Below are 72,089 nucleotides of genomic sequence, written 5' to 3'. Positions count from 1 at the left end.
TTCCAGATGAGATAGTGATGGTTCTCCATAGTCACTGCCACCTAGCTATTAGAGCTTCGTGATGAACTATAACATATCAGGGATAGACATGATGATCCTTGAGCAACTCGCGATGTTTGACACCGCGAAAGTAGAAATCAAGAAGGAGCATCAATTGTTGATGGTTAGTAAAACCACTAGTTTCTAGAAGGGCAAGGGCAAAAGGGATACTTCATGAAACAGCAAATCATTCGCTGCTCTAGTGAAGAATCCCAAGGTTGAACCCAAACCCGAGACTAAGTGCTTCTGTAATGAGGGGAACGGTCACTGAAGCAGAACTACCCTAGATACTTGGTAGATGAGAAGGCAGGCAAGGTCGACAGAAGTATATTGGATATACATTATATGAATGTGTACTTTACTAGTACTCCTAGCAGCACCAGGGTATTAGATACCGGTTTGGTTGCTAAGTGTTAGTAACTCGAAATAAAAGCTGCGGAATAAACTGAGACTAGCTAAAGGTGAGATGACGATATGTGTTGGAAGTGTTTCCAAGGTTGATGTGATCAAGCATCGCATGCTCCCTCTACCATCGAGATTGGTGTTAAACCTAAATAATTGTTATTTGGTGTTTGCGTTGAGCATAAACATGATTGGATTATGTTTATCGCAATACGGTTATTCATTTAAGGAGAATAATGGTTACTCTGTTCATTTGAATAATACCTTCAATGGTCTTGCACCTAAAATGAATCTCGATCGCAGTGATACACATGTTCATGCCAAAAGATATAAAATAGTAATGATAGTACCACATACTTGTGGCACTGCCATTTGAGTCATATTGGTATAGAACACATGAAGAAGCTCCATGTAGATGGATCTTTGGACTCACTCGTTTTTGAAAAGATTGAGACATGCGAACCATGTCTATTGGTATATATGCATGAAGAAACTCCATGCAGATGGATCATTTTTACTCACTTGATTTTGAATCACTTGAGACATGCAAATCATACCACATGGGCAAGATGACTGAAAGGCCTCGTTTTCAGTAAGATGGAACAAGAGAGCAACTTGTTGGAAGTAATACATTTGATGTGTGCAGTCCAATGAGTGCTGAGGCATGTAGTGGATATCGATATGTTCTTACTTCACAAATGATTTGAGTAGATGCTGAGAATATTTACTTGATGAAACATGTCACGACCGGTTTTTCAATAATATAATTATTGAGAGACCAATCCCTTTTACGGACCAGTAAGGAAGAATTCCTTCTCACTGGTAGACAATATCATGGTCACAGAAGAAAAATACCACGAGTACTAAATATAATACAAAGTTGAGCGGAAACTGCCCAACAATTTATTACATGCACGCCGATAAAACAAGACGGCGGATAGGGTGGCATAACTACTAACTCACGGTAATAACGGTGGTGGAAAATATCACCGCGAAGCGAGTGATATGACTCCTGAAGACTACAGCTCTTCGAGCGTCGGAGAGAGGCCCGAGGAGACTTATAACGGGTGGCGGAAGCGTATATAATACAAGTGACCAATATCCGAGATCGCGCAGGACTGACTGGGACTCCTCTAGGCGTCGGACGCGCTATCAAACTCTTCATCCAAGAGATCGCCTTCGTCAACATCTGGCCAAATCAACAAGCCAGGTGAGTACTATGAAAGTACTCGCAAGACAGTTCGGACATAAGATATAAAAAATGTAAACATGAAGCATATGAACAAGTTAACCAGTGCGTTCAGACATAGAGATAATAAATACTGGGTGCCAAGCGAGGGTCTGAATGACTCCTCGAGCGGAAACTGCAGAATAGTAGTACTGGTGCCAAACGAGTGTCTGAATGACTCCTCGAGAGGAAACTGCAAGAATAGTAATACTGGTGCCAAACGAGTGTCTGAATGACTCCTCGAGAGGAAACTGCAAGAATAGTAATACTGGTGCCAAACGAGTGTTTGAATGACCCCTCGAGAGGAAACTGCAAGAATAATAATGCCGCAGTCGGGCGTCAGGGTGACACCACATAAAGGGCTTATAACAGAAAATAAAGGCAGTGCATGCCACAGTCGGACGTCTGAGCGACATCACATAAAGGGCTTATATTTAAAGTAAGGAAACAAAAACACGCCACAGTCGGACGTCTGCGCGACGTCGCATAAAGGGCTTATATTGTAGCTCAATAAATCAGTAGCTCGAGATTATAAATCATTACAAGTACGAGACAAATATGAGATTAGTCCATCCACAGTAATAAAAATTTAAACTGAGTTTACCACTTGAGTTTGTTCACCGGGGACAAGTTTTCCACGCGGATAGATATGGGTATACTAATTTCACTACGTGATCATGGATACGATGACTTGGAAGAATTTGACTCTGCAGAGTTTGTACTTAACCACAGCCAACGGATTTCAGTAGTCATGGGGACTAGTTCCGTTTACGGTGTTTTGGAAGAAACACGTCTAACCAGTACACACCCATTCAACATTCCGAAGCCAGGGATCACCCTCGGCAACGTTCAAGAAAAACCTTGAGACGGGGAGGCTACAACCTCGCGTAGCATGGGATCAAATTTCTATACGCGCGCTCTAAGGGGGTGCCCCCCCTCTCGGTCCCAACCGGAAACACCCATGCCCCCTGACCGGATGACTGACTTTAATCCTGGGCCAAGGTACCATCATCCCGGCCCCTCTGTTTGGTGTGTACACGGAAAGAGGTTACCAACTTACTAAACCGCATCCTGGCAAATGAAACATGTGGCAGCACGGAAGGGGAAAGAACGATAACGTGACTCTGTCCACGTTAACGTCGGAAGTTGTCGGATGACGCAAGGCTGGTATGCTACAACAGTACCACCTTGCTGCCCTTCATGTCACCACATGATTAGGCCATCTCTCATCAGAGATCATCGCAACTTTGGAACATGCGGGTAGTTGCCTTACAAGCAATGAGGTATTCACCGATACTCATATGCCACGCACAAACTTTCACGCAAACATGCAAAACACCTGTCATATCAAAGGTCCAAACATGCTTGCCTGGTTTGGAGAAGTCGGAGTCTAGCTCGGCGAAGTTCGTGGCTCCGTCACCTCTTCCGGAACCTACGGCAATACGAAAACGGGTACTAACGTGAAAACCAACGCGTGCACAGAAACTTCTCCAAAAAAAATTCCAAATAAATCCCATAAAAAACTAGACAAAATTTTAAGAAGGTCAGAAAAAGAATCACTCAAAAATTCCTTTTTATTAAAAAGTTATAAAGGTTTCTGTCCAGGGACCCATCTGTAATGAAATAGAAAAGTTCCAGGGTTTAAACTGAGAAACCAGAAAACGCTTCGGAAAGAAATGCGCTAGCTAAAGAGGGAAAGCGCATTTTGCCCGAAGGCGCCAACAGAAAACGGTTCGAGAGGGAATAGAACAGAGGCTGACATGCGGGGTCCACATGTCAGGTTTGAAAAGCTCGCCGGCGCCCGAAGACTGCGGTGGACGCCGGCGTCGAACCACGGCGAGTCAGGAGGATCGGAGGGTACCAAGAGCTTCAGCGTGTTCTTCCACGTCGGTGGGTGGTGGACTCGACCGTCGGAGAGCACCACGTCGACGGCGACACTTTCTCCGACGGACGGCGGCTCGGGTGGTGGTGGAGAACTCCGGTGGAGGGTTGCAAACTTCAAATTGAAGCGCGGGTCAGAAGGAGGGATGCATAGTGAAGCTACTAGCAAGGGATGGGAGGCAGAGGCGCACGCACGGGAGCGAATCGAGCTGGATCCCGTGGCGGGTCGCGGCGGCCGGAGTCGAGGAAGGAGACCTCCTCGGGGCTCTTCCAGTGGCTAGGCGTGCTCTAGGTGGAGTGCAGGGATGGTGTGGGTTCGAGTTGAAGCTCGGGGCCTCTATTTATAGGCGGATCGATGGGGTGGCCGTGAACGGAGAATCTCCGATGAGCGATTACGGCGATGCAGTGGATTGGCGGGAGGTTGGAGTGGCCAGGCAGCATCAGTGGAGGTTACTGGTGTCGTTCCCCCGCTAATCTCGGCTGGTCTTGGCGTAACGGCGCCAGTCCACGGTGGGGTGGCCGCACGGGCACGTCGGCGGCAGAGAGCGCGCTCCGCACCCTGCGGTTCACGACGAGAGTGGCAGCGCGTTCAGGGGAGTGGAAGGCCACGCGGCGCGCTCCTGTGGCTTGGGCGGCGTTGGGTGGCGCCGTCGGCGCTGCGCCTCTCTCTGGCGGCCGCAAAGCCGCCGCTGGCGTCGGTCACGGGGCGGCGCACCTTCTGCTGCTCGTCGCCGACGTCCGCAAGGTGCCAGGCGTTCGTGCGGAGCAGGAACAAGGAGGAGGGGATGAGGAGCAAGGCGCCAACGCTGCACTGTCAAGATCGACAACATGTTCTGAAGAAAACGACAGTAGGGCACTGAACTGAATTTCTGAATCTCTGAACTTGACATTGACATAGCACTGCAGGTGTTCGACAGAATGATTTGGCAATGAGAAATTTTTTTCTGGAGCTGGTGCTTGGTGAGGTGACCACTCAATGCACCCAGAGGCTGCCTGATTTTACTTGGAATTTTTGGAAAAGGATTTGAATGAATTTCACCAAATTTGACAAATCTAGTCCAAACTTGCAGCAAGTGTAGTTTGAAAATTTTGAACTGAAGGCCAGTGGATCTTCATGGATCTTGGTTGAGGGTTCAAAGGACTAGAAAGGGAAAAAGGTTTGGGGGCAAAAATCAAAACAAAAAGTGGAGTTCCTTTGTAAATCACCAATGGCTAGAATAGAAGACAGAAATTTGTTTGATAAGATTTAAATGGAAGATAATCATTTGGAGAGGTACAACTTGCTGGATTTGATGCAAAACATGATCCAAAGATGAGGGAAGGTTTAGGAGAGTGGATTTTCACTAAGGCCATGGCAAGAGAAAAAAATTTGAAAGTGGCAAAGGATTATTCCAAAAGCCATAGTGCATTTTCAAAAAGATTTTCAAAAGTCATTTTCCTCAAGTGAAAAGTATTTTGTTTTGAGTCCAAAGTAAAAGCAAGAACCTCCAAGACCAAAAGAAATTCTTGGGTGAATCCAAATAAAACTCTTGTCATGAGAAAAAAATATTTGAAAGGGAGAGTTCTTTTGAAGAAAAATTTAAATCACCTCCTTCAAGTCAAATAAAATCTTTTGAAAAATCCAAATAAAAATTTGGGTGTCACAACACCTACCCCCTTAGGAAAAATCTCGTCCTCGAGATTTCTGCTGATCCTCAAATAGATATGGATATTCTGTCCGAAGGAAGTCTTCCCTTTCCCATGTAGCTTCATCCTCAGTGTGGTTGCTCCACTGAACTCTGAAAAACTTTGTCGTTTTCTGACAGGTCCTCCGTTCAGACTCTTCTAAAATCTTTACTGGCCTCTCTCTGTAGGTGAGGTCTGGTTGCACATCAATGTTTTCATGGGGTACCTGCTTCTCCGGGTTACTCACACATTTTCTCAACTGTGAGACGTGGAATACGTCATGGACGTCTGATAGCTCCTTGGGTAGGTCTAGTTGGTAGGCTACCGTGCCTCTTCGTGCCTTTACATAAAATGGTCCAATAAATCTTGGGGCTAGCTTCCCCTTAATTTTGAACCGTTGTAGACCCCTCATAGGAGATACTCGGAGGTATACGGAATCACCGGGTTCAAAGCTGACCTCACGATGTTTCTGATCATAGTAGCTCTTTTGTCGGCTCTGCGCTGTCTTCAGTCTGTCCCTGATCTGCTTAACTTTCTCCTCGGCCTCTTTAAGCATGTCTGGGCCGAAGATACGGCTGTCAACTGTTTCCGACCAATTCAGTGGGGTACGACACCTCCGTCCGTACAATGCTTCAAAGGGTGCCATTTGCAAGCTGGCTTGGTAACTGTTGTTGTAGGAAAATTCGGCATACGGCAAACTTTCTTCCCAACTGGATCCATAGGTGAGCACACAGGCTCTCAGCATATCCTCTAGGATTTGGTTTACACGTTCTGTTTGTCCATCGGTCTGAGGGTGGTACGCTGTACTGAAAGCTAGTTGCGTGCCCAGAGCTTGTTGTAGGTGATCCCAAAATTTGGAGACAAATTGTGTGCCTCGATCGGATATTATAGTCTTTGGGACTCCATGCAAACAAACTATACGGGAGAGATAAAGTTTGGCCAACCTTTGTGTGGAGTAGGTAGTCTTCACGGGAATGAAATGAGCAACCTTGGTTAGTCGGTCTGTGATGACCCATATGGCGTCATTTCCACGTTGTGATCGCGGTAATCCGACAATGAAATCCATTCCTATTTCATCCCATTTCCACTCCGGTATCCTGTTTGGCTGGAGTAGCCCTGCTGGCTTTTGATGCTCGGCCTTGATGCGTTGACATGAATCGCAACAAGCAATGAATGTGGCTATATCTCTTTTCATACCGTGCCACCAAAATCTTTCCTGAATGTCCTTGTACATTTTGGTTCCTCCAGGATGGATCGAGTATGGAGCGGTGTGGCTTTCGGTCAAGATTTGTTGCTTGAGTTCCTCAATGTTAGGTACGCAAAGTCTGTCTCCGTACCATAAGGTTCCTTCACTATCTGTGATGAACTCTGAAGCCTTACCAAGGTTCATTTTCTTCTTTATACCCTCGATGCTGGGATGCCCCTGTTGAGCCTTCTTAATTTGTTCCACCAGGGTGGGTTGTATCTCCAGATTTGATACGGTGCCTTCAGAGACTAACATCATGTTGAGCCTAGCGAACTCTTGCTGAAACTCAGGCCTCAAGTTTTGCGGACCGTCATTGTCCGGGCTGGGGTTTCGACTAAGGGCATCGGCCACTATGTTTGCTTTCCCTGGATGGTAGTGAATACCGACATCATAGTCCTTGACCAGTTCCAACCAGCGTCGTTGGCGTAAATTTAGCTCTGGCTGTGTGAAAATATATTTGAGGCTCTTATGGTCCGTGTATATTTCACAGCGATTCCCCAACAGAAAGTGCCTCCACTCCTTGAGTGCATGAATGACTGCTGCTAGTTCCAGGTCATGTGTTGGGTAATTTTCCTCATGTTTTCGCAGCTGCCTGGAGGCATACGCGACAACTTTGCCATCCTGCATTAGCACACACCCGAGACCTTTTCGGGACGCGTCACAATATACTTCAAAACTCTTGTGTATGTCTGGCACAGTTAAGACCGGTGCGGTTGTCAGCTTCTTCTTGAGTTCTTGGAAGCTTTTCTCGCATGCTTCCGTCCATGCAAATTTCTTGTCTTTCTTGAGCAACTGTGTTATGGGCTTTGCCACAGTGGAGAATCCTTCAATAAATCTTCTGTAATATCCGGCCATTCCTAGGAAACTCCGCACATCTGTAACATTGGCGGGCGGCTTCCAGTCAAGTATGGCTTTGACTTTTTCTGGGTCTACGGCCACGCCTTCTTGGCTCAATATATGGCCCAAGAAACCAACTTGTCTTAACCAAAATTCGCACTTGCTAAATTTTGCGTACAACTGATGTTTCCTCAATTCTCCCAAAACAATTCGGAGATGTTCAGCATGCTCTTCTGGTGTCCTTGAGTATACCAGAATATCGTCGATGAACACCACAACAAACTTGTCCATGAATTTCATGAACACCTTGTTCATGAGGTGGACGAAATATGCGGGGGCGTTTGTTAGACCAAAAGGCATCACTGTGAACTCATATAATCCGTATCTGGAAGTGAATGCTGTCTTGGGGATATCTTCTGTCCGTACCTTCAATTGGTGATATCCCGATCTCAAATCAATCTTTGAGAATACCTTGGCTTGTGCGAGCTGGTCAAACAAATCATTTATCCGCGGCATCGGATATTTGTTTTTGATGGTGACCATATTGAGGGCTTGATAGTCTATACACAGTCTCAGTGTCCCATCCTTTTTCTTGGCGAACAACACTGGCGATCCCCAAGGTGAGGAGCTGGCTCGAATAAATCCTTTGTCCAACAATTCCTTTATCTGCTTCTTCAACTCCACCAATTCTGAGGGTGCCATTCTATAAGGCTTCTTATAGATGGGAGTGGTGCCAGGTGCTAGTTCAATGCTGAACTCTATCTCTCGGTCTGGTGGCATGCCTGGCAGTTCTTCAGGGAACACATCAGGAAACTCGCATACCACTGGAACTTTCCTCAGTTCCGAAATGTCCATTTTGTTCAGTTTTGGTTGCTGTGACCGTGGTCTTTCTTGAGCTGTAACCTTTATTGTCTTGCCATGATGGTGGGTGAGAATCACGGTCCGATTGAAACAGTCAATGAATCCTCTGTTGGTGGTCAACCAGTCCATCCCTAAAATGACATCCAGTCCTTTACTCTCCAACACGATGGGATTTGCTGGGAATTGTAGTCCTTCGAACTCAGTGACCACTCCTTGGCAGTAACCCTGAGCGATTTGCTCATTTCCAGGGGACTTGATGATCATAGATTTTTCCAAGGGGAGTATCGGAAAACCATGTTGTAAAACAAAACTCTTCGAAACGAACGAATGGGAAGCTCCAAAATCAAACAAAACCGTGGCAGGTACTGTGTTGACAGGGAACGTACCGAGCACGATGTCTGGGGCATTCTGCGCTGCTTCCCTGGTCACATGGTTCAGGTGACCCTTCCTGTGGTTGTTGTTGGGATTAAAATTGTTGCGCTTGGGGGCTGGATTGTTTCCACCATTGTTTGGTTTGGGGGCCGCGTTCCTCGGCTTTGGGCATTGTTTTGCATAGTGCCCTTCTTGACCACAAGCATAGCAGGTGACCCCTGGACGGTACGTGTACTCCTTGTCTCTGGCATGAAACTGTCCGACGGGCCTTGGAGCAGTAGTCGTGGATCTCCTTGCGTCTGTTCGTGGAACCTCAGTCTTGCTTCGGTTGTTGCGAGCAAGAGTCGTCTTGTCCCTCTTTCGCTTACGGATATCTTCCAGACTACGGCGCTCATTTTCCAAGGTAATGGCCTTGTCCACCAGAGTTTTAAAGTCCGGAAAGGTGTGTACAATCAGTTGGCATCTTAGTGCTGGTGCCAGGCCGTCCAGGAATTTTTCCATCTTTTTGTTTTCTGTCATGTGCTCGTCGTAGGCATAACGAGACAGCTGGGTAAACTGACCATTGTATTCCGTGACTGACATGCCTCTCTGCTTCAGGTCATCAAACTCTCTCTTCTTGATTTTTATGATACTCCTGGGGATGTGCGCCCCACGGAAGCCTTCCTTGAACTCTTCCCAGGTGATGTTGTGTTCACTGGGATGCATGTGTAGGAAGTTTTCCCACCATGCTGCAGCTGCTCCAGTAAGGTAGTGTGGTGCATAAAGCACCTTCTCATGATCTGAGCACTGAGCAATAATCAGTTTCCTTTCAATGTCACGAAGCCAATCATCGGCTTCCAGTGGCCTATCGGTGTGAGCAAAAGTTGAGGGGCGAGTCTTCTGTAACTCAGATAACTTGGAATGTGGTTGATAGGGCTCACGGTGGTTTCCCATATTGATGACATGATTCATCATCTCTTGGTGCTGTTGCTGGCTTTGCTCGAAGAGACGGCATACTTGAGACAGGGCTGCTTCGCTGTCTTGTTGACTGGACTGACCCTGAGTGAAATTGTTGCTAGTCTGTGTCCCATAAACCTCTTCTGGCTGATTGGGCATGGAGCGAGTCCACGGACGAGACATTTTTCCAGTCTGGGGTATTATTTTGCAAAACCCATGGGAAAAACTGTGTAGCACAAGGAAAACTTTGCAAAGGCAACAATTTAAAAGATCGCAAGGTTTTCAAGGAAAATATAAGCGGTTTTGCATGGAGAAAAGACTGCTTAAAACAAATCTTACACGCGAAATACAAACACATGATACAGCACTCAGGATGTGCGTACACATTCCTGACATGTTATTTAGACTAGCGTACTACTCCGGAAGGCAGCAAACACACCAATACAAACTAGCGTACAGGGGAAACACATCATACAAGCAGACATAACGCGCGGCTACTCGGTGCTCTCAGTCGGAGATGGTGTAGATTTCCTTCCCTTTGCCGATGGCAAGACTCAGCGGTCCAGGAGAATCAACCTCCACCTCCTCTCTAGCTGGCTCCTGGCGCGTAATGCTGCGCTGCGGTGACGGCGCGGGAGCGACGGGTGGCAAAGCGGGTGCGGCGGGCGGTGCGGCTCTGGCTGGAGTAGGAGCGATGACTCGGTCGAACTCCTCAGTGGTAGGCAGACGGCGAGCAGTGGCCAAAACGGCCGGTGCATACGAGGCTGAAGACGAGACGAATGTCAGAGGCGGTGTCGTGTGGAGAAGCTCCTTCCTGCTGGCAGGACCACCCCGGACTAAGTCCATGCGGGCAGCCACAAGATCGTCTACGAGGTTGACGAAGGACTCCTCCAGAGCCTTGAGATACTCCACAACCATCTCGATGGCTTCATCTCGCTCTCCCCGATGGCAGGCGAATGCATAGTGACTGGTGTATGGCACATGGCATGGGAGGTAGCGGTAGCGACGAGTCTTCATCGTAGGAAGGATGTCCCGAAGACGAGCTATCGCCTCACGGGCAGCCATCTGCATGGCATGCCTCTCCGTAGGCATGGCCCTTCCCACAAAACGGAAGTGGCGAGCTGTAGAGCGTCCTCCCTTGAATTGCACCACAGCTTGGTGCATAGACACGTCGTCGCTGAGCTTGTGCTGATAGAGTGTGAACTCCGGGCGAGCTGCTGGCCCGATCGCGAGCTTGGTGATGGAGACGAGGAGCTTGACAAACCCCTCGGGCACGTTCGTGAACACTCGATTCTCACAGCTGCTGCCAGCCATCTACAAAAGTAGGCAAAAATTCTGAGTAGTCATGTCATAAATTTATGATGACCAACAGAAAATAGCTACAATTGCAAAATGCTGAAAAAGCACAAAAGACGCTAATAACCGATTAGCGATCGCACCTAGTGGCTTCCTACAGTCAGCCTGGCTCTGGTACCAAGCTTGTCACGACCGGTTTTTCAATAATATAATTATTGAGAGACCAATCCCTTTTACGGACCAGTAAGGAAGAATTCCTTCTCACTGGTAGACAATATCATGGTCACAGAAGAAAAATACCAGGAGTACTAAATATAATACAAAGTTGAGCGGAAACTGCCCAAAAATTTATTACATGCACGCCGATAAAACAAGACAGCGGATAGGGTGGCATAACTACTAACTCACGGTAATAACGGTGGTGGAAAATATCACCGCGAAGCGAGTGATATGACTCCTGAAGACTACAGCTCTTCGAGCGTCGGAGCGAGGCCCGAGGAGACTTATAACGGGTGGCGGAAGCGTATATAATACAAGTGACCAATATCCGGGATCGCACATGACTGACTGGGACTCCTCTAGGCGTCGAACGCACTATCAAACTCTTCATCCAAGAGATCGCCTTCGTCAACATCTGGCCAAATCAACAAGCCAGGTGAGTACTATGAAAGTACTCGCAAGACAGTTCGGACATAAGATATAAAAAATGTAAACATGAAGCATATGAACAAGTTAACCAGTGCGTTCAGACATAGAGATAATAAATACTGGGTGCCAAGCGAGGGTCTGAATGACTCCTCGAGCGGAAACTGCAGAATAGTAGTACTGGTGCCAAACGAGTGTGTGAATGACTCCTCGAGAGGAAACTACAAGAATAGTAATACTGGTGCCAAACGAGTGTCTGAATGACTCCTCGAGAGGAAACTACAAGAATAGTAATACTGGTGCCAAACGAGTGTCTGAATGACCCCTCGAGAGGAAACTGCAAGAATAATAATGCCGCAGTCGGGCGTCAGGGTGACACCACATAAAGGGCTTATAACAGAAAATAAAGGCAGTGCATGCCACAGTCGGACGTCTGAGCGACATCACATAAATGGCTTATATTTAAAGTAAGGAAACAAAAACACGCCACAGTCGGACGTCTGCGCGACGTCGCATAAAGGGCTTATATTGTAGCTCAATAAATCAGTAGCTCGAGATTATAAATCATTACAAGTACGAGACAAATATGAGATTAGTCCATCCACAGTAATAAAAATTTAAACTGAGTTTACCACTTGAGTTTGTTCACCGGGGACAAGTTTTCCACGCGGATAGATATGGGTATACTAATTTCACTACGTGATCATGGATACGATGACTTGGAAGAATTTGACTCTGCAGAGTTTGTACTTAACCACAGCCAACGGATTTCAGTAGTCACGGGGACTAGTTCCGTTTACGGTGTTTTGGAAGAAACACGTCTAACCAGTACACACCCATTCAACATTCCGAAGCCAGGGATCACCCTCGGCAACGTTCAAGAAAAACCTTGAGACGGGGAGGCTACAACCTCGCGTAGCATGGGATCAAATTTCTATACGCGCGCTCTAAGGGGGTGCCCCCCTCCTCGGTCCCAACCGGAAACACCCATGCCCCCTGACCGGATGACTGGCTTTAATCCTGGGCCAAGGTACCATCATCCCGGCCCCTCTGTTTGGTGTGTACATGGAAAGAGGTTACCAACTTACTAAACTGCATCCTGGCAAATGAAACATGTGGCAGCACGGAAGGGGAAAGAACGATAACGTGACTCCGTCCACGTTAACGTCGGAAGTTGTCGGATGACGCAAGGCTGGTATGCTACAACAGTACCACCTTGCTGCCCTTCATGTCACCACATGATTAGGCCATCTCTCATCAGAGATCATCGCAACTTTGGAACATGCGGGTAGTTGCCTTACAAGCAACGAGGTATTCACCGATACTCATATGCCACGCACAAACTTTCACGCAAACATGCAAAACACCTGTCATATCAAAGGTTCAAACATGCTTGCCTGGTTCGGAGAAGTCGGAGTCTAGCTCGGCGAAGTTCGCGGCTCCGTCACCTCTTCCGGAACCTACGGCAATACGAAAACGGGTACTAACGTGAAAACCAACGCGTGCACAGAAACTTCTCCAAAAAAATTCCAAATAAATCCCATAAAAAACTAGACAAAATTTTAAGAAGGTCAGAAAAAGAATCACTCAAAAATTCCTTTTTATTAAAAAGTTATAAAGGTTTCTGTCCAGGGACCCATCTGTAATGAAACAGAAAAGTTCCAGGGTTTAAACTGAGAAACCAGAAAACGCTTCGGAAAGAAATGCGCTAGCTAAAGAGGGAAAGCGCATTTTGCCCGAAGGCGCCAACAGAAAACGGTTCGAGAGGGAATAGAACAGAGGTTGACATGCGGGGTCCACATGTCAGGTTTGAAAAGCTCGCCGGCGCCCGAAGACTGCGGTGGACGCCGGCGTCGAACCACGGCGAGTCAGGAGGATCGGAGGGTACCAAGAGCTTCAGCGTGTTCTTCCACGTCGGTGGGTGGTGGACTCGACCGTCGGAGAGCACCACGTCGACGGCGACACTTTCTCCGACGGACGGCGGCTCGGGTGGTGGTGGAGAACTCCGGTGGAGGGCTGCAAACTTCAAATTGAAGCGCGGGTCAGAAGGAGGGATGCATAGTGAAGCTACTGGCAAGGGATGGGAGGCAGAGGCGCATGCACGGGAGCGAATCGAGCTGGATCCCGTGGCGGGTCGCGGTGGCTGGAGTCGAGGAAGGAGACCTCCTCGGGGCTCTTCCAGTGGCTAGGCGTGCTCTAGGTGGAGTGCAGGGATGGTGTGGGTTCAAGTTGAAGCTCGGGGCCTCTATTTATAGGTGGATCGACGGGGTGGCCGTGAACGGAGAATCTCCGACGAGCGATTACGGCGATGCAGTGGATTGGCAGGAGGTTGGAGTGGCCAGGCAGCATCAGTGGAGGTTACTGCTGTCGTTCCCCCGCTAATCTCGGCTGGTCTTGGCGTAACGGCGCCGGTCCACGGTGGGGTGGCCGCACGGGCACGTCGGTGGCAGAGAGCGCGCTCCGCGCCCTGCGGTTCACGACGAGAGTGGCAGCGCGTTCGGGGGAGTGGAAGGCCACGCGGCGCGCTCCGGTGGCTTGGGCGGCGCTGGGTGGCGCCGTCGGCGCTGCGCCTCTCTCTGGCGGCCGCAAAGCCGCCGCTGGCGTCGGTCACGGGGCGGCGCACCTTCTGCTGCTCGTCGCCGACGTCCGCAAGGTGCCAGGAGTTCGTGCGGAGCAGGAACAAGGAGGAGGGGACGAGGAGCAAGGCGCCAACGCTGCACTGTCGAGATCGACAACATGTTCTGAAGAAAACGACAGTAGGGCACTGAACTGAATTTCTGAATCTTTGAACTTGACATTGACATAGCACTGCAGGTGTTCGACAGAATGATTTGGCAATGAGAAATTTTTTTCTGGAGCTAGTGCTTGGTGAGGTGACCACTCAATGCACCCAGAGGCTGCCTGATTTTACTTGGAATTTTTGGAAAAGGATTTGAATGAATTTCACCAAATTTGACAAATCTGGTCCAAACTTGCAGCAAGTGTAGTTTGAAAATTTTGAACTGAAGGCCAGTGGATCTTCATGGATCTTGGTTGAGGGTTCAAAGGACTAGAAAGGGAAAAAGGTTTGGGGGCAAAAATCAAAACAGAAAGTGGAGTTCCTTTGTAAATCACCAATGGCTAGAATAGAAGACAGAAATTTGTTTGATAAGATTTAAATGGAAGATAATCATTTGGAGAGGTACAACTTGCTGGATTTGATGCAAAACATGATCCAAAGATGAGGGAAGGTTTAGGAGAGTGGATTTTCACTAAGGCCATGGCAAGAGAAAAAAGTTGAAAGTGGCAAAGGATTATTCCAAAAGCCATAGTGCATTTTCAAAAAGATTTTCAAAAGTCATTTTCCTCAAGTGAAAAGTATTTTGTTTTGAGTCCAAAGTAAAAGCAAGAACCTCCAAGACCAAAAGAAAGTCTTGGGTGAATCCAAATAAAACTCTTGTCATGAGAAAAAAATATTTGAAAGGGAGAGTTCTTTTGAAGAAAAATTTAAATCACCTCCTTCAAGTCAAATAAAATCTTTTGAAAAATCCAAATAAAAATTTGGGTGTCACAAAACACAAGTCTGAATTATTGAAAGGTTCAAGTAATTTCAGAGTGAAGTTGAAGATCGTCATGACAAGAGGATAAAATGTCTATGATATGATCATAGAGATATCTGAGTTACGAGTTTGGCACACAATTAAGACATTGCGGAAAGTGTTTCACAATTAATACCGCCTGGAACACCACAGTGTGATGGTGTGTCCGAACATCATAACTGCACCCTATTGGATATGGTGCATACCATGATGTCTCTTATCGAATTACCACTATCGTTTATGGGTTAGGCATTAGAGACAACCGCATTCACTTTAAAAGGGGCACCACACAATTCCGTTGAGACGACACCGTTTAGAGAAACCTAAGTTGTCGTTTCTTAAAAGTTTGGGGCTGCGATGCTTATGTGAAAAAGTTTCAGGCTGATAAGCTCGAACCCAAAGCGGATAAATGCATCTTCATAGAATACCCAAAACAGTTGGGTATACCTCCTATTTCATATCTGGAAGCAAAAGTAATTGCTTCTAGAAACGGGTCCTTTCTCGAGGAAAAGTTTCTCTCGAAAGAATTGAGTGGGAGGATGGTGGAGACTTGATGAGGTTATTGAACCATAACTTCAACTAGTGTGTAGCAGGGCACATGAAGTTGTTCCTATGGCACCTACACCAATTGAAGTGGAAGCTTATGATAGTGATCATGAAACTTCGGATCAAGTCACTACCAAACCTCGTAGGACGACGAGGATGCGTACTACTTCAGAGTAATGCGTGATCCTGTCTTGGAAGTCATGTTGCTAGACAACAATGAACCTACGAGCTATGGAGAAGCGATGGTGGGCCCATATTCCGACAAATGGTTGGAAGCCATGAAATCCGAGATAGGATCCATGTATCAGAACAAAGCATGGACTTTGGTGAACTTGCCCGATGATCGGCAAGCCATTGAGATAAATGGGTCTTTAAGAAGAAGACGGATGTGGACGGTAAGGTTACCGTCTATGGAGCTCGACTTGTGGCAAAGAGTATTTTCACAAGTTCAAGGAGTTGACTACGATGAGATTTTCTCATCCGTAGCGATGCTTAAGTCCGTCGGAATCATGTTAGCATTAGCTGCATTTATGAAATCTGGCAGATGGATGTCAAAACAAGTTTCCTTACTAGTTTTCATAAGGAAAGGTTGTATGTGATACAATCAGAAAGGTTTTGTCGATCCTAAGGATGCTGAAAGGTATGCTAGCTCCAGCGATCCTTCCATGGATTAGAGCAAGCATCTCAGAGTCAGAATATACGCTTTTATGGAGTGATCAAAGTTTTTGGGTTTATACAAAGTTTGTTAGAAACTTGTATTTACAATAAAGTGAGTGGGAGCGCTACAACATTTCTGATAAGTATATGTGAATGACATATTGTTGATCCGAAATGATGTAGAATTTCTGGAAAGCATAAAGGGTTGTTTGAAAGGAGTTTTTCAAAGGAAGACCTGGATAAAGCTGCTTACATATTGGGCATCAAGATCTATAGAGATAGATCAAGACGCCTGAGGATACTTTCAAAGAACGCACACCTTGACATGATTTTGAAAGAGTTCAAAATAGATCAGCAAAGAAGGAGTTCTTGGCTGTGTTACAAGGTGTGAGTATTGAGTAAGACTCAAGACCTGACCATAGCAGAAGAGAGAGAAAGGACGAAGGTCGTCCCCTATGCTTTAGACGTAGGCTCTACAGTATGCTATGCTGTGTACCGCACATGAAGTGTGCCTTGCCATGAGTTGGTCAAGGGGTACAATAGTGATCCAGGAATGGATCACATGACAGCGGTCGAACTTATCCTTAGTATCTAGTGGACTAAGGAATTTTCTCGATTATGGAGGTGAAAAGGAGTTCGTCGTAAAGGGTTACGTCGATGCGAACTTTGACACTAATCCGGATGACTCTGAGTAGTAAACCGGATTCGTATAGTAGAGCAGTTATTTGAAATGGCTCCAAGTAGCGCGTGGTAGCATCCACAAGATGACATAGATATTCGTAAAGCACACACGGATCTGAAAGGTTCAGACCCGTTGACTAATAACCTCTCTCACAAGCATAACATGATCAAACCAGAACTCATTGAGTGTTAATCACATAGTGATGTGAACTAGATTGTTGACTCTAGTAAACTCTTTGGATGTTGGTCACATGGTGATGTGACCTGTGAGTGTTAATCACATGGTGATGTGAACTAGATTATTGACTCTAGTGCAAGTGGGATACTGTTGGAAATATGCCCTAGAGGCAATAATAAATTGGTTATTATTATATTTCCTTGTTCATGATAATCGTTTATTATCCATGCTAAAATTGTATTGATAGGAAACTCAGATACATGTGTGGATACATAGACAACACCATGTCCCTAGTAAGCCTCTAGTTGACTAGCTCGTTGATCAATAGATGGTTACGGTTTCCTGACCATGGACATTGGATGTCGTTGATAACGGGATCACATCATTAGGAGAATGATGTGATGGACAAGACCCAATCCTAAGCCTAGCACAAGATCATGTAGCTCGTTTGCTAAGAGCTTTTCTAATGTCAAGTATCATTTCCTTAGACCATGAGATTGTGCAACTCCCGGATACCGTAGGAATGCTTTGGGTGTACCAAACGTCACAACGTAACTGGGTGGCTATAAAGGTGCACTACAGGTATCTCCGAAAGTGTCTGTTGGGTTGGCACGAATCGAGACTGGGATTTGTCACTCCGTGTAAACGGAGAGGTATCTCTGGGCCCACTCGGTAGGACATCATCATAATGTGCACAATGTGACCAAGGAGTTGATCATGGGATGATGTGTTACAGAACGAGTAAAGAGACTTGCCGGTAACGAGATTGAACAAGGTATCGGGATACCGACGATCGAATCTCGGGCAAGTAACATACCGATTGACAAAGGGAATTGTATACGGGATTGATTGAATCCCCGACATCGTGGTTCATCCGATGAGATCATCGTGGAACATGTGGGAGCCAACATGGGTATCCAGATCCCGCTGTTGGTTATTGACCGGAGAACGTCTCGGTCATGTCTGCATGTTCCCGAACCCGTAGGGTCTACACACTTAAGGTTCGATGACGCTAGGGTTATAGGGAATAGATATACGTGGTTACCGAATGTTGTTCGGAGTCCCGGATGAGATCCCGGACGTCACGAGGAGTTCCGGAATGGTCCGGAGGTAAAGATTTATATATGGGAAGTCCTGTTTTGGTCACCGGAAAAGTTTCGGGTGCTATCGGTAACGTACCGGGACCACCGGGAGGGTCCCGGGGGTCCACCAGGTGGGGCCACCGGCCCCAGAGGGCTGCGTGGGCCAAGTGTGGGAAGGGACCAGCCCCTAGGTGGGCTGGTGCGCCTCCCACAAAGGGGCCCAAGGCGCAGGAAAGGGGGGAAGGGGGAAACCCTAGGCTCAGATGGGCCTAAGGCCCACCTAGTGGTGCGCCCCCCTCTCTCCCCCCTTGGCCGCCCCTCCAAGTCCCGTCTAGGGCTGGCCGCACCCCTTTGGGGGGAACCCTAGATGGGGGCGCAGCCCCTCCCCCTCCCCTATATATAGTGGGGGTTTTGGGGCTGCCATAGACATGAGACTTCCTCTCTCTTTGGCGCAGCCCTACCCCTCTCCCTCCTCGTCTCTCGCAGTGCTTGGCGAAGCCCTGCTGGAGTGCCACGCTCCTCCATCACCACCATGCCGTTGTGCTACTGCTGGACGGAGTCTTCCCCAACCTCTCCCTCTCTCCTTGCTGGATCAAGGCGTGGGAGACGTCACCGGGCTGCACGTGTGTTGAATGCGGAGGCGCCGTGATTCGGCGCTTAGATCGAAACCAACCGCGATCTGAATCGCTATGAGTACGACTCCTTCATCCGCGTTCTTGCAACGCTTCCGCTTAGCGATCTACAATGGTATGTAGATGCACTCCCCTTCCCCTCGTTGCTAGATTACTCCATAGATTGATCTTGGTGATGTGTAGAAAATTTTGAATTTCTGCTACGTTCCCCAACAGCCACAGGGGAAACCCTAGATGGGTTTGGGCGCCCCCACCCCTAGGAAACTTGTCCCCCAAGCCAAGAGGGGTGGCTGCCCTAGGGGTGGCGCCCCCACCTCTCCAGATTACGTGAGATGGGGTGGGAGGGGCGCACAGCCCCTTAGTGGGCTGATGTGCCCCCTCCCCTTGGCCCACAAGGCCCCCCAACGCTTGTCGGGGCCTCTGAAACCCCTTTCGGACACGCTGGTCGTCACCCGGTACCCTCGGAACAATTCCGGACTTCAATACCCTTCGTCCAATATATCGATCTTCACCTCCGGACCATTCCGGAACTCCTCATGATATCCGGGACTCCGAAGAACCTTTGGTAACCACATACTATTCCCATTACAACTCTAGCATCACCGAACCTTAAGTGTGTAGACCCTACGGGTTCGTGAACCATGCAGACATGACCGAGACACCTCTTCGGTCAATAACCAATAGCGGGATCTGGATACCCATATTGGTTCCCACATGTTCCAAGATGATCTCATTGGATGAACCACGATGTCGGGGATTCAATCAATCCCGTATACAATTCCCTTTGTCTATTGGTATGTTACTTGCCCGAGATTCGATTGTCGGTATCCCTATACCTTGTTCAATCTCGTTACCGGCAAGTCTCTTTACTCGTTCTGTAATGCATGATCCCATGACTAACTCCTTAGTCACACTGAGCTCATTATGATGATGCATTACCGAGTGGGCCCAAAGATACCTCTCCGTCATATGGAGTGACAAATCCCAGTCTCGATTCGTGCCAGCTCAACAGATACTTTCGGAGCTACCTGTAGTGCACCTTTATAGTCACCCAGTTACGCTGTGACGTTTGATACACCCAAAGCATTCCTACGGCGTCCGGGAGTTGCACAATCTCATGGTCTAAGGAAATGATACTTGACATTAGAAAAGCTCTAGCAAACGAACTACACGATCTGATGCTATGCTTAGGTTTGGGTCTTGTCCATCACATCATTCTCCTAATGATGTGATCCCGTTATCAACGACATCCAATGTCCATGGTCAGGAAATCATAACCATCTATTGATCAACGAGCTAGTCAACTAGAGGCTTACTAGGGACATGTTGTGGTCTATGTATTCACACATGCATTACGATTTCCAGTTAATACAATTATAGCATGAACAATAGACAATTATCATGAACAAGGAAATATAATAATAACCATTTTATTATTGCCTCTAGGGCATATTTCCAACATCGGCTACTTAGGGACGGTTGCTTCTTCATGAACCATCACCATAACTTCCGCATAGGCTTGCCCACCATACACTTCCGCCACCCCAACTTAACCCAATTTTGTTTGTGTTGTGAGTTGTGTCTCCTAAGGTGTTTAGGATACTTAGGGACCGTGCTTCCAACTCCGACACCATGTATAGCTCATCACACCCTTCTGCAACCTTAGCCCATTTTGACCGGGTTTCCACCAATACTTCCGCAACCACCACCACATCCCCGCTACCACCATTTGAAATTTGACATTTGAGATTTTGAGTTCGCGGTTTTTTCCGTTTCCTAAGGTGTTTCAGCTAATTAGGAACGGTTCGACATCGACAACACCGCCACTCATCATCGCCACGAGGTCTTCATCGACTTTAACCACTTCACCATCATCCGTCCGTGGCTTACAAATGATAAACCCTCGACGGTAACCTCGACGACACCATTGTATATTCCCCTTGCAATTGCATTGATAACCCCTAGCCCATTTTGCGTCACTGGCCTATCGAGACTAGCCATTGAGTATTGCTGGCAACGTTACTTGTGCACATTAGTGATCTACACCATCCATTGCATACATACCATATCATATTGGTAGCATATGATCCCTTGTGTCACAAGATTGTTCCCGTATATACACAATTGCTATCTTGGTTTGTGCATTTCGCATTGTGGCCATATCAAAAAAAGAAGAGAATAAGCTTTTAAGCAAAGAAAAAGAGAGCAAATAAGCTTGTAAGCAATAGCCATAGCATCATACCACATTGCATATAAGATTGTAATATCCGATCATCTTGGATCATCGTGTGCGACACACCGGGAACCATACATACATAGCATACTTGGGATAGAAGTTGATACATTTGGCATCTTATAGGTTGTGCACAAGTGTCGTATCCGCCTATTGAGCAATCGTGCTAGCGTCTCTCTTGAGTTGTGCAACATGAGCGTTTTTCGTGGATTCCACATTTTGTGCTCACCCCTTGGTTGCACGACCCCATTTATCTATCCATGTGTGTGTTTTCGTGTGCCATTCATTGCTATTGGTCTACTTGTTTCACTTGCGAATTTGTGAATCTCTTTCAACATTATTGACTCTTGCTAACATTTTGCATCAAATTTTTGTGCCACTATCCTCACCGAGCTACTCCATAAGCCTTACTTGTGTAGGTGTGAGAATTGACAAGATCCGATACCAATTGTGCTATTTCCTTGTTACATTATTGAGTGATCATTGATCCATCTTCAACATTGGTTAAGGTACATTTGGTCTAGTTCTTCTATGGGACTCAAGAACACGAGGAGTATCTCGAGTGAAAGCGCCTAATGGACGACTACCTCAAGCTACATCAAGTTCCTCCCGAAGATCAAGTGAAGTGCGCCATAAAAAACTTCCACGACTATGCGTCCACATGGTGGCTTCACACACCTTCGGAGAGCTACGACATGAGTTGGCCCAAGAAGAAGAGAGCTATGCGGCGAGAGTTCGTGCCTCCAACCTACATGGAACAACTTCTATGCCAATTGGAGAACACCATCCAAGGATCCAAGTCCATCGACGAGTACTTCAAGGAGATGAAGCATGCCTTGCGACGAGCCGGCGTGGACGACCCCATTTCGATGAAGTTCCACTTCGTGATGGGATTTCACAACGACATCTCCAAGACTATCTTCCTCGAGAACTACAAGTCCCTCGACGACAACTACATTGGTGCTCTCAAGGCGGAACAAGAACTCATGAAGGCCAAGGCTTCTCCACCCCAAGCACACTTCTCGAAGACCAAAATCCAAGGTGACGAGCATGAGGCTAGTACCACCAAGATGTCCAAGCCCGATGAGCTCCAAGACGATGCTCCCAAGTTCGAATTCACCGCCATCTCTCTTTGTGGCATTGATGATGCCGGGCTTCCACGACTCTTTTTCAAGATGGTGCGGCGACGACTATGACTACGGAGACCATCAAGGACCAAGCTTTGGAGGCGAGCGACAAGGTGGCGAGCAAGGATGATGCTTCCATCTTAGGAGGAGAGAGTGATGATGTGCCATCTTCGGCCTTCATCCACGACGATGGTGACGAGATGATCGAGCATGGGATTGTCCCTTCGGTCATGGAGGAGAGAGATGATGTGCCATCTTCGGCCTTCATCCACGGTGACAACGATGAGATGGTTGAGCATGGGATTTTCCCTTCGACTACAGCGACATATGATGACTTGAGTGACTTTAGCCACCATATTGAGAGTGAGAGTGACTTCATCACTAGCCCCATATATGATGTGTTGCCCCAATTCCCATGTGAGGAGAGCCACAACCCCCATCACTTGAGTGAGATGAGTGACTCCACCATATGTGACTTTGAGTGCACCTATTTTGAGGGAGTGAGTGAACCACCACATAGAGAGAGTGAGATAGTTGATAGGTCTCATGAGGCCATTTGCATTTCTAACAACTTGACCTCTACCTCTATTGTGTCTTCTCATTTAGTGCTAGGTCCCATATATGATGATGCGCCGACCCTCGACGACTTTGTCCTTCCTTTGGACATGACGATGGCCATGGTGGAATATGATGCACCCCTACATGGTTCCATCAAGTTGATGATGATGACCACCATTTGGTCTTTGCCACCTCACCTACACCACATGAGTGGAATGAGAATGGTAACATAGGTGAAGGTGATGCTCTAGTCCCACTAGTGGACATTCTTGACATTGATTGCTTGCATGATGTTGATCAACCTATTACCATGCTTCATGCTATTGCGACTTCCCCATGCGATGATTTACCCATTTATGATGAGTTTGATGATTGCCATGTGGAGTATATTAGTTGTGATACCATGTTACATAGGATTTCTTATGAAAATTCTCTAGGTCACATCATGTTTGACAATCCGCTTGACTTGTTGTATGCTATGCATGAGATTCACCATATGTCATATTTGCAATCTCATCGTAGTGACTATGCATATGCCATTAAAATTAACCCAATTTGCACATATGGCATAGATGACAAGCCCATGGTTATTGGCATTTGTTTTTCTTGTGATGATATTGATATGCTCCCTTTGCATCATTTATCTCATATGCCATGCCATGACCACCTAGCTTCGGATATGCATTGTTTTGGGTGTTACCCATTTTCTCCATATGATGTTTCTGATATTGCCCATGAGGAGACCCCCATAGTTTCCTCATACATTTTAGGAGATTTTGATCCATCCCATCAATTTCATGATCCCAATACTTGTGTGCACCATATGCTCCCCATGAATAAACATGCTATTGATGTGCCATATACTTGTATGCTAGATTTGTATCCCCATCGTGTTATACGAAATAACTATTCCTTCATGATGGATGACATGTTCTTATACCATGCATCAAATTTCTTCGAGCATTGCTTATCTTGTGCTAACTCACACATGCACATACACATCATGATGGATGATGTGTACATTTACCACGCACACAATCTTTTTGGTTTGTGTCTCTTTTGTGTAGGTACCCATGAATACTTGTCAACCTCCCAATCCCATGAGTTGACAAAATGAGCTCTAGAGAGCAATGATGACTTGGGATCCCATGGATTGTCTTTCCCACCGCTCTCTTCGCGCAAAGACTTCGCACATTTCTTCTACATGGCCCTCACTTGGCTATGGGTTATTGTCCAATACATATTCTATGCCCATCTCGCCATGTTCACTTTGCATGATATGCCCATTCCTATGCCTTTTCCATGCATTTATGACCCATGCTTTGCATTACACATGATGATTGATTCTAGTACTTGTATGTGTATTTGCAAGCTTGGTGGAGATATCACTTGTTATTGCCATGTTTGCTTTCTTCCCCGTGCCTATGATGATACTATGATCTTGCTTTGTGTTCGTGCTTGCGATATGTCATGTGCATTGCCTATGCCTATAATTTGCTCACATGACATGATTGCCATGATTCCCTCTAGTGTGTGGCATCTTCGCTCCACTAGTTTGCACGACTTGATTACTATGACTGCTTGCCTTGTTGCATCACCAATGATTCATACTTGCTCATTTCATGTGGTTGATGACAACCATTACCATGCTTTGCACATGATTCATATTGCTTATTGTCATATATCTCCATACGTTGCATCTCTCATGCTAGATGATTTGCCATGTATTGAGTGCAACAATGCTCTTAGTCTTGCTAATGAGATTGCCCCCATAGCATTCTCGCATATATTTGGAGATCTTGACATATTTCTTGTGAAGCACGCTTGTCTTACCTCTTTGCACCATATACCTAGTGCCATGAATATTGCCATTGTTGCATCATATTATTCATGCACTTGTGCTTCTAATGGTTATGTGCACGAGAAGAGAACCATCATGATGGATGATGTGTGTTATCTACCATGCACATACGTTCTTTGTTTTGTTGTGTGCATGTGTAGGATGCTTGCGTCGTGTCAACTTCCACGTCATGTGAGTTGACAATCCGAGCTCTTGAGAGCGAGCCACTTTTGACCGATGTACTTCTACAACGCATTTTCTACAACTTCGGCATTGTGAAGAATGCACAAGGACATGCTTTCAAGGTGATATCCTTCTCTTTTGAGAACCCCCAAACCATGAGCATGGATATTATGGATCATACTACTTGTGTTGCTTGCACCGTGAGACTTATTTGCCATCTTGGACTACTTGATTGCACACATGTTAGAGATCTTGCTTCGACTTGTCATTTTCACCTTTCCATGCCTCATGACATATATACCTTGTGTGCTGCATCCAATTCTTGGATTACTTGCTCCTCTCATATGCTTGGTTGCAACAATTTCATCACTTCACATATGCCATGTCCCATTAATTGCTACATGCTTGCCTTGATTGCCTCACACATGATGAACAATTGCTCTTTCCATTGTGTTGAGTGCCACACGATATTCACTACACCCCATGCACATTATGCTTGGATTGTCTCGCACTTGACCCATGTGTTTAGACACTTCATCTCCTTTGGTATTGTGAATGCTTCTTATGCCTACCATAGACCTTTCATTGAGTGCTTTGATGTGCTTACATGCCATGTCACAATCCTTTGCCAAACCATATGCTTTGCATGATGACGACACTTGTTGGGTGAATCACCACTTGAATGCTTGGTTTTGCACTAACGCTAACCACATTGTTTTTCCAAGTGTTTGTTGTCTTTGCTCCTTTTGGAATCACTGGACGGTGTGACATTGGAGAGTGCCCATTACGAGCTTGAAGATGATGAGTACTTGGTGAACGTCCACTTCTACACGGCGAAGCCATCTCTTTCCCATGGTGATTTGGTTTTCGATCCGAGGTCGGATCTTTCCCAAGGGAGGGGAGATGATGCGGAGCATCCAACAGACATCACCATGTCAAGAGTCCGTTTGGCGAGTGACACGTGCGACATCTACTTCACATACCCAAAGGTGAATCATCTCCTTCACACATGCTCACTTGACCCCTCCGAGGATGGTGTACTACTTGACACTCCACTCGTGTGCATGCATAGGTATTGCCGGAGGTTCACGGATGACGAGGAGGAGTGCAAGCGCCAAGGAACAACTACACCATCCGCGAGGGAAGCATGGAAGCGAAGACGGAAGAAGACGGAGCTGCTGAAGCTACAGCGGCCGGACATCCGGCGCCTGGGCAGCCGTGCAAGAGCTGCCCCAACACACGACCAAAAGCATCAACGGCCGAACATCCGGCGCCAGCCCGGACATCCGGCACCTCAGCAATGCCCGACATCCGACAGTCACCCCCGGAAATCCGGACAACAGCTATCCAGAGAAGAGCGGAATGACTTGTTCCAAGCTGGACATCCGGCCAGTGCCCCGAACATCCGGCGTCTCACGAACGGCCGGACATCCGGCCCCCAGCCCGGACATCCGGCGCCTGCCTGCGCGCAGGTTCGGGCCAGAGGCCCATGTATCCCCCTTTCCCCCTTACCCCTTCGTGGCTTAGACTATATATATACATCCCCCTCCTCCTAGTTAGGGTTAGCAAAGGATTAGCTCATTTGAGATAGAGCTTTGCTCATCCATCCGGATCTACTCCACCGAGAGAGATCGTGCCTCTACGGAGAAGATCCACCTTGGATTCAACACCCCTTCATGGGATGACCCCTCAAGACCTCCTCACGGAGATGAACTAGTTACCGGTTGTATCGTCCTTTGTTGGATTTGGATCGTGTATCTCTTTGTGTTTCGAGGATCTAGCACATGTGTGATCGTTCCTTGTCTATTTGAGTATTTCCTCTCGTTTCCCCTCGTGATTTCCCTCGTGTTTCCCCTCGTGTTCTTCGTGTTCTTCGTAGGATCCGCTCCAATCGTGAAAGATCGGCCATCTAGGGTTCCACCCTACATCATCTTGGGTAGCGGCAAGCGGGGTCCCTCCTGGCGAGCCTTCCCCTTCTCGGCGGCGGAGAACCTCTTCGTCGGTGCCATGGGAGCTGCGGCAAGATGGCGAGGCAAAGAGGAAGAAGAGAGAGCGTCCGGCGAGATGAAGGAGATGAGCAAGGGGGGCTCCGCCCCTCTCCTCATTTATAGCCAGGAGGAGGCCAACCGACGGCCTCCACGATCGCACGCAATGATGATTTTTCTCTGCATGCAGCAGAGTCTCGTCAAGTTGAACGGTTTCCGAGGCAGCATGGGGAAGTGGAGGCGCCCACGTCCCATCAATCGCCACGCTTCGACCGAGGCCGCAGGTGGTTGTGGCCCGCGGCGCTCCGCACTTGCCCTTTGGCTTTGCCTCGAAGCCAAGTTCGAGCGCGCCTTGGGCCCGGGGGCTACTGTCGGCGTCCTGGGAACGGGGGTACCCAGACTTGCCTGCCTGCGGCCTGTGGCGTGGCTCCGTCAACGCCCGGTACGGCCCAGCTTCAGCAGCAACAGCTCAAGACCCTCGCGAGGGGCCAAGCCTCGCGAGGCGGACGTCACCAAGACCTCCCTGGGGGCGGCCTCACTAGGCTGGCTCCCGAGGAGCGGAGATATCTATGCAAGGTTCACCACGCGAGGTTCACATGACGTGAGCCATGACGACCAAGGCCAGGCGGGCGCCAGTGGGCGCAGTGTACCAGTTTCCTCTTTGGTGCTAAGGAGGCAAGCATAGGCGCGGAGTCCCGAGGAATCAAGCAAAGGTTTCCATTCCGGTGCAACAAGACCAAGACCACCCGGACTGCAGGATGGAGGTCATCGCGGAGCCTGCCGCAGCGTCACCACTAAAGCCTTTTGCAGGCGAAGACCGCTTTTGTCAGGATAGCTTGTACTAGTTGTCTCCCTTCAAATTTGGCCGTTGTGGGATCCCTTCCTGCCTACATTTGGGAAGAGGACCAAGGCCACTATAAATAGGACTTGGCCACCACCATAGAGGGGCATCTTGAATCGGATCCATTCCACCCTGACCACCTCACCAGCTCATCAAGCTCAAGAACACCTCACCTCCTGAGGTTGTTCCACCACTATACTAGTTCATCCTCAGCCCCTCGAGGCAATCCACCACAAAGCTGGAGTAGGGTATTACACCGCAAGGTGGCCCGAACCAGGATAAATCCCTGTGTCTCTTGTTCTTTGGGTTCGTTGAGCTCGGCCGTGGAATCATCGATCAGGCAGACTGGGGAGAGAGAGTTCGTCGTGCGCACCCCAGAGTTTGAACCTCTCAAGGGTCCGCGGAACCCCGAATCCGACACTTGCCAACCATCTTCTCGACAACCCAGCCCTTGCCGCCGCCATGGGGTTTAGCAAGCTTGGCAGGAAGCACGACCACGAGGCCGGCTCGTCGTCCGGGTGCTGGCCAGCCAACTTCACCATTGCCCCGCAGTTGGCACGCCAGCTGCTCTACCTCCTGGTCCACGTATGTCGATATTTTTGGGAGCATGACATTCCGGCGCCATGCCTGGACATAAATTTGCCGCACGACTGGCACCTCAACTCCGATAGGGTGCCGGCGTCGGTGGTGTCACGGTCGGACCGTGCGCGGATGGTGGAGATCCGCCGCCACCGAGCATGACGTCCACCGCCAACAAAGGTTGGGTGCGCCGGCTGCGTGTGCTCCATCGTCGGTGGTGCTGAAGGGGGAAGACCAAGAGGAGGAGGAGGCGTACCTCGCGGCACTCGAGGAGGCCACCAGGTGGGCCTATGAGGAGTCGAAGCTCCAGGAGCTGGCTAGGTGGCCAGGCCTTGTGTGGGCACTGGCAGCTTCAACGGCTGGCGTGGAGGCCAACACGCATGGCTAAATTTCGTGTTTTGACCCTTTTTTGAAAGTTATTCGAAATCTAACCCCAGTTCGTAAAAAATTCGGGATCTGGCCCTTTTTCCTACCGCCATTGTCTCTGGCGGTAAGGTTTAAGTGTGTGCCGCCAGAATCTCTGATGATAGACTTTGACTACACCGTAACGGACATGTAATGTGAAAAATACCCTACCGTGATGGTAGCCCCTTGGCGGTAGGGGCCAATGAAATGTCAAAGCCCGTGGCAGCTAAAGCTGCGGTGCACTGCTCCATAAAGTGTGCTGCTTTGAAATACTAAAAGATACTGTAAGATAGATGGTGCAGGTATGGGGATGGGTGAATGATTGAGCTGCATGCCTTGAACGATCTGTTCATGCATGTGATAGATGTATGGATGTGCTGCATGCATTGAGTGCTGTGTGCATGCATGGGAGCGTGAGCACACAACAGCGGCAAGTTTCAGGCAGTAGAATTTTATATGATCCCTCTCTCATGTGCGCGCTCGCTCTCTCTCGTGCATGACCAGTGACTGACTACTAGGTTAATAGATTATTCAGATTGACAGGGCGTGTGGAATCTGGCTAGAGGACCATACCGTCAAATACCTTGACGGTAGGTTGCATTGCCTACCGACAAGGACTACGGCGGTCTTTTTTATATTAAACGGGTGCCGGCAAGTCCTATCGTCAGAGACCGTGACGGTAGATTATGCAACCCTACCGTTATAGACTCTGACGGTAGCAAAATGGTTAGACCCGAAATTTTTACGAATTGGGATCAGATCTCAAATAACCTTAAAAAAAGTTAAAACACGAAAATTTGCCCACCACCGCCACCAGCATCCGGTGTGTAGTCTTGGGAATGGACGGGCATTGTGCCAGTCTACATGTTGCGCACGCCTGTTCGACTGGGTGTGACCAATGAGGAGGTTGAGCGAGAGGCGGCAGAGCGGGAGATGGCGGCATAGCGGGAGACGACGGCACAGGCGGTGCAACATAAACAGCAGACGACGCAGTCGGATGTGACACAACAAGCGACATCACTGGCGGCCTACTAGCAGGCCTTCGAGAAGACCAACGAGGGTAGACAACAACTCCTAGGTTGCAAGCTGTGGGGTTGCTTTTTTTCCAAAGTTTTTTTCTTCATGTTTTAAGTTTAAATTAATGTAAGCGGACTTTCGCCAACGGTTTAGATATTAAGATATACTCCCTCCGTTTCAAATTACTCGTCACAGAAATGGATGTATCTAAAACTAAAATACATCTAGATACATCCATATCTGCGACAAGTAATTCGGAACGGAGGGAGTATTTTTAATGTTTCTTGGATTAAGGTTTTCCTTAAATCACCCAAGTCTAAAATTCATCGTTCGTGTTGGGCGCATCTACGTGCCCGCGGCTAAACACGGACATGACGGCCGACATCCGCCTAGCCGATCTAAACAAACAAAAAAGATAAAATCCGCGTCTGTTTGCATCAGCGTGTTGAAGTTGGGCCGACGGACTGCAATTGAGTGTTTGTGTCATCGACACCTCTTCAGATAATGGAGGGACAAGATCCACTGAATACGAACGCCACATGGCTAGGAATAGGATTAAAGCTAGCTGTTTACCGAAAATTGCTTTTGGAGCTGGTGCTTCACGGAGGCCGGTTTTTGAAAAATTCTAAATTCAACATATTTCTATATTTTAAAAATTTATGAAAAAAATACAAATATATATGGAGGCATAACACACATGTGTAAAATTTCAGGACGAAATACGTTTACATTAGAGCTGTGCAAAAAAAATTGTGACTTTTCAGCACACGATACTATTCATCCCAAAAGTCCATGAATTTATTCATTTTGCACAGATCACATCTTAAGGTATTTCATTCTGAAATTTTACACACATACACATCACATCCTTGTGTAATTGTACAATTTTTTCAGATTTCTTTGAAACCAAAAAGTATGAATTTTGATTTTTTTTTTCAAAAAAAAAAACAGCGTCCATGGGGCCGAGCTCCAAAATGCCGTTCTCGCTGTTTACGCTGAGTTCTGTCTACCGCTGTAAAAAATATTTTGAAAGAACTCCACCGCTGTAAATTGAACTGGCCCTTAAGGCCATGGTGGCGGAATGAGAAAAGTAAGAAAGGGAAACGTATTTGCATTGGAGTAATTTTGCTAGGGTTCTTCTCTCTCTCTTCCTCTGTATCCCCACTCGCGAAAACCACGAACACCAGCGAATCCCGGCCCAAATTCATCTGCAAATTAGCTGCGGAATATTCCCTCCTTTCCCCAGTAGCCTAGATTGCGCGGGCCGCGGCAAAGAGTAGCGCAATTTTGGCGGGCGGGCGCTCGTCCTTGCTCAATCCTGCCTGTTTCTCTAGTCCTACAGGTTAATCTCTTAAAAGAACATACTTGCTTTTTTGATTTGGGGAATGAGTCTATTTTTTTTTATCTGCTCTATCTTCAGTTTCAATCACGAGTCTTCTTTCTTTTGTTGAAATTCGGGGCAGCGCTCCTTAGCCATAGCGTTTCATCGCTTGTCTGTTAGCGTGGTCGATTTGTTTTATCTAGTAAGTTAGTAACCATGCTCATGTATGAACGGTAACATGTACAGGACTGATACTCTGCCGCCTGCAATAATAAAATACAGTACATGAAAGTATCAGTCTACATCTTCTTGCGGCCTAGTACTATGATTACCTATTTATCTGAGACCTTGCAACTTTGCAAGCAGGTTGAGTGTGTTAAGATTGTTCCACCAACTACGAGCATCTCCTCACCCGCCGAAGATGTATTGTATTTAGAACCGAAATTGTTTTTGTGATGGGGGTGCTCTCTGCTCTGGTCATAGCAATCAGACAAAGCTTCTCTCTCAGGGTATGGCAAATCAAAATAACTATGGTCTTTGTTTTGCATTCTTTACTTATTTCTTCTAGAAAACTGGCACTGTCTTATCTGCTAGCTGCTTTCAGAGTGCGTGGCTAATTTGTAGTTTTGCACTTTCCCTGCTCCCAGCTGCGCACCATGGACCACCCAGCAAATATGTATCTTCACATACTATGATCATCTCTCTCTCTCTCTCTCTCCCTCATGATGATGATCCTCTCACCGCGGCAATGGCTGCTGCTGCTACCTCCGTTCTTCCTCTCTACTCTTCTCTTCTCCTACCTGTACACCATCCTATGGCTAAGGCCGGAGAGGCTCAGGCAGAAGCTGAGAAGCCAAGGAGTGAAGGGTCCAAAGCCTTCTTTCCTCTTCGGAAACATACCAGAGATGAGGAGAATCCAGAAACTTGCCACGCCTTATCAAGAAGAGGGAGCAGGGCCTACAGATCGCTTCTCCTCAAATTATGTGGCCATTCTGTTCCCTTACTTCCTCCACTGGACCAGAGTTTATGGTATGTTGACAAACCTGTAGATAGTTTCAGTAAGGAAGGAAATTTAGCTTGAATTTGTTTGGTTGCTGAATTCTAGTCTATTCGATGTTTAATAAATATATTTGTAGCTTTTGTTAGTACAAGTCTTCCTGTAGAAAGAGATATCTATTTTTCTTGCACGGCAGAATTTGTGGGGGGTTCATGGGGAATGCACAATTATAATCACAAAAAAAATCGAGGCCTTTTGTTGTTTCAAGGCGAGTAGATGGTGCTAGATGCTGAAGCCAGTTATGTTCTTTGATGAGGACCTGTTATCTCCTGGAATTTCGTAGTCGTTTAGATGATGTACTATATAGCGTGTCTCACCATATGTTGACTAATCTTCACTTTGAGCCATTAACTTAACATAAACTTTGCTTTTAAGAATATTTGTATTTAAGTTCTGCTTAAGTAGACATGTGTATTATTTTACTGTCATGAATCTTCGATTAGACAGCGGGATTTGGCCCGATAACATGGATAAATGGCCTCTGACCTGCATATCTAAACCTTGCAAGTTGCCGTAAATTTGATGTTGTGTCAGGTTCCATCTACTTGTATGCTACTGGAAGCATACAAACTCTACATGTCATAGATCCTGACATGGTGAAGGAGCTGGCCAGTTGCAAGTCTTTGGATCTTGGAAAGCCTAGCTACTTGCAGAAAGAGCATGGAGCTCTTCTTGGTACGGGAATTTTGACGGCGAATGGTGACCTATGGGTACACCAACGAAAGGTCATTGCACCTGAATTCTTCATGGACAAGGTTAAGGTAACTGTGCCTTCGCCGTGAGTATTTTTCTTCAGACACGCCTTTTTTTAGACAAAAATGCTTCAGACAGTGTTTTTTCATGGTGTTGTTCAACAATAATGCTTCAGACACGCTTTTTTTTAGGCAAAAATGCTTCAGACAGTGTTTTTTCATGGTGTTGTTAAACAGTAATGCTTGCTTTAAAAATGCTTACTACATGCACCATTAGACTAAACTTGACTGTGGAAATATCCACAGGGAATGGTTAATTTGATGATGGATGCTGCACTATCAATGTTGAATTCATGGGAAGAAAAGGTTGAGTCTGAAGGAGGCAGGGCAGAGATTCTAGTTGATGAGTTCTTACGGAACTTCTCAGCTGATGTTATATCAAGAGCTTCTTTCGGAAGCAGTTTTGTCGAAGGCAAAGAGATATTTTACAAAATTCGCCAACTTCAGAAAGCGATGGCGAAGCGAAGTATGCTTATTGGTGTTCCTGGAAGTAGGTATGTTCAATGTATTCATATCATCTTTATCTTTATATATGATGTATTTGACATCAACCCCAGAGGCTACTTCACATACTATACCATGATGGCTATGATGGCAGTGGCATTCCATTATTGATTCTTCACAGCTGTGAAACTGTATAGTTTATGCGTTTGGGAAATAGCACAAATTTTCCAATAACATGTACAAGTACTTAAGCTAACAACGGTCAGTACCTGTCTCAGGTATTTTGAATTCAGAAAGTTTCCGCCAGTATCAGATTCATTTCAGGGTTACTTCGATATATATGTCCTATTTCCACTTGATTAATTTGAACACAAATCATGTTTATTTGTTCTACATGCAATGCTTCACAATTTTCACGCAAGTCCATGTACCATGTTCAATGAAGAGCTGTTAGACAGATAGAAAAGCTACAGGATTGGATATTTTGAACTAGTAACAGTACACTATAGTATACCGAAGTTGAGTGTCACAGACGGACTGTTTTTTTCTAGCCACTACTCCAACATGATTTGACACATGTTTTGCTTTTTTTTTTAAAGCAGTAGCATGATTTTCATGTTTTGTCATCTAATAGAGGAGTACTTATTTTTGATAATAAATATGCTTGAATTTTGCTGCTGGAATAAACAGATATTTACCGACAAAGAGTAATAGAGAGATTTGGAACCTGGGGAGTTGCATCCGTAGCCTCATCTTGAACATAGCCAAGAAGCACGGACAAGATTCAGCGACCACCCCAAATAAGTTTTTTCTGCACTCCATCATTGAGGGTTCTAAATCCGCTTCCTTCTCTTCGTGCACACCCGAGGATTTCATCGTCGACAACTGCAAGAACATCTACTTTGCGGGACATGAGACAACCTCGAGCACTGCCGCATGGTGCCTGATGCTTCTTGCGGCGCACCCTGAATGGCAGGACCGTGCTCGGGTGGAAGTCCTTGACGTTTGTCATGGAGAAGCATTAGACTTCGACAAGCTACGGAAGTTGAAAACGGTACGTATGATCAAGCCTCGCTCTTGTAAATGAGAGAGTTTATTTTTATTAACAAGATAAATACTAGTAGCATGTTTGTCTGAACAAACGTACATATTTCTGAGTAACCAAACCTCTGATATAACTACTTGAATGCATATATAGCTTTTGCTTGCCTTGTGACTGGCTTGTGCAAAGTGCTAATACAAGTATAATGGTATTACAGCTAACGATGGTGATCCAGGAGACCCTCCGCCTGTACCCGCCAGCCTCCTTTGTCACGCGGGAAGCTCTGAAGGACCTGAACCTTGGCGGCATCGACATCCCGAAAGGCACCAACATCAGGGTCTCCATCATGCTGGCTCACCGGGACCCTTCGGCATGGGGCGCCGACTGCGACAAGTTTGATCCGGGAAGATTTGCCGGAGGCATAGCACGCGCCTGCAAGCCCCACCACATGTACATGCCGTTCGGCGTGGGTCCCCGGACGTGCGCCGGCCAGAACCTCGCCATGGTTGAGGTCAAGGTCGTGCTGTCGCTGCTGCTCTCCAGGTTTGAGTTTGCGCTCTCGCCGAGCTACGATCATCGGCCCGTGTTCAGGTTAACCGTGGAGCCCGGGAGCGGCGTGCCGCTGATTCTTAGGAAGCTATGAATGATGGTCCGTTCATCGTTTATGTGCTGTTGCTTGTTGTTTACTGTCATGTCTAACAGGGAGGAACGGCTGGATGTTGACGGTAAACACTTTCTCAGTATGCTGCTGTGCATGAGAGTACCAATTCTTGTCACTTTGACATGGTGCAAAATTTGGTCGTATCAAATATGGTACGTTCAAGAAGGCGTCACTTTGCATTCCGTGTAGCTTGTTTTCCAAATACTGTTATTTAGAGTGTATATATAGTTTATACTCGTCCACAACAAACAAGTCAGGATGGCCGAGTGGTCTAAGGCGCCAGACTCAAGTTCTGGTCCTCTTACGAGGGCGTGGGTTCAAACCCCACTTCTGACAAATTAATGTTTTGCATTTTTCTTCTTCTTTGAGGTTTAATTTTGCATCTCTTTTCCTTCCTTGGATGTTTTATATTTCTTCCTTGCCAAACCCCACTTATGACAAACTAATATTTTTACATGTTTTTTTCCCCTCTTTCTTGAATGTTTTATATTGCCTATTCTCTTCCTTGTTTCCATTCATGCATGGTGTATACTTTCACTAATGTTTTGCATTTTTCTTCTTCTTTGACGTTTAGTTTTGCATTTCTTTTCCTTCCTTGGATGTTTTATATTGCATATATTTCTTCCTTGCCAAACTCCACTTATGACAAACTAATATTTTTATATGTTTTTTCTCTTTCTTGAACGTTTTATATTGCATATTCTCTTCCATGTTCTCATTCACACATGGTGTATACTTTCACTAATGTTTTTCCCTTTTATATTGCAAATATTATTTTATACACATCACTAGTACAAAGACTCTTATAGGCAGAAGTTATTTGTGGCGAGCCCCCAAAGAACCCGTATCTCAAGAAAATATCACTGGTGTAGGAGAACGGGGCATAAGAGAACAAGAGGGGGCAATTATTCATGGTCAACAAGTCACAAGAAGAAGGGGGGATAAGAGAAAAAGTAAGACGCCGGCAAAAAAAAAAGGACCGTCCTTCACTTGGCAGAGTATCTTTGCTGGTCCTCAAACATTCAGAAGGGCGCATATTTGGAGAGTTGGCTCAGGGGAGAAAAACAATATTTGAGAGGTCCATTGGGTACCATCTAGTCCAACGAGAATGGTGCAAAATAGGAGAGGAAATATTTTACTGAGAACGGTTGATGAGCTCATTGATCCCCTTACGGGAACTTGGGATGAGGATCTTGTAAGGAATATTTTCCTTCCGGTTGATGCGGAAAGACTCTTGAGAATTCCTCTATGAGTTCATCTTAATGAGGATTTTATAGCATGGACAGTACAAAGTCTTATACCTTCTCTGTTTGGTATGCCTATTACACCGAGTGAGAACATCATTTTGGAGCTAGAATTACTAGCAACGAAGGGACATCGAACATTAATCCTATGTGGTCGGCTGTTTGGAAACTGGAACTGCCAAGCAAAGTAAAAATATTTATCTGGCGCGCCCTAAAAGGTGTGATTCCTGGTATGGCTTTCCTCGCTCACAGGCACATAAAAGTTTCATCGGAATGTCCAATATGTCGCTCGGGTCCTGAGGATATATGTCACCTTCTCTTACATGTACTCGCGCTCGTAAGGTATGGAAAGCCCTTTGTCTGGACAACATCATTGGCAAGGCTTTGGATGTGGACCATTCAGGATCAGTAGTATTGGAGGAAATTCTCCGCTGGCCGAGAGGAAAGTCCCCGGTACTTGGGCAACTAGGATTGCAAGAAGGTTGTTGCCTCTTGGAATATATGGTGGGAGAGGAGAGAAGCGAGGAAGGTTTTGACTGTTAAACTCCCTTCAGTTCAGCTTTCGATATACAAGCTTTGGCAACAAATTATGCAGAGAAGCACCCTCAGGAGCAAGTGAACAAACCTGGCTGGGAGAGGCCTCCCCCAGGCTTCTATAAGTTGAATACTGATGCCACATTTTTTGAAGATGGCATAGGATCAATTGATGCAGTTCTTCGCAACGGTCATGGGGAGGGGGGATGTCCGGGGTAACACAACGTTTTAGTCATGCCGCGAATTCTGCATCAGCAGAAGCAATATGGTGCCGAGGATTACAACTGGTTAGTGATATTGACTGCTCAAAGATAATTGTGGAATCAGACTATCTTGAGCTAGTAAATGCATGCACTGGAGTTTCAGATATATTGTCCCCCTATTCTGCTATTGTGGCTGACTGTTTTCAGCTTGCACATGAGGTACCATCAATTCAGTTCAGGCATTGTCCCAGGGAAGCAAATACTTTGGCACACCTATTTGCTAGGCATGCTTATGATGCTAATGTAATGTATAAGTGGGATGATGAGCCTCCTAGTTTTTTATTACCTCATGTTCTGAACGATGTAACATTGTTAAATTAGCAATTAAGTGCCAAGAAACTTTCCTTTCAAAAAAAAAACAGATGCGGGCAAAGGAACAAAGACATTCAAGTCCCAAGGAAAAAGCCTTCATGTAGAATAGGGAATTCCTCCCATGTGCCACAGTTTCCCTCCTAGACCAACTAGGGGCCCATAGACTCATCAACCATCCACCAAAGATTACCTTATTCCACCCACCCATCTCTTCATCTCAAGGAAGTTTTGGTCATTGTGAAGGACCCCTTAGGCATGGAGCTCATTCACTCCCACTTGAATAACTCACAATGAGAGACATTCCTCGCCCTCCCTAGAACCATGTTCAAATGGGGTTTGCTCGTGGGCCTCCGTGCTTTTCTGTTGCCTAAGGATGACTTGACTTTGTTCTATTCCTTAAAAAAAGAAAAATGTATAACCTACGTATTAATATAATCTATAGTATTCATATAGAATAAGAATAAAAATTAAGACAATAAACTGCGGATTCTTTCTTTCTGTTCCATTCGAAAAGAAGAAAGAACAGTCATGTTGTCTCCTTCTCACTCCCCGTTGATTTTTTATGGTGTTTTCGATTTCCCTTACACTGACCCCACCTCGCACATGTGCATTTCCTCACTGCTTGGTGCTCATCCTTCTATGTCATCGTCCCCTGAGGCGACTTCCACAGATGCTCTTGCGGCTTCTGCGTGCGGTGTTGCCTCTACGTCGACTCCTCTCACATCTTCGACCCGCGGTTGTGGCCGCTATGCGTCGACACCTCTAGTGGATTCTACACGTGGTTACGGCCGCTCTACGTCGACTGGTTTGATGGCTTTTGCACGTGATGATGGTCGCTCTACATCGACTCCTACAGCGGCGGCCGTATGTGGTGGTCATCGCTCTACGTCGACTTTCTCAGTGGCTTTCACATGCCGCTCTATGTCGAGTTACTGATCTCCGTCGACACTACACGCGGCTTGCACGGGTGGTGGCATTCGCTCTTCGTTGATGTGTTTCTACCTCGACCTCTTCTGCTATGTCACTGTTGTCGGTGTCAAAACCGGCTGATCTCGGGTAGGGGGTCCCAAACTATGCCTCTGAGGATCGAAGGTAACAAGGGACAAAGGGGACACGATGTTTACCCAGGTTCGGGCCCTCTTAATGGAGGTAAAACCCTACGTCCTGCTTGATTGTCTTTCATGAGTATGGGGGGTACAAGAGTTGATCTACCTCGAGATCGTTATGGCTAATCCCTAGCTGTCTAGCCTATATGAATTCTGATAGCCTCTACGGACTAAACCCTCTAGTTTATATACACACCAGAGGGGGCCTAGGGTTGTACAGAGTCGGTTTGCAGAGGAAGGAAATTACATATCCGGACATCAATCTTGCCATCCATGCCTAAGAGAGTCCTACCCGGACACTGGGGAAGGCCTTCTGCCTTGTATCTTCACGGCCCATCAGTCCGGCCCACATTAGTAGCCCGGACACTCGAGGACCTCCTAATCCAGGACTCCCTCGGTAGCCCCCGAACTGGCCTTCAAATGACGATGCAGTATCCGGCTTACGTCTTCGGCTTTTGCAAGGTTGGTTCTTCACTGTATACTGGGTGGATAATTGTTCGGCCCTGGCTTCCTTGTTCCACCTTTATGACTCCTTCCCTGTCTCCTCGATTTCCACGTGCTGGGCGAATGCGAACGGCCCACAATTTTTTATTAAAAAGAAAACACCTGGTCACACGAGGGCAGCACCTATATAAAGAGGTCAAATCCTTCGAGTTCCATCCACATCGCACAGAAAAAACGCCAAGACTAGCCACGAAAAAGCTCCCAAACATGGCCAGCGCCCCCGGCTCTTCTTCGCGCCCCATGGCCCTCAAGAGGGCGATTGGCAGAGCTGCTGAGTGCCTCATCTTTAGTTGAGTCGACTCCAGACGCAGGGATATCTCCCCCTCGCCGATCTAGTCTCCGTTCAAGCGGGATTGGCCTCGATTGGCAACGACATTACGGCTGAAAATTTCCCCAACCCCAATAAGGAGGAGAGGGTGTGCTTCATTCCATTCCTCCTGCGGGGCTTAGGATTTCCAATCCATCCCTTTCTCAGGGGTCTATTGGAATTTTACGGCATCCAGCTGCACAACCTCACCCCAGGTTCGATTCTGCACATCTCAGGTTTCGTCGCCCTCTGCGAACTGTTCTTGGGCACTGAGGCCCATTTTGAATTATGGAGAAAGTTCTTTTGCCTCGCCCCCCCCACCACCGAGGAGGCTCTATATTTGAAGTGGGTGGCGCCGAAGTATGGCATATAGCCGGATCCAGATATCCCGTTGGAACTCGCAAAGAGATATATCCACAGTGGTCTTCGGAGTGGTTTTATATGGATGACGTCCAACTGCCGGACCTAGTTCGGCGCGGCCTTCCCAAATTTTCCAGCGCTCCCCTAAAGAAGCGCCTCAACTGGCGTCCCCGAAGTCCTAAGGAGGAGGACAGCGCGGAAATAAAAAGTTCGGTCAGCAAGGTCAGATTATTGGCCCATGCCGAGCTCTCCATAATTGAGGTTATGGCCATTGTAATAAAAAGATGCGTCCAGCCTCTCCAGTCCAGAGTAACTTCCTTATGGTGCTACAACGGAGAAGACGACGCGTCTCGTTACAGACGCAAGGGTTCGGATACCCCAGCCGAACTAGCCGTGATCTTGGCTGATCTGTACAAGGGCGAAAAGGAAGACTTCCTCCACTTAAACTGCCGAGAAGGTTACTCCATGTACAACCCCATTGAATGGGTAAGACTTCGATTACCCGTGTTGCCTTATTGCCGCCAAGGTATGCTAATCCAGTTGTTCTTTGTTATTAAAACAGTCATGGAGGAAGATGATCGAGGACATTCACTATCCTGCCCCACAGCCAGAGGATCACAATCGCGACGAAGACCCCGGCTTTCACGAGGATCTGGATATATACATAGAGTTTGATGATGGGTATTTTATCAAGCGAGCCTTGACGGCTCGGAAGTGGCTATTACAGCCGACTACCCCCGCCCCTATTTCCTTCGCTGTTGTAAGTATTCAAAGAATCTTCTCAAAAACAAGTCCCTACTCGCACCTTTATCCATTATACTAATCCGTACTTTATAGGATCGGCGCTCAGCAGACCGCATCCCCTCAAGGGCGGTCCCTACGTAGGGTAATCATTCGAAACGAAAGGAGACTGAGAGCGCCGTAGAACCCTCACCGTCTTCAAAGAGGTAGGTCTGTTTAATACGTGCCTAGGCATGAGTTCGGATTTTTAAAGTTCCCCTTTGTCTTTGATTCAGGAGGAACACGCGGCAGACAGTGGGAAAACGCCCTGCTAGCCGAATGTCAGCCAATCCAGCGCCGGACTCGTCAGCTAGGATGAGGGCTGATGCAATGCCAATTCCGCCACCTCATGAGGATTCGGATGACGTATCTATCATGAATTCCGAGGTGGAGAGCGTAATGAATCACCGTCGGCTGAAAGAGGCCATGCGTGCTCCAACTTTTTCTGAGTAGGAATTTACCGCACTTAGTTCGGTGGATGCATATATCTGAGCCGCTCGAGACGGACTTGCCGGAGTTACTCAGCTGTTCTCAAAGGATATACAGGTAAGAGTGTGTGCGATTTTGTTAGACATATGCCAGTAGCCCACGAGACTTGAAGCGGTGAAACCAACCGATTTAAGGATCAATATGACTTGCAGGTTCTCAAAGAGAAGAATACTGCGTTATCCCAGGAGCTGAAACAAACCAGACGCAGCTGAATGACATCACCGCCGAACTGGCGGAAATGAAAAAGGCCGCACTGAGCACGTCCAAGAAGAAAAAACAAGAGGAGGAAAAAGACAAACAATCCAAAGAGATAGAGAGCTTAAAGGCTCAGTTATCGGCCGCTCAATATGAAAATGAGAAGTTGACGGGCGGCATGTTCGGTATGAATTTTAAAACCATCGTAAAGACTCATGTTTAGTCCACAATTCGGACTGTCATAACTCCGTTGCTGCAGGTCTATTAACTGGTCGGCCGGGAGAAGAAGTATCCGGATTTCGAGGCGACGTGCTGAAGGAGCTGTTTGTGGTACATGAGCGGGCCCGGAGAGCCATGAGGAGTATGGTCAAGGCCTTATGGCCATCAGATACCCCTCTAGAAAGTATGGAGGGTTTGGCAAGCCTGTTCAAAGGTGCCCGACGCCGTTTTGAGCTATGGAAGACGTCCGTCTGCCGCGAAGGAGCACGAGAAGCCTGGGTGATGGTGAAAACACGCTTCACCAAGCTAGATCCGAATCACATGGCCCGAGCGGGACCGCAGGGACCGAGCGAGAAAGAAATTCTGTTGAACTTGGTGTATGACCAAGTAATGATAGCTGTGAAATATTCGCAGGAAGACTGTAGGTTAGACAGTCTGATAGATGGAATAGACAAGGAATTGGCATTTGATTCAATGTATTAATGTACTTTATGGTCAACTTGTATCTTTCAGCCGAACATGTGGAAAATTTGTCATTGCAGGCTTTCAGCTTTAACCTACAAACCACAAAGGTGGAGTGTTTCCGGATACTATAACGAAAGAAACATTCAGTATGTCCGGAAACCAGGCAACCCAGTCATTGTGCTCGAACAGACAAAAATTTGAGTTCAGGAGGTATGTTATATTACGTATGTAAGAAACATCTTCCAAGGAGAATAGTTCCGTTAAGGGTTCCTTTCCTTGGGTTGGCAAGCTATAATTGTGCGTGCCTGGGCTTTGGTCCGTATTACGGAAAAACTGTCCCGCATTGTTTTTGAATAGTTACAAGAATGCAACAATTTGTTGTTTGATTGCCGACCAACTATTCTCTTAAGAACGCTAGCTTTTGGCTTCACCCGTCTGAGGTACAGGTCCGGATTACCCGGTTGTAACAATCGCAGAGGTGCTCCCTTTATGCCCTAGCCGAACAATCGGGAACGTAGGGCATAAACATATGAGCGAGGCAACCTAGCTTGGCAAAAACAGAAGTCATAGAGGTGCATATAATGGCAAAAGAGTGTATATAAACAGACGACATATAAGTTGTGAGCTCCAGGCTCTGAGTAATAATAAGCTTTGGTTTAAAGAAGCCCCCAGTCATGGTGGGGTGTATACATTTTAAGATGTGTACCCCTCGAGAGTTTAGTCTATCCGAACATATCCTGGGAAACGTATAAGAATGAGAAAACAAAAACAAGTGAAGAGGGAAAGAAAAGGGCGAAAAAGAAATAGGCCAAATTTATGCGTAGAATCTTTGGAGCCGAGCAGCGTTTCATGGATTCGGCTCTAGGCGATTATCCGATGCATTATGAAGGCGATAGGCCCCCCCTATGAGAACTTCATCTATAATGAAGGGACCCTCCCATTTTGGCTTAAGCTTGTCCTTCTTCTTCTCCGGGAGGCATAAAACGAGTTCGCCGACATTATAAGTATTTGCCCACACTTCTCTACTTTGGTATCTCCAAGCCTGTTGTTGATAAAATGCGGAACGGGCTCTTGCAATATCGCGCTCCTCCTCCAGGCCGTCTAGGTCGTCCTGCCGATCGAGCTCGGCTTCTCCTCTCTTCATACATGTGCACTCACGGTGAGTCGTGAATAATGTCGCAGGGCAAGACAGCCTCTGCGCCGTACACCATGAAAAAGTGTGTGTATCCGGTCGTGCAATTGGGCGTGGTCCGCAATCCCGAGAGTATGGAATCGAGTTCCTCGACCCAGTGTTTATCTGACTCCCGTAGGGATCGCACTAGTCTAGGTTTAATGCCGCTCATCATCAGGCCATTAGCCCGTTCGACCTGACTGTTTGTTTGAGGGTGGTATATAGAGGCGTAATCGACCTTAATGCCCATGTTAGCGCACCAATTTTTTTACCTCATCGGCTGTGAAATTGGAGCCATTATCAGTGATGATGCTGTGCGGGACACCATAACGGTGTACCACGCCTGATATAAAGTCGATCACTGGTCCAACTTCAGCCTTTTTACTGGTTTGGCCTCTATCCACTTAGTGAATTTATCCACCATAACCAGCAAGTATTTCTTCTTGTGGCTTCCCCATTTAAGGGGTCCGACCATATCTAGCCCCCAGACCGCAAAGGGCCAAGTGATGGGGATTGTTCTTAAGGCAGTGGGTGGCATATGACTTTGATTGGAGAAAAGATGACATCCCACACAGCGCTGTACAATGGCATGTGCGTCTGCTCGGCCCGTTGGACAAAAGAAGCCTGTATGGAAGGCCTTGCTTATGAGGGCCCGAGCTGCAGCATGATGGCCACCAAGACCAGCATGTATTTCAGCCAGGAGCTGCCGTCCCTCCTCTTCGGAGATGCATCTTTGAAGGACTCCAGTAGTACTTTTCTTGTAGAGTTCACCTTCGTGAACTTTGTAGGCCTTAGAACGTCGAACTATGCGACGGGACTCATTCTGGTCATCAGGGAGTTCTTGCCTATTAAGGTAGGCCAGGAAGGGTTCGATCCATGGAGCAATGACGACCATGATTACATGGGCTGAAGGTGTCATTTCGGTGCCCGAGCCCCCAATGATATCAGGATTGTGTTTGGCAGCTGGGGGTATGATCGGCTCCGGACTCGTATTTCCGCTCTATTCCTGCCATACCATGGATGGCTTGAAGAGCCTTTCCACAAAGGTGTTAGGTGGGACGGGGTCGCGCTTAGCGCCCATTCGAGCAAGGATGTCCGCTGCCTGATTGCTGTCTCGAGCAACATGATGGAACTCGAGCCCCTCAAACCGAGATGCTATTTTGAGTACGACGTTTCGGTATGCCGCCATCTTTGGGTCTTTTGCATCGAATTCTCCATTTATTTGGGATATTGCAAGGTTCGAATCCCCATGCACCTCTAGGCGTTGGATGCCCATAGAGACCGCCATTCGGAGACCATGTAGTAGTGCCTCGTATTCGGCCGCATTGTTGGAGTTCGTGTACATGATTTGTAACACGTAGCGGACTGTGTCCCCCGTAGGGGATGTCAAGATGACGCCGGCTCCCAGTTCGGCTAACATTTTAGAGCCGTCGAAGTACATGGTCCAGTTGGAGTATGTGTTGTACTCTCTAGGGAGTTCGGCTTCCGTCCACTCGGCGACAAAGTCGGCCAGCACTTGAGATTTAATAGCTCGGCGTGGCCTGTATGTTATTTTGAATGGTAAGAGCTCGATGGCCCATTTGGCTATGCGGCCGGTGGCATCTCGATTATTTATGATGTCATTGAGTGGTACTTCGGATGCCACCGTGATCGAACACTCTTGAAAGTAGTGCCATAGTTTCCGGGATGCCATGAAGACCGCATATGCTATCTTTTGATAGTGCAGGTATCGAGATTTGCATGGTGTAAGGACCGCCGATACATATTACACTGGTTTCTGGATTGGGAATTTGTGTCCCTCTTCCTCTCGTTCAACCACGAGTACGGTGCTCACTACCTGGTGAGTCGCAGATATATAGAGCAACATAGGCTCGCCAACACTTGGTGCGGCTAGGATTGGGTTGCCTGCTAACAAGGTTTTTATTTCTTCCAATCCAGCTGTAGCCGCGTCCGTCCATTCAAAATGGTCGGTGCATCGGAGCAGTCGGTAAAGTGGTAGCACCTTTTCTCCCAATCTGGAGATAAAGCGGCTCAAGGCTGCCATGCACCCAGCTAATTTTTGGACCTGCTTTAAGTCTGTTGGTGTTGACAATTGTGACAGGGCTCAGATTTTGGCTGGGTTCGCTTCGATTCCTCTATTGGAAACAATGAACCCGAGCAGTTTCTCGGCTGGAATGCCGAAGACACATTTTTTCGGATTGAGCCGTATGTCATATGTTCGGAGGTTGTCGAATGTGAGGCGTAGGTCGTCCACCAATGATTTGACGTGTTTAGTTTTGATGACCACGTCGTCCACATATGCCTCCACTATTTTGCCGTTTTGTTTTTCCAGGCATGTTTGAATCATGCGTTGGTAAGTGGCGCCGACGTTTTTTAGCCCGAAGGGCATAATGTTAAAGCAGAAAGGCCCGTACGGGGTAATGAATGCCGTTGCGGCCTGGTCGGACTCCTTCATCTTAATTTGATGGTATCCGGAGTAGGCGTCGAGGAAACACAATGAATCGTGTCCTGCAGTTGCGTCAATAATTTGGTTAATGCGGGGCAGCGGGAAGGGGTCTTCAATTAGGGTAAGCCTTATTGAGGTCTTTCAAATCGACACAAAGGCGCCTTGATTTATCCTTGTTCGGCACCATGACCAGGTTCACTAGCCAGTCCGGGTGCTTGATCTCTCTAATGAACCCGGTCTCAAGTAGTTTAGCTAGCTCCTCACCCATAGCTTGCCGTTTGGGTTTGGAAAATCGCCGCAGCGTTTGCTTAACTAGTTTGAACCCCTTTATTATGTTGAGGCTATGCTCGGCTAGTCTGCGTGGGATTCCGGGCATGTCCGAAGGATGCTAGGCAAAGATATCCCAATTCTCGCACAGGAACGCTCGTAAGGCGACGTCCGCCGTCGGATCCAGCTGTGCTTCAATGGACACTGTTTTGTTAGGATCCGTCGGGTGTACTTGAAATTTGACTATTTCATCTGCTGGTTTGAAATAAGTGGATTTGGGCCTCTTGTCGAGGATTACATTGTATTTGTCCACTGTGGAACGCAGAGTGGTTAATTCTTCAGCCACAAAGGCCTCGGATGGTGCCTCGAGGGCCAAGGATGCGGTTTTGTTTTCGGCACGGAGTGCTATATCCGGATCGCTAGTGATAGTGATTACTCTGTTGGGCCCTGGCATTGTAAGCTTCATGTACCCATAATGGGGTATGGCTTGGAAACGTGCGAAGGCGTCCTGCCCCAAAAGGGCGTGATATCTACTATTGAAAGGGGCCACGTGGAAGAGCAACTCTTCGGACCTGTAGTTATCAGGTGTCACGACCGATTTTTCAATAAAATATTTATTGAGAGACCAATCCCTTTTACGGACCAGTAAAGAAGAATTCCTTCTCACTGGTAGACGATATCTTGGTCACAGAAGAAAGAATACCAGGAGTACTGAATATAATACAAGGTTGAGCGGAGACTGCTCAACAATTTATTACATGAACGCCGATAAAACAGAACGGCGGATAGGGTGGCATGACTACTAACTCACGATAACGACGGTGGTGGAAATATCACCGCGAAGTGGGTGATATGACTCCTGAAAACTACAGCTCTTCGAGCGTCGGAGTGAGGCTCGAGGAGACTTATTGCGGGTGGCGGAAGCGTATATAAAACAAGTGACCAATATCCGGGATCGCACATGACTGACTGGGACTCCTCTAGGCGTCGGACGCACTATCAAACTCTTCATCCAAGAGATCGCCTTCGTCAACATCTGGCCAAATCAACAAGCCAGGTGAGTACCATGAAAGTACTCGCAAGATAGTTCGGACATAAGATATAACAAATGTAAACATGACGCATATGAACAGATTAACAAGTGCGTTCAGACATAGAGATAATAATGCATGGGAAAATAACAGAGAAGTCGGGCGGTAGTCCTCCCGAAATCCCAAAATAAATACTGGGTGCCAAACGAGGGTCTGAATGACTCCTCGAGAGGAAACTGCAAGAATAATAATGCCGCAGTCGGGCGTCAGGGCGACACCACATAAAGGGCTTATAAAAGGAAATAAAAGATAGTGCATGCCACAGTCGGACGTCTGAGCGACATCACATAAAGGGCTTATATCAAAAGTAAATAATCAATATGCCACAGTCGGACGTCTGAGCGACATCACATAAAGGGCTTATATCAAAAGTAAATAATCAATATGCCACAGTCGGACGTCTGAGCGACATCACATAAAGGGCTTCATAACTTAACGTCTTATTAGCTCAAGAATTTAAATCATATCCAGAGAATAATCGGGCATGAGATAAACAACAGGGTTAGTCCATCCACAGGAGTAACGTTCAGCTAAGTCTACTACTCATGCTCGCTTACCGGAACGAAGAACAAACCACGAGGACTTGACATAGATATGGATACACTGATCACGATACTTGACCACGGATACGATGACTCGAAAGGATTTGACTCTGCAGAGTTTGTACTTTAACCACAGCCAACGGATTTCAGTAGTCACGGGGACTAGTTCCGTCTATGGTGTTTTGGAAGAAACACGTCTAACCAGTACACACCCATTCAACATTCCGAAGCCAGGAATCACCCTCGGCAACGTTCAAGAAAAACCTTGAGACGGGGAGGCTACAACCTCGCGTAGCATGGGATCAAAATTTCTATACGCGCGCTCTAAGGGGTGCCCCCCTCTCGGTCCCAACCGGAAACACCCATGCCCCCTGACCGGATGACTGGCTTTAATCCAGGGCCATGGAACCATCATCCCGGCCCCTCTGTTTGGTGTGTACACGGAAAGAGGTTACCAACTTACTAAACCGCATTCTGGCAGAAAACATGTGGTAGCACGGAAGGGGGAAAAACGATAACGTGACTCCGTCCACGTTAACGTCAGAAATTAACGGATGACGTAAGGCTGGCATGCTACAACAGTACCACCTTACTGCCCTTCATGTCACCACATGACTAGGCCATCTCTCATCAGAGATCACCGCAACTTTGGAACACACGGGTAGTTGCCTCACATGCAACGAGGTGCTCACCGATACTCGTATGCCATGCACAACCTTTCACGCAATCATGCAAACACCTATCATATCAAAGGTTCAAACATGCTTGCCTGGATCGGAGAAGTCGGAGTCTAGCTCGGCGAATTTCGCGGCTCCGTCACCTCTTCCGGAACCTACGGTATAGCGAAAAAGCATACTAACGTGAAAACCAACGCGTGCATAAAAGTTGTTCCAAATTTTTTCAAATAAATCCCATAAAAAACTAGACAAAATTTTAAGACTGTCAGAAAAAGAATCACTCAAAAATCACTTTTTATTAAAAAGTTATAAGGGTTTCTGTCCAGGGACTCATCTGTAATGAAACAGAAAATTCCAGGGGTTTAACTGAGAAAACAGAAAATGGTTCGAATAGAAACGCGCAAGCCCACAGAGAAAACGTACTCTGCCCGAAGGCGTCAACAGAAAACGGTTCGCGGGGAAAGAAAGAGAGGCTGACGTGGGGGGTCCACATGTCAGGTTTGAAAGACCTCGCCGGCGCCCGAAGGCTGCGGTGGTCGCCGGCGTCGAACCACGGCGAGTCAGGGAGATCGGAGTGTACCAAGAGTATCAGCGTGTCCTTCCGCGTCGGTGGTGGTGGACTTGGGCGTCGGGGAGCACCACGTCGACGGCGACACTTTCTCCGGCGGACGGCGGCTCGGGCGATGGTGGGGAACTCCGGTGGTGTGCTGCAAACTTCTAATTGAAGCGCGGGTCAGAAGGAGGGATGCACTAGAGAGCTACTGGCAAGAGATGGTAGGCAGAGGTGCACGCACGGGAGCGAATCGAGCTGGATCCCGTGGCGGGTCGCGGCGGCCGGAGTTGAGGAAGGAGACTTCCTCGGGGCTCTTCCAGTGGCTAGGCAGGGTCTTGGTGGAGTGTAGAGGTGGTGTGGGTACTAGCTGGAGCTCGGGGCCTCTATTTATAGGCGGCTCGAGGGGTGGCTGTGAACGGGGTTGCTCCGGCGAGCAATTACGGCGAGGCAGCGGCTTGGCAAGGGGTTTAGGTGGCCAGGCAGCATCAGTGAGGTGTACTGGTGCCGTTCCCCCGCTAATCCTGGTCGGTCTTGGCGTAATGGCGCCGGTCCACGGTGGGGTGGCCGCACGGGCACGACGGCGGCAGAGAGCGCGCTCCGCGCCCAGCGGTTCATGATGAGGGTGGCAGCGTGCACTGGGGAGTGGAAGACCACGCGGCGCTCTCCGGTGGCTTGGGCGGCGCTGGGTGGCGCCGTCTGCGCTGCGCCTCTCTCTGGCGGCCGCAAAGCCGCCGCCGGCGTCGGTCACGGGGCGACGCACCTCCTCCAGCTCGTCGCCGACGCCCGCAAGCATCCAGGCGCTCGTGCGGTGCAGAGGACAAGGGGGAGGGGACAGGGAACACGGCGACACCGGGCACTGGCGAGATCGACAACGGACACTGAAGAAACGACAGTGGTTCAGCCACTGTTAACTGAATTTGACTGAACCTGATATTGACAGTGCTCTGAAGGTGTTCGATGAAATGATTAGGTATGAAGAAAAATTTTCCTGGAGCTGGGGCTTGGTGAGGTGACCACTCAATGCACCCAGAGGCTGCCTGATTTTACTCAGAATTTTTGGAGAAAGATTTGAATGAATTTCATCAAATTTGGCAAATCTGGTCCAAACTTGCAGCAAGTATAGTTTGAAAAAGTTGAACTGGAGACTAGTGGATCTTCATGGATCTTGGTTGAGGGTTCAAAGGACTAGGAAGGGAAAAAGGTTTGGGGGCAAAAATCAAAGCAGAAAGAGTAGTTCCTTTGTAAACCTCCAATGATCAAGATATAAGGTAGAAATTGTTTTGATAAGAAATAAGTGGAAAATAAAAATATAGAGAGGTCCAACTTGCTGGATTTGAAGTAAATCATGATCCAAAGATAAGGAAAGGTTTATGAGAGTGGATTAGCACTAAGGTCATGGCAAGAGGGATTTGTTGAAAGTGGTGAAGGATTATTCCAAAAGCTATAGAGTATTTTCAAAGAAATTTTCAAAAGACATTTTTCCCAAGTGAAAAGCATTTTGGCTTGAGTCCAAAATAAAAAGCAAGAACCTCCAAGACCAAAAACAAGTCTTGGGTGAATCCAAATAAAACTCTTGCCATAAAAAAAATATTTTGAAAGGGAGGGTTCTTTTGAAGAAAAATTTAAATCACCTCCCTCAAGTCAAATAATTTTTTTGAAAAATCCAAATAAAATTTTGGGTGTCACAACACCTACCCCCTTAGGAAAAATCTCGTCCTCGAGATTTCTGCTGATTCTCAAATAGATATGGGTACTCTGCCTGAAGAAAATCTTCCCTTTCCCATGTAGCTTCATCCTCGGTGTGGTTGCTCCACTGAACTTTGAAAAATTTAGTTGTTTTCTGACGGGTCCTCCGTTCAGACTCTCCCAATATCTTTACTGGTCGTTCTCTGTAGGTGAGATCTGGTTGCACATCAATGCTCTCATGAGACACATGCTTTTTTCCGGGTTACTCACACATTTTCTCAATTGTGAGACGTGGAATACGTCATGGACGTCTGACAGCTCCTTGGGTAAGTCTAGTTTGTAGGCCACTGTGCCTCTTCGTGCCTCTATACAAAATGGCCCGATAAATCTCGGGGCTAGCTTCCCCTTAATTTTGAACCGTTGCAGGCCCCTCATAGGAGACACTCGTAGGTATACAGAATCACCGGGTTCAAAGCTGACCTCACGATGTTTTTGATCGTAGTAGCTCTTTTGTCGGCTCTGCGCTGTCTTGAGTCTGTCCCTGATCTGCTTAACTTTCTCCTCAGCCTCCTTAAGCATGTCTGGGCCGAAGATACGGCTGTCACCTATTTCTGACCAATTCAGTGGGGTACGACACCTCCGCCCGTACAATGCTTCAAAGGGTGCCATTTGCAAGCTGGCTTGGTAACTGTTGTTGTAAGAAAACTCGGCATATGGCAAACTCTCTTCCCAACTGGACCCATAGGTGAGCACACAGGCTCTCAGCATATCCTCTAGGATTTGGTTCACACGTTCCGTTTGTCCATCAGTTTGAGGGTGGTACGCTGTACTGAAGGCTAGCTGCGTGCCCAGAGCTTGTTGCAGGTGATCCCAAAATTCGGAGACAAATTGTGTGCCTCGGTCGGATATTATAGTCTTTGGGACTCCATGCAAACAAACTATACAGGAGAGATAAAGTTTGGCCAGTCTTTGTGTGGAGTAGGTAGTCTTCACGGGAATGAAATGAGCAACCTTGGTTAGTCGGTCTGTGATGACCCATATGGCGTCATTTCCGCGTTGTGATCGGGGTAGTCCGACGATGAAGTCCATTCCTATTTCATCCCATTTCCACTCCGGTATCCTGTTTGGCTGGAGTAGCCCTGCTGGCTTTTGATGCTCGGCCTTGATGCGTTGACATGAATCGCAACAAGCAATAAATGCGGCTATATCCCTTTTCATACCGTGCCACCAAAATCTTTCCTGCATGTCTTTGTACATTTTGGTTCCTCCAGGGTGGATTGAATATGGGGTGGTGTGGCTCTCGGTTAGGATTTGTTGCTTGAGTTCCTTAATGTTCGGGACGCAAAGTCTGTCCCCGTACCATAATATTCCTTCACTGTCTGTGACGAACTCTGAAGCCTTACCAAGGTTCATTTTCTTCCTTATACCTTCGATGCTGGGATGTCCCTGTTGAGCCTTCTTAATTTGTTCCACTAGGGTGGGCTGTATCTCCAGATTTGATACGGTGCCCTCAGAGACTAACACCATGTTGAGCCTAGCGAACTCTTGCTGAAACTCAGGCCTCAAGTTTTGCGGACCGTCGTTGTCCGGGCTGGGGTTTCGACTAAGGGCATCAGCCACTACATTTGCTTTCCCTGGATGGTAGTGAATGCCGACATCATAGTCCTTGACCAATTCCAACCAGCGTCGTTGGCGTAAATTTAGCTCTCGCTGTGTGAAAATATATTTGAGGCTCTTATGGTCCGTATATATTTCACAGCGATTTCCCAACAGAAAGTGCCTCCACTCCTTGAGTGCATGTATGACTGCTGCTAGCTCCAAGTCATGTGTTGGGTAATTTTCCTTATGTTTTCGCAGCTGCCTGGAGGCATACGCGACAACTTTGCCATCCTGCATTAGTACACATCCGAGGCCTTTTCGGAACGCGTCACAATATACTTCAAAACTCTTGTGTATGTCTGGCACGGTTAACACCGGTGCGGTTGTTAGCTTCTTCTTAAGTTCTTGGAAGCTTCTCTCGCATGCTTCCGTCCATACAAATTTCTTGTCTTTCTTGAGCAACTGTGTTATTGGTTTTGCCACAGTGGAGAATCCTTCAATAAATCTTCTGTAATATCCGGCCATTCCCAGGAAACTCCGCACATCTGTAACGTTGGCGGGTGGCTTCCAGTCAAGTATGGCTTTGACTTTTTCTGGGTCTACGTCCACGCCTTCTTGGTTCAATATATGGCCTAGGAAACCAACCTGCCTTAGCCAAAACTCACACTTGCTAAATTTGGCGTACAACTGATGTTTCCTTAATTCTCCCAAAACAATTCTGAGATGCTCAGCATGCTCTTCTGGTGTCCTTGAGTATACCAGAATATCGTCGATGAACACCACAACAAATTTGTCCATGAATTTCATGAACACTTTGTTCATGAGGTGGACGAAATATGCGGGGGTGTTTGTTAGACCAAAAGGCATCACTGTGAATTCATATAATCCGTATCTGGAGGTGAATGCTGTTTTAGGGATATCTTCTGTCCGTACTTTCAATTGATGATATCCTGATCTCAAATCAATTTTTGAGAACACCTTGGCTTGTGCGAGTTGGTCAAACAAATCATTTATCCGTGGCATCGGATATTTGTTTTTGATGGTGACCATATTGAGAGCTCGATAGTCTATACACAGTCTCAGTGTCCCGTCCTTTTTCTTGGCGAACAACACTGGCGAACCCCATGGTGAGGAGCTGGCTCGAATAAATCCTTTGTCCAATAATTCCTTTATCTGCTTCTTCAACTCCACCAATTTTGAGGGTGCCATTCTATAAGGTTTCTTATAGATGGGAGCGGTGCCAGGTGCTAGTTCGATGCTGAATTCTATCTCTCGGTCTGGTGGCATGCCTGGCAGTCCTTCAGGAAATACGTCAGGAAACTTGCATACCACTGGAACTTTTCTCAGTTCTGAAATGTCCACTTTGTTCAGTTTTGGTTGCCGTGACCGTGGCCTTTCTTGGGCTGTAACCTTTATTGTCTTGCCATGATGGTGAGTGAGAATCACGGTCCAATTGAAACAGTCAATGAATCCTTTGTTGGTGGTTAACCAGTCCATCCCTAAAATGACATCCAGTCCTTTATTTTCCAACACGATGAGATTTGCTTGGAACTGTAGTCCTTCGAACTCAATGATTACTCCTTGGCAGTAACTCTGAGTGATTTGCTTATTTCTGGGGGACTTGATGATCATAGATTTTTCCAAGGGAATTATCGGAAAACCATGTTGCAAAACAAAATTCTTCAAAACGAACGAATGGGAAGCTCCAGAATCAAACAAAACCGTGGCAGGTACTGTGTTGACAGGGAACGTACCGAGCACGATGTCTGGGGCATTCTGCGCTTCTTCTCTGGTCACATGGTTCAGGTGACCCTTCCTGTGGTTGTTGTTGGGATTGAAATTGTTGCGCTTGGGGGCTGGATTATTCCCACCATTGTTTGGCTTGGGGGCCGAGTTCCTCGGCTTTGGGCATTGTTTAGCATAGTGCCCTTCTTCACCACAAGCATAGCAGGTGACCCCTGGACGGTACGTGAACTCCTTGTCCCTGGCATGAAACAGTCTGACGGGCCTTAGATCAGCAGTCGTGGATTTCCTTGCTTCTGTCCTTGGAACCTCAGTCTTGCTTCGGTTGTTGCGAGCAAGAGTCGTCTTGTCCCTCTTTCTCTTACGGAGATCTTCCAGACTACGGCGCTCATTCTCCAAGGTAATGGCCTTGTCAACCAGAGTTTTAAAATCCGGGAAAGTGTGTACAACCAGTTGGCATTTTAGTGCCGGTGCCAGGCCGTCCAGGAATTTTTCCATCTTCTTGTTCTCTGTCATGTGCTCGTCGTAGGCATAACGAGATAGCTGGGTAAACTGACCATTGTATTCTGTCACTGACATGCCTCTTTGCTTGAGATCGTCAAATTCTCTCTTCTTGATTTTTATGATGCTCCTGGGGATGTGTGCCCCACGAAAGCCTTCCTTGAATTCTTCCCAGGTGATGTTGTGTTCACTGGGATGCATGTGTAAGAAGTTCTCCCACCATGCTGCAGCTGCTCCAGTAAGGTAGTGTGGTGCATAAAGCACCTTCTCATTATCTGAGCACTGAGCAATAATCAGCTTCCTCTCGATATCACGAAGCCAGTCATCGGCTTCCAGCGGCCTATCAGTGTGAGCAAAAGTTGAAGGGCGAGTCTTCTGTAACTCAGATAACTTGGAATGTGGTTGATAGGGTTCACGGTGGTTTCCCATATTGATGACATGATTCATCATCTCTTGGTGCTGTTGCTGGCTTTGTTCGAAGAGACGGCATACTTGAGACAAGGCTGCTTCGCTGTCTTGTTGACTGGACTGTCCCTGAGTGAAGTTGTTGCTAGTCTGTGTCCCATAAAATTCTTCTGGCTGATTGGGCATGGAGCGAGTCCACGGGCGAGACATTTTTCCAGTCTGGGGTATTATTTTGCAAAACCCATGAAAAGAACTGTGTGGCACAAGGAAAATCTTGCAAAGGCAACAATTTAAAAGACCTCAAGGTTTTCAAGAAAACATAAACGATTTTGCACGGAGAAGAACTGCTTAGCATATATCTTACACGCGAAAAGCAAACACACGATACAGCACTCAGGATGTGCGTACACAATCCTGACATGTTATTTAGACTAGCCTACTCCTCCGGAAAGCAGCGAACACACTAATACAAACTAGCGTACAGATAAAACACATCATACAAGCAGACAAAACGCGCGGCTACTCGGCGCTCTCAGTCGGAGATGGTGACGATGTCCTTCCCCTTGCCGAGGGCAAGACTCAGCGGTGCAGGAGATTCAACCTCCACCTCCTCTCTAGCTGGCTCCTGGCGCGTAACACTGCGCTGCGGTGATGGCGCGGGGGCGACAGGTGGCAGTGCGGGTGCGGCAGGCGGTACAGCTCTGACTGGAGTAGGAGCGATGACTCTGTCGAACTCCTCAGTTGTAGGCAGACGGCGAGCAGTGGCCAAAACGGCCGGTGCATAAGAGGCTGAAGACGAGAGGAATGTCAGAGGCGGTGCTGTGAGGAGAAGCTCCTTCCTGCTGGCAGGACCGCCCCGGACTAAGTCCATGCGGGCAGCCACAAGATCGTCCACGAGGTTGTCGAAAGACTCCTCCAGAGCCTTGAGATACTCCACAACCATCTCGATGGCTTCATCTCGTTCTCCCCGATTGCAGGCGAATGCATAGTGACAAGTATATGGCACATGGCATGGGAGGTAGCGGTAGCGACGAGTCTTCATCATAGGAAGGATATCCCGAAGACGAGCTATCGCCTCACGGGCAGCCATCTGCATGGCATGCCTCTCTGTAGGCATGGCCCTTCCCACAAAACGGAAGTGGCGAGATGCAGAACGTCCCCCCTTGAATTGCACCACGGCTTGGTGCATAGACACGTCGTCGCTGAGCTTGTGCTGATAAAGCGTGAACTCCGGACGAGTCGCTGGCCCGATCGCGAGCTTGGTGATGGAGACGAGGAGTTTGACAAACCCCTCGGGCACGTTCGTGAACACTCGAGTCTCACAGTCGCTGCCAGCCATCTACAAAAGTAGGCAAAAATTCTGAGTAGTCATGTCATAAATTTATGATGACCAACAGAAAATAGCTACAATTTCAAAATGCTGAAAAAGCACAAAAGACGCTAATAACCGATTAGCGATCGCACCTAGTGGCTTCCTACAGTCAGCCTGGCTCTGATACCAAGCTTGTCACGACCGGTTTTTCAATAAAATATTTATTGAGAGACCAATCCCTTTTACGGACCAGTAAAGAAGAATTCCTTCTCACTGGTAGACGATATCTTGGTCACAGAAGAAAGAATACCAGGAGTACTGAATATAATACAAGGTTGAGCGGAGACTGCTCAACAATTTATTACATGAACGCCGATAAAACAGAACGGCGGATAGGGTGGCATGACTACTAATTCACGATAACGACGGTGGTGGAAATATCACCGCGAAGTGGGTGATATGACTCCTGAAAACTACAGCTCTTCGAGCGTCGGAGTGAGGCTCGAGGAGACTTATTGCGGGTGGCGGAAGCGTATATAAAACAAGTGACCAATATCCGGGATCGCACATGACTGACTGGGACTCCTCTAGGCGTCGGACGCACTATCAAACTCTTCATCCAAGAGATCGCCTTCGTCAACATCTGGCCAAATCAACAAGCCAGGTGAGTACTATGAAAGTACTCGCAAGACAGTTCGGACATAAGATATAACAAATGTAAACATGACGCATATGAACAGATTAACAAGTGCGTTTAGACATAGAGATAATAATGCATGGGAAAATAACAGAGAAGTCGGGCGGTAGTCCTCCCGAAATCCCAAAATAAATACTGGGTGCCAAACGAGGGTCTGAATGACTCCTCGAGAGGAAACTGCAAGAATAATAATGCCGCAGTCGGGTGTCAGGGCGACACCACATAAAGGGCTCATAAAAGGAAATAAAAGATAGTGCATGCCACAGTCGGACGTCTGAGCGACATCACATAAAAGGCTTATATCAAAAGTAAATAATCAATATGCCACAGTCGGACGTCTGAGCGACATCACATAAAGGGCTTATATCAAAAGTAAATAATCAATATGCCACAGTCGGACGTCTGAGCGACATCACATAAAGGGCTTCATAACTTAACGTCTTATTAGCTCAAGAATTTAAATCATATCCAGAGAATAATCGGGCATGAGATAAACAACAGGGTTAGTCCATCCACAAGAGTAACGTTCAGCTAAGTCTACTACTCATGCTCGCTTACCGGAACGAAGAACAAACCACGAGGACTTGACATAGATATGGATACACTGATCACGATACTTGACCACGGATACGATGACTCGAAAGGATTTGACTCTGCAGAGTTTGTACTTTAACCACAGCCAACGGATTTCAGTAGTCACGGGGACTAGTTCCGTCTATGGTGTTTTGGAAGAAACACGTCTAACCAGTACACACCCATTCAACATTCCGAAGCCAGGAATCACCCTCGGCAACGTTCAAGAAAAACCTTGAGACGGGGAGGCTACAACCTCGCGTAGCATGGGATCAAAATTTCTATACGCGCGCTCTAAGGGGTGCCCCCCTCTCGGTCCCAACCGGAAACACCCATGCCCCCTGACCGGATGACTGGCTTTAATCCAGGGCCATGGAACCATCATCCCGGCCCCTCTGTTTGGTGTGTACACGGAAAGAGGTTACCAACTTACTAAACCGCATTCTGGCAGAAAACATGTGGTAGCACGGAAGGGGGAAAAACGATAACGTGACTCCGTCCACGTTAACGTCGGAAATTAACGGATGACGTAAGGCTGGCATGCGTCGGTGGTGGTGGACTTGGGCGTCGGGGAGCACCACGTCGACGGCGACACTTTCTCCGGCGGACGGCGGCTCGGGCGATGGTGGGGAACTCCGGTGGTGTGCTGCAAACTTCTAATTGAAGCGCGGGTCAGAAGGAGGGATGCACTAGAGAGCTACTGGCAAGAGATGGTAGGCAGAGGTGCACGCACGGGAGCGAATCGAGCTGGATCCCGTGGCGGGTCGCGGCGGCCGGAGTTGAGGAAGGAGACTTCCTCGGGGCTCTTCCAGTGGCTAGGCAGGGTCTTGGTGGAGTGTAGAGGTGGTGTGGGTACTAGCTGGAGCTCGGGGCCTCTATTTATAGGCGGCTCGAGGGGTGGCCGTGAACGGGGTTGCTCCGGCGAGCAATTACGGCGAGGCAGCGGCTTGGCAAGGGGTTTAGCTGGCCAGGCAGCATCAGTGAGGTGTACTGGTGCCGTTCCCCCGCTAATCCTGGTCGGTCTTGGCGTAATGGCGCCGGTCCACGGTGGGGTGGCCGCACGGGCACGACGGCGGCAGAGAGCGCGCTCCGCGCCCAGCGGTTCACGACGAGGGTGGCAGCGCGCACTGGGGAGTGGAAGACCACGCGGCGCTCTCCGGTGGCTTGGGCGGCGCTGGGTGGCGCCGTCTGCGCTGCGCCTCTCTCTGGCGGCCGCAAAGCCACCGCTGGCGTCGGTCACGGGGCGGCGCACCTCCTCCAGCTCGTTGCCGACGCCCGCAAGCATCCAGGCGCTCGTGCGGTGCAGAGGACAAGGGGGAGGGGACAGGGAACATGGCGACGCCGGGCACTGGCGAGATCGACAACGGACACTGAAGAAACGACAGTGGTTCAGCCACTGTTAACTGAATTTGACTGAACCTGATATTGACAGTGCTCTGAAGGTGTTCGATGAAATGATTAGGTATGAAGAAATTTTTTCCTGGAGATGGGGCTTGGTGAGGTGACCACTCAATGCACCCAGAGGCTGCCTGATTTTACTCAGAATTTTTGGAGAAAGATTTGAATGAATTTCATCAAATTTGGCAAATCTGGTCCAAACTTGCAGCAAGTATAGTTTGAAAAATTTGAACTGGAGACCAGTGGATCTTCATGGATCTTGGTTGAGGGTTCAAAGGACTAGGAAGGGAAAAAGGTTTGGGGGCAAAAATCAAAGCAGAAAGAGTAGTTCCTTTGTAAACCTCCAATGATCAAGATATAAGGTAGAAATTGTTTTGATAAGAAATAAGTGGAAAATAAAAATATGGAGAGGTCCAACTTGCTGGATTTGAAGTAAATCATGATCCAAAGATAAGGAAAGGTTTATGAGAGTGGATTAGCACTAAGGTCATGGCAAGAGAGATTTGTTGAAAGTGGTAAAGGATTATTCCAAAAGCTATAGAGTATTTTCAAAGAAATTTTCAAAAGACATTTTTCCCAAGTGAAAAGCATTTTGGCTTGAGTCCAAAATAAAAAGCAAGAACCTCCAAGACCAAAAACAAGTCTTGGGTGAATCCAAATAAAACTCTTGCCATAAAAAAAATTTGAAAGGGAGGGTTCTTTTGAAGAAAAATTTAAATCACCTCCCTCAAGTCAAATAAATTTTTTGAAAAATCCAAATAAAATTTTGGGTGTCACATCAGGCGTGCCGAATACTACATCCAGTTTAATTTTCCCCGAGCATCGTGCTTCTCGGCTGGGGATAATACCTCGAAAGGTGGTACTGCTTTGCTCGATGCGACTCTTGTCCATTGGCATTTTATCCAGCGTATCTTCGTAGATGAGGTTAATTCCGCTACCGCCGTCCATGAGCACTTTGGTGAGTCGAAAGCCGTCCACAATTGGGTTTAAGACCAAGGCGGTTGGTGCTCGGACTGCTCGGGCCCTTGGTTTGTCGGCAGCGGCAAAAGTTATGGCCGTGTCGCTCCAAGGGTTCATTGCGGTTACTTGGGTGACTTTGGCGAGGTCGCGGAGCGCCCGTTTGCACCGATTATTTGAAGGAAAAGTCTCAAAGACCATAAAGACATTGAAATCTTCATCCTCCGAAGAATATTTCTCTGGAGTAGTACTGGTGAGGATAGCCTCACCGCTCTTAGCCACTTCCCGGAGTACCCAACATGCCCGAAGGCTATGTGTTGATTCGGTGCTCGGCGTTGTATGTATCTGACAGGGCTTGTCGAGCAGTTCCTCAAGGATAGTCTATATCCCGTGAAGGGTTTGTTTTTCTTGTCAATGGGCTTGTGGTCGGATGTCTCGTAAGGGTGCATCCATTGTGCCCATACGGTGGGTTGCTTAAAGGCAGGGGTGTGGCACCCCGGCTCAGAGCAACCGGGTTACCTTGCATTGCTATCCCAGAGATCATGTCTTCTGGCAACACACAACATCTTGGTACAGAAAACAACCGCTTTATTGATACTAGCGGAACATAGTTCGATATTACATCAAGTTGCGAGGCCAAGCGGCACACACGGTGCGGCTGAACAATATGTACATTATTTAGTGAACATAAAGGGGCCTCGATCACGACAACTACGCGGCAGTAGAAAGACGACGAAGCGGGACTCCATAGCATAGGGACACCAATGTGGACACGATCTAGACTTGGGCAGCACTCCGATCCAACGAAACTTTCCTGAAATCTGGCATGACACGCCAGGTTAGTACATTGAATGTACTTGCAAGCTCACAACAAGCATAAACATAATGACAGACAATATCATGATATTTATTCAGATTATCATCAATGCAAAATCATACTAGGGATGTAGTGAACATGATCTCGTGCCTCAAGTTCCTCGGACTTGCTTACCAAACGGGTTACCTCGTAACCAAATGGTGATCTTTCTCGGATCACAAACGGACCAACACTTTGGTCTCCATCCTCAACAAACGGAACCAACACTTAGGTTCCCATCATCAACATAGTTTCTCAACCATCATCTTTCCAACAGTGCCATGTGATTAACATTAGTGTGCATGATTATTTAAAATTTTGATCCATGGTGTGACCTACTTCCGAGTTGTGTCTGTAATCGATGACGCGGCTATCGATAGATTAAATACACTCTGCAGAGGTAGCACACTTTACCCACACCACGGAATCCATGGCCTCGCATTCCCATTCGGGTGGACCAACGGCATTCCGACGAAATCCTCCCATTGCCATCGCTCTCTCCCGGCCACTTCGACTCACTCCCCACTGGGCTAAGTCCTGGGTGGCCCCGTGCCTACTAAAGGCATCAACGGCCACCGTCGTGGCAAAACATAAACGGTCCCAAATGGGGACAAGGTACCATAACAACAAACGGGCACACAAGGTTATATCTGCTTACCGGGCCAGGGTAACGCACGCCCATAACCTTCCCTCGTTGGAGGCACCGACCAGAGGCATGACAACGGACCGAATAAAGGCCTTCCCATAAAGGCAAATGTGGTTGCACTAGAAAAAACTCGATTCAGTGGCACCATGACCCGATCAACGATATGTTCAAGTTGAGTTATTATCAGGTTTAACTCAAAGTAAAAATAACCGGGTCATGATATGCCATGAAAATGCAACCTTACATTATGCATCACATATTATCGGAAATAAATGGATCAACCTCATCAAGTATTTCACTAACCATAATCATCAGCAAACTCATACCACTTCTCTGGTTATTATAATTCAACAAACTTAACCATGATATTAACTTGAAATAATCCATTTTCTCACTTAGGAAAATATTAACCAAAATAGTCTTTTTCATAGTCATTTTATTTTACATAACCAAATATTTACTTCTACTGACTTGAACTAACTTAGTTAGTCCCAAACTACTGTAAACTAAGCATACCAACCAAAACAAGCATTCAACTGAAATAAATATTTCTTTAAGTGATTTAAATGCATGGACGAAATCATTATTCAAGTTGGAAAATCAAAAATATTGAGATGGCACCATGAAAATGTTGCTGTGGCTTGCCTTAGTGCAGATGAGGTTCACACTCCTCCTAGTGATCCTCAAGACAAGCTTCACCTTCTGAAACTAATAAAAAACAGAGAAAGAAAATATCAAGAAACACCCTGACAATCACCAGAAAATCTAGACAGCAGAGAAAAATCTCATTTTTGGTGAGCTGCTAGATCTTTTCGTTAAGAACACAATGCAAAAAGAATCACTTCATTTGGACTTAAGGTTAAATAGTTGTGGCTGTTTGAAGTTCTCTGGATAATTTGAATTAAATTTAAATAAAACAGAAACCAGGGGTGATGTCGATGGCGTATTCTCTGAATACGCCTCCACTCATACCGCTTCGGGCGCGAGTGGAGAGGCTGACAGCGGGCCCCGCTGGTCAGGTGCGAGGGGGAGAGAGAAAGAAACAGAGCGTGACGAGGCTTCGACGGAGCTCACGCTGGCGAGGAGGGCTCCTTGGCCCGATCCAGAGGGATAGAATGCGACAGAAGATCGAGGCGCACCTGCCCGTACCCGTAGAATAGCTAGGGATGGTCGGACAGGGTCGGAACGAGCTTCTCCAGTGGCGGTAGGAAGCAGAGGTCGTCGGAGTTGGAGACGACGGCGATGTGGGGCTGCACCAGGGGCTCCAACGGGGTCGGACAGCACCAGTGAAGCACCACGGAGGCTCTGGAAGAGTGGGTTGAGCTCGGGAGGGGCTGGAACGGTGGGGGCGAACCGCGGGGATCGCCGGCAAGCTCGAGCTCGGGGATGGCGGCCCGAGGCCTGCCCGACTGGTCTGTGGCTTTCTACTGTCACTACAAAAAAAGACACATCCATGACATTTTGGGCCGAACGAAATTTTTTTCTGTCATACTTATGACACTTCTATGACAAAACACGGTATCATCATAGATGTGGTGGGGCCCTACTTCTATGACAAAAATCATGACAGAAAAATGGGCTTTTCATCCTGGGCGGGCCAGAGACGCAGCTGCATGACATTCTTTGGGCCGTCCATGACGGAAAAAACCGTGGTAGAAGCGAGGGCGAGGAAAATATCGGGGTGTTCCCGGTTACGGTGGGTGGTCGGGGCCGAGCGATGCGCGTTTCCCTCGTACACGCACGCACGTGGGTGCGAGGCGTTGGGCTCTAACTGAACCCGAGCGAGGCGTTGGGCTCTAACTGAACCCGAGCGATTGCACTGCAGGCTACGCGTTACTGAACCCGAGCGATCGATCGATGGCTGTTAACTGAACCCGATCGAGTGATTCCTTCGCTACTGCTGCTAACTGAAGCCGATCGATGCTGCCTCTGGATGAACAGTTCCCGATGGGGGTGGATGAACAGGACCCCATGGCGTTGCCTCTGGATGAACAGTGAGCATTGCTGGGGGGTTTGGATGAACAGTTCCTGGTGGGGGTGGATGAACAGGACCCCGATCGTTCGAGCTGGTTGGGGCTGGATGAACAGGACCCCGTGGAGGGCAGGATGAATAGGACCACCCCGTGGAGCGCAAGATGAATAGTGGACGGTGGAGGGCTGGATGAACAGTAGCCCGTGGAGGGGTAGTTGAACAGGAGCCCGTGGAGAGGGCTGGTTGAATAGTAGCCGGTGGAGTAGCGCACGGTGGAGGCTGGATGAACAGGAGCCCGTGGATGAACAGTCGCAGGTGGAGGCTGGAGGAGGTCGACGGTGGATGAACAGTAGCCCGCGGAGGCTGGAGGGGGTCGACGGTGGAGATGAACAGTATCCCGTGGAGTCCCGTTTTGCGGTACGCCACACCCCTCCCGGTGAACAGGACCCCCGTTTCGACCGTAGCGCTCCAACACAAGTCCGTTTCCTCCATTTTGCGGTACGCCACACCCCTCCCAATCAACAGGACCCCGTTTCGACCGTAGGAGGTCTGTGTCCTCCGTTTTGCGGTACGCCAGACCCCTCCCGATGAACAGGATCCCGTTTCGACCGTGGCCGGTCGAACACAAGGCCGTTTCCTCCGTTCCGCGGTACGCCAGGCCTCGTTTCCATCGGCTGTTCCGTCCAAGCCGGTTGGCTCCCACGCGTTCCGTTGCCTCCCGATGAACACGACGCATTCCGTTGCCTCCCCATGAACACGACAACGATGTTGTTTCTTCGTTCTGACCCAGCCATGTACACGAGCCCTGGCCGTACGTACGCGCGAGTAGGCGTCCGAGACCTCGCTCGTATGTACGTATGCGGTCGTATTTACTTTCTTGCACCCTGGCCGTTGTACGTACGTGTACATGCTACGTGCGCGCCTCTACTACGACACGTGCGCGCCTCTACATCGACCAGTATGTACGTACACGTTCGCGACCAGAATGACAACGCTACATATGCTTTGACCAGGTGGGTCCCGACTGTCAGGCACTTCCTTGCGTGCGAAGATGTAGCTGGTGGGTCCCAGCAATCAGGGGGAAGCGTTTTTTTTGCGAAATACGGTGGCCCGTCCGGTGGGTCCCCGCTGTCAGGTGGAGGAATAATTATTTTGCGCGTAATAAGGAGGCACTTCCTTGCTGCGGCCGTGGACCCAGCTGTCAGCCTCTCCACGTACAGTACTCTTCCGATGGAAGCCATTCCTTGACCACGTTGACCACGCCGCGCTGAGAGCACCAGGGCGGTGGACGACGGCGAGGCCTAGGAAGGGGACGACGCGGAGCTGGGGAAGACGCGGTAGTGGATGCCCACGCGTAGAGGAGTATTAGGGTTCACTTGTTCGCTGCGGTGTGAGGCTGCCGTCGCCGCTGAATAACATGGGCTGTGGGTGAGTAGAGGGATGGCCTAGCCAGCGGTGGTAGTAGTAGGGGGCGGTGAGGCCTCCGCCGCATCGCAGCCGGCCACGGGAGGCAGGAGCATGAGGCACGACCGGCGCTGGTTTGGGCGGCTGGAGCAAGAAGACCTGAGGTTGAAGAAGCACTACGGCCGTTGGATGGACATCGTACGGTCACTGGAGCTAGAATCGTGCATATTGACTAAGTTGACAAAGCCCTCCGTCCCCGTCAACTTAGTAGGCCCACAAGTCAGCCTACCACTATACTGGGTCCCAGCTAGCAGGGGAGTATTCATTTTTGTGTGCGTAATAAGGAGGCACTTCCTTGCATGCGAAGATATAGCTGGTGGGTCCAAGCTGTCAGTGGCGGTAACATTTTTTTCATGAAATACAGAGGCCATTTCGGTGGGTCCCAGATGTCAGGTGGAGGAATCATTATTTTGCGTGTAATAAGGAGGCATTTCCTTGCGTGCGGCCGTGGACCCAACTGTCAGCCTCTCCACGTACAATCCACTTCAGATGCATGTTGGTCATTGACCACGTTGACCAGGCCGCGCCGAGAGCACCAGGGCGGTGGACGACAGCGAGGCCTAGGAAGGGAACGACACGGAGGCAGGGAAGACTCGGCAGTTGTTTCCCACGCGGAGGGGAGTACAACTGAATAACAGCAGGTGTGCGTGAGTAGAGGGATGGCTAGGCCAGCGATAGGAGTACGGTGGGGCGGTGAGGCCTGCGCGACAGCATAGCCGGCCACGGGGAGGAGGGAGCAGGCAGTCCCGCCGACGCTTGTTTGAGCGGCTGGAGCAGGAAGAGCAGAGATTGAAGAAGCACGACGGCCGTTGGATGGAAATCCAACAGTCACTGCTTGTGCATCAACCTTTTTTTAGGAAAGCCTCAAATCTGTGGAAAACAGTATACAGCCCATCTGCCATTATTTCTAATAATTTACAGCCCATTTGCTAATTTCTTAAGGTTTTTTTGGAGCCCATATTCTTTTTGTTAGCATTACAGCCCATATTGTGGCCACGGTTAAAAAATTATAGGAAATTTTGCATATTTCGGTGCGGTCCGAACTGTTTTTAATCCCGAAATTTTGAGTCACATTCAAACTGATTTAAAAAATAAATGTATATCAATATAAAATCCAACAAATTGTCCACGCATAAAAATCAATGCAATTTAAAATCTCGAAATGAAAAAAAGAAATTTGAAACTAATTGCCGGTTTGATGTGTTTTAAAAATGTACAACCCATTTCTCATTACTGATAGGCCATTTTCTCGGCCAGCCGAATGAAGCTCTCCTCGTCTTGAAATATTTGCAGCCCAACAGGCATGACAAAGCGACTTACTTGGCAAATCACAAAAAAACTGGGCTGTGGCCGTGGACCCAGCTGTCAGCCTCTCCACGTACAGTACTCTTTCGATGGAAGTCGGTCGTTGACCACATTGACCACGCCGCACCGAGAGCACCAAGGCGGTGGACGACAGCGAGGCCTAGGAAGGGGACGATGCGGAGCCGGGGAAGACGCGGCAGTGGATGCCCACGCGGAGAGGAATACGAGGGTTCACTGGTTTGGCTACGGCGTGAGGCTGCCGTCGCCGCAGAATAACAGGGGGTGTGGGTGAGTAGAGGGATGCCCTGGCCAGCGGTGGGAGTAGTAGGGGGCGGTGAGGCCTCCGCGGCATCACAGCCGGCCACGGGTGGCAGGAGCACGCGGCACGACCCGCGCTGCTTTGGGCGGCTGGAGCAAGAAGACCAGAGGTTGAAGTAGCACTATGGCCGTTGGATGGACATCGTACGGTCACTGGAGCTAGAATCTTTCATATTGACTAAGTTGACAAAGCCCTCCGTCCCCGTCAACTTAGTAGGCCCACAAGTCAGCCACCCACTATGGTGGGTCCCAGCTAGCAGGGGGTATTCATTTTTTTGTGCGTAATAAGGAGGCACTTCCTTGCGTGCGAAGATATAGCTGGTGGGTCCGACCTGTCAGCGGGGGGGGGGGGGGGACGTTTTTTTTCGCGAAATACAGAAGCCCTTCCCGTATAGTCCATCTACAGTGCATAATAAGGAGGAACTTTCCATGCGTGCGACCATGGACCTCGTGGGTCCCAGCCGTCAGGCTCTCCACGTACAGTCCTCTTCCGATGACTCTCGTATGTTGACCACGCCGCGCCGAGCGCACCGAGGTGGTGGACGACGGCGAGCCCCAGACTGGAACGACCCGGAGATGGGGAAGACGCGGCAGTGGAGTCGCAGACGGAGAGGAGTGGGAAACTTGACTGGTTTGGGTGCGGGGTGGGCCTACACTCGGCAGAGAATAACAGGAGGTGCGGAGTGGAGGGATGGCCTGGCCGTCGGCGGGGTAGCGTTTCGCTGAGGAGCGCAAAACAATGCCGCTGGACACCGGAGGCTGGAGCAGGCGGTCCCGGCAGTGCTGGGGGAAGAAGACGAGAGATTGAAGAAGAATGCCGGTCGTTGGATGTAAATCCAACGCCTTCTTAGGCTTCGACCTACTGGCCCACATGTTAGCCAGTCCATTTGTTTTTTAGTCCATTTGGTGGGCTGGGTGAAACAATGATGTAGCATCTATGCAACCCGTTTATATGTATGGTAGAATTTAAAGCCCACTTGCATTTTTCTCGAAATCCGTGGACTTGCTGGGCTGGGTGAAAATATCATGTTGGGCTAGACGGAGAAATGTTATAAAAACATAAACACATGATTGCACGTCTATTACTGCATTGGTCAGTAAAATCTTTGCAAGCTTATGTACGCAATCACTAGGAGTTAACTTGCCAAGTTATACATAAACAATTATTATTATTATTTTGTAAGAACTTTCAACTTACAAAATAAAATATCATTTAAATTTGATGAGTTAATAGTATGTGGGGTATTATTATGTTTTAGGCTAGACGTGGGACAGTTGAGTTGGTTCTAGGGAAAAGGATTCGGAGAAAACTCAGTTTACATCGAAAAAGAAAGTGGGAGAAAATTCAGATATAGGATTAATGAAAACGAAAAATAGAACTGAGCTGTGTATAGGAAGAGGACGAAAGATTGAACAAAATAAAGAAGTACAAATGGATAGGGGGTTGGTCCCATATGTCTGTGTACGAGACCTGCTGGGTCCACCTGAGGAGGGGAATATGTTGGGAGGAAGGAGATTCAAAGCACGGCAGCCGAGTGAACTAGTTTTTTAAAGGACAAGTGAACTAGTTACATACATAAGCAAATAGCCACTAAAAAAAGTAAACAGGTTAATGGGTTATTAAAAGAAATATTTCGGACAAAACAGATAATTACGACACTTAGGCTAATGCATGAAACACTCAGATGATAAAGGTGCTTATAAACAGATAAAGTACAACATCTAGACCTTCCTGGCACGCTTGATCATGATGCTGCGGCTGTCCGTGTACTCGTCGGTTACGGGAAGCAGACACGCCCTCATGTCCAAGATCTGCCTGTACATGTCGTTGCATGCGTATGCGTCCATGGCCGTGTAGGTTATGTAGGCTAGATTCAGAGGTACCTCCCACGTGTTCAGGTCCTTGGTATCGTTGTCTTCTTTCATGTTGGCGTATCAGGGGTCAATGATGGTCTCGGCGAGGTCAACCACGGAGTCCTTCTCCTGCCCGTTGCTGATGATATTGTATTGCTTCTGGATGTCGACAAGCTTGTTGCACCAGATGGCCGAATCGTCGCGTTCTTCCTTCTCTCCACCGTAGCGAAGGTGCAGTCGGCGCTGCCGATGAAACGGGCGAATGCTCCAGAACCTCTGATGGCCCTACAGAAGTGGTAGATGAGAACCTCTTCCCGCACACATACCTGGGCGACGGCGATCCGCTGGTCCCTGTCAGGAGATGAATGGATGGGCACAAGGTCTAGTCCTGCAACCTTGTGCTTTCTCGTCCTGTAGGTACTGCTTGAACTCGGCGAGGCAGAGCTTCACCGAGTCCGGATCGTTGGTGTACATCACATTCAACTTGGTGCAGCCATAGGACTGAACGACGAACTCAAAGGGGAACTCCTTGCTGAAGTCCATATCCAGCAGGCTCACCCCTCGGATCGCCATTCGAGTCTCTTCAAGTGAACGAGTGTGTAGGCGGCGGCAATTCGTTTTTCAGCTCTTGGGGAACTGGATTCAACAGTAAACTGAGTGTGTACAGGCGACAATAGTTACTACCCCTCCCTCGTCCGCTGCACGCCCGGCAGAAGATGCACCCTCGGCGCATTCAAACGCCTCCATTAAGAAACCTACTCCGGCCACACGTCGGTTCACGAGCGGGTCGGTATTGGTACTGTAATAACAGGATTTATTGGTCACTTTACTTCAATTTAATTAGCTTTAATAGAAATTTATACTTAAAACAAGCAATGCATTGGCTCGTTCTATCAGTGCCACAGGATCAACATGCACAACAATTAGAATTATTATTCTCAGGACGCACACGATCAGCACATTTGTCGCACTTTCACAAAGATAATACTACCAAGTTTGAACTGTTTGTTATGGTTGTTGTCCTCTGCATCATCATGCCGTGTTTCCCAGCTTGCAAGATTCAGAACCAACAAATAAGATCCAAATAATAAGTACAACAAAGATGCCTACACATCTCATTGATTCCCAGCTTGCAAGATTCAGAACCAACAAATAAGATCCAAATAATAAGTACAACAAATATGCCTACACATCTCATTGATTCCCAGCTTGCAAGATTCAGAACCAACAAATAAGATTCAAATAATAAGTACAACAAAGATGCCTACACATCTCATTGATTCCCAGCTTGCAAGATTCAGAACCAACCCATTAGAGCCTTTTGATAAAGTGAATATCGGGATTAAATCCATCTTGGCTAGCCATGTCATACAATTGAAGAACTTGGCGAATGCTCTTGACCGTCACAACATCTGTAGTTGAGTATTCCTGTTTGCACACCACAAACCAGGAGAGCATGATTTCACTTTAATAGTGGCCTCCTTTACTCAACCTGCAGCTCCACTAGGATGAGGCCTGCCTGGAGTTCCATGATTCAATTCATGCGCCTTTTTTCTGCAGTTCACCTAAAATGAAGCAAAGATTGCATCATTCAGCTAGCAAGAAGTACTTGCTCTCGTGAGCTGGCAGGTTCTTCTTTAGTAGTTGCACTAAAATTGAGGAACATTAAGGTTGGCTGCCCGGCTCATGTAAGGTGCAACTATAATTTTCTTATCCTTTTGTGCAGTTCCACTAAAATAAAGTGCCATTGTGGTGACAGTGACGGCTCATCTTGCAAAGGCTCATAAAATGTTGCACGAGATTACCAGCAGAACTTGACGGAGATTTTGGAAACTCCAATCACCATTTTGTGCAGTTCCACCAAAATTGAGAGATGTTGCCCACGTGACATTTTAGTTGAACTGCACAAGACACTCATTCCAAAAAAAGTGTTTTGTGCAGTTCACCAAAAGGTCACAATAGCAACAAGGTGAAATGGATATTCCTATTTGCACAAAAAGATAGAAATTAAATAGTTGCTGGTCAATAAGAATATACGAAACATATACGAAATGAAAAGAAGCATCTTAATTATGTTCATGGCAATCATGCAAGGACAGTAGAAATTTTAAAACGTCAGCAATGCTTAATGTTACCAGAAGCATTACGATCAACAATGAGATTCCTCAAATATGGGATTACTTTAATGGTGGCATTGCTTGTTTACCAGATACAGTAAATCAACAGTAGCTAAAGAGTTGGTTTAAGGGCATGGGACCGTGGGGACACCAGGACACTCAGCAGCGTAAAGGAGCAACTTACTTATCATACTAGGGAAAATAGCAGGAGTGCCATTTGTAACACAGTTTAATTGCATCTTATCACTGGAGGCATTAGATTAACAATAACACTGGTTAGACATGTCCCTAAGGTAACAGTGTGATTGCTTCATTTTACATGCGCCCTTACTTTAACAACAGCAAAAGGTTGGTATAAGGACATGCGACAGTGGACGCATCAGCACAATGTACCTACAAGGAGGCATAAAGTGGTGATGCCGAGTTTGTTCATGCTATGTGAGGGCAGCAAATCTAATCCTGGAGACCTTTTACTATGTGGGGGCAGCAAACCTAATCCTGGAGACCTTGTACTATGTGAGGGCAGCAAATCTAATCCTGGAGACCTTTTACTATGTGAGGGCAGCAAATCTAATCCTGGAGACCTTTTACTATGTGAGGGCAGCAAATCTAATCCTGAGACCTTTTACTATGTGAGGGCAGCAATTCGAATCCTCGAGACCTTTTACTATGTGAGGGCAACAAATCTAACCCTGTACATACTCTGTTGACTTGTCCACCAGCCGCCACTTTCTATCCTTTTTTCAACCAATAATAGATATGTTCCTTATCCAGTTTGTACTGCGTTTTCCCATTATTTCCCTTTTCAACCAAGAGACCGGTTGGGTATCCGGTCTCTACTACTTTCACCATATTATTTCCTATTTGAATCAAGTCCTAGATTCATGCTACAACTTTCCCCCCTTTCTTCGTTGTTTGAACAAAGCCCTAGATTCGAATGCATGAAGTAGCTTTACCTCTAATAATACTACAAATTTAGGTGGCTTTGGAAGAGCTGATGGGAGTAGAAAAAGATGCACATGCAGACACATGGGGAGCTGGGGCAGTAGAGCAAGGACGCTTTCGAAGAACTTATACCTGAGGGTCGTCGGGATGTCGGTGGCGGCAGGTCGGATCTGCGGACAATACGGCATGGAGGAAGAAGGGTCGGAGGACCTCCCGAGCCGGCGCTGTGTCGGAGAGAACGGCACGGGCAGAGGATCGGGCCCGTCCGGCAGCTGTGGGTTTCCTCCCTCGCCGGCGATGACCGCGTGAATGATGCACCTAGTCCTCTACACACACCAGCCAAAGGGATCCGGCCGGATCTGTGACCAGCGGTGAGCAGAGAGAAAATGTCGCTACCGCTGTCTTGTTTATATCTGGAGAGGATGAGAGAATGAAGAGAGAAACCCTAGTAAAGCAAGCGCTCAGGCCCCTGCGTACATATATAGTGGAGTGATTATCTTTTTCTCTCCACAACGAGCGTTTCAATTTGTGTACGTGGCATTAAAGAAAAGAAACTCTCTATTTAAGGTGACTACTTGTACGACTCCTACTTACTACTACTAGTAGTAGTATTGTTCACTTGTGCTCCCCGGCCCTCCATTCATTGAACAACCCCACGGGTGAATAAACATATAGTACTAGTATTTATATAGAACGGACAAGCTCGAACTATTTTCTCGTAGTTAAAAGTTGAGGGCGGGGCTTTTCCCGGGCAGTACGCGCGGCAGTTTTCGCATATGCGGTTTGACAGAGAGGCGAGGAGGGTGAGGGAGTAGTGGATTCAAATTGCTTACTGCTGGAAAGGTCGGGCTGTGCGATTTGAACTTAACTAACCCAAAAATATCCAAACAGGAGGGTTAGTTTGGGTTAGTTTGAACTCAACTAACCCAAAAATATCCAAGCAGGAGGGTTAGTTTGGGTTACTGTTTGGATCCACGTGTTAGAGTTAGTTTGGGTTAGTTTGAACTCAACTAACCCAAAAAAAATCTAACCCACCCAAGAGGTGCTTATTTGGGTTAGTTCTTCTCGGGACACTAAAAAACACATTTTTCTCTCGCTCTCCCCGCAGCAGATCCCTCCCCACTTCCTCGAAGCTTCTCATCCTCTCCCTCCCTCCCTCCCTCCCTCTCACACCGCCCATGAAGGCACCTCGCCGTATCCGCGCTCCATCTAACCCTGTCATCCAAACACCTCTTTCGCTAGAGTTACTTCAGGGTTAGTTCAGGATTAGAATCTAACTCTAACCTTTAACTGAGTTAGAGTATCCAAACGGGGCCTTTGAGAGAGACGAGGAGGGAGAAGCGATACGGGCTGCTGGATTACTAGAGATAGGTGTCGCACGGAAGCCAAGAAATATGGTGATAGCGTGG

General features: G+C 47.7%; 1 protein-coding gene and 1 non-coding gene across 5 annotated transcripts; both read left to right on the top strand.

The window, feature by feature from the left end:
• The first annotated feature begins 30,599 nt into the window (after nt 1-30,599).
• On the top strand, nt 30,600-34,982 carry LOC109785389 (cytochrome P450 714C2). Of its 4 annotated transcripts, none has more exons than XM_020343988.4 (7): nt 30,600-30,872; nt 31,218-31,360; nt 31,499-31,880; nt 32,443-32,669; nt 32,907-33,154; nt 33,795-34,158; nt 34,364-34,982. In XM_020343988.4, exons 3-7 carry the CDS (start codon nt 31,574-31,576, stop codon nt 34,787-34,789), a joined length of 1,572 nt encoding a protein of 523 aa, XP_020199577.1. In that variant the 5' UTR covers nt 30,600-30,872; nt 31,218-31,360; nt 31,499-31,573; the 3' UTR covers nt 34,790-34,982. The 4 variants fall into 4 exon arrangements, with proteins under 4 accessions (XP_020199577.1, XP_020199578.1, XP_040245522.1 ...); XM_020343989.4 differs by having other exon boundaries at nt 30,620-30,872; nt 32,443-32,663; XM_040389588.3 differs by lacking the exon at nt 31,218-31,360 and having other exon boundaries at nt 30,765-30,872.
• A 77-nt stretch (nt 34,983-35,059) lies between these two features.
• Nucleotides 35,060-35,143, top strand: TRNAL-CAA (transfer RNA leucine (anticodon CAA)). The gene has a single exon. It is a non-coding gene; the product is annotated as a tRNA-Leu (tRNA).
• The last annotated feature ends 36,946 nt before the right edge of the window (nt 35,144-72,089 follow it).

Source organism: Aegilops tauschii, chromosome 5 (genome assembly GCF_002575655.3).
Source record: "Aegilops tauschii subsp. strangulata cultivar AL8/78 chromosome 5, Aet v6.0, whole genome shotgun sequence".
Taxonomy (NCBI): Eukaryota; Viridiplantae; Streptophyta; class Magnoliopsida; order Poales; family Poaceae; genus Aegilops; species Aegilops tauschii.
The sequence above is the reverse complement of the archived record's forward strand: the minus strand, read 5'-3'. Positions and strand labels throughout refer to the sequence as shown.

Bases quoted from the DNA above. Each gene is read 5' to 3' on its own strand.
- LOC109785389 (XM_020343988.4), top strand. From the start codon at position 31,574: ATGATGATGATCCTCTCACCGCGGCAATGGCTGCTGCTGCTACCTCCG. The intron at 32,670-32,906 runs GTAACTGTGCCT...AAATATCCACAG, and splicing joins TCTTCATGGACAAGGTTAAG to GGAATGGTTAATTTGATGAT. The intron at 34,159-34,363 runs GTACGTATGATC...ATGGTATTACAG, and splicing joins AGCTACGGAAGTTGAAAACG to CTAACGATGGTGATCCAGGA.